Source organism: Sebastes fasciatus, assembly GCF_043250625.1.
Source record: "Sebastes fasciatus isolate fSebFas1 chromosome 14 unlocalized genomic scaffold, fSebFas1.pri SUPER_14_unloc_2, whole genome shotgun sequence".
Classification (NCBI taxonomy): domain Eukaryota; kingdom Metazoa; phylum Chordata; class Actinopteri; order Perciformes; family Sebastidae; genus Sebastes; species Sebastes fasciatus.
The window spans coordinates 1-54,379 of NW_027428123.1; the positions used below are offsets into that span (position 1 = coordinate 1).

Below are 54,379 nucleotides of genomic sequence, written 5' to 3' on the forward strand. Positions count from 1 at the left end.
TCTCCCTCTCTCCCTCTCTCTCCCTCTCTCCCTCTCTTCTCCCTCTCTCTCCCTCTCCCTCTCTCTCTCTCTCTCCCTCTCTCTCCCTATCCCTCTCTCTCCCTCTCTGCTCCACAGACTAACAGATAACGACCACCGTTCATCATCAATCAGTCACAACATACATTCTGATCTATCTGATGTCTCCTCCTCTCTCTCTCTCCTCTCTCTCCTCCTCCCTCTCTCCTCCCTCTCTCCTTCTCCTCCTCTCTCTTCCTCCTCTCTCTCTCCTCCTCCCACTCCCCTCCTCCTCTCTCTCTCTCTCTCTCTCTCTCCTCCACCTCCTACAGGCTGAACAAGTCATTAGAAGTGATGACATCATGCAGAGTTTTATCAAAACTTTGGTTTTTATTGAGCTTCACATTAAAAACAGCTGACCTCTGACCTCCACAGGAGCCAGACTCACAGCTCAGCATGGAGCATCATGGGAAACGTAGTGTGTCCAAACAATATAAACACAAAACAATAAATAACTCCGAAAACATGTGGTGGAGTTTGACCTTCAGACTGACTCATTCAGGAGTTTGACCTTCAGACTGACTCATTCAGGAGTTTGACCTTCAGACTGACTCATTCAGGAGTTTGACCTTCAGACTGACTCATTCAGGGCCGTCAATCAATTTAAATAGATAATCACCATTACAGGAAGTCGATGGGACATGTAGTCTGTACTAAGGGTAAAACTACCCTCCGCCGGCGGCGGCGTCTCTACGTGTATCTCAGGTCTGATCCATTATAGTGCACGTTTTAGTTCAGAAGTTTTTGGTTCATAGTTTTTGTCTTTGGGGCGTTACGATTGGCTGAGGGACAGCCTGAGCTCCTCCTCCCTCAGGCTGCGGTCCAACCGCTGCGTCTCAGACTCCAGGACGGACGGGATCGGACGGCGAGTGACAGCGGCCAGCGAGTCGGTGAGGTCGTGTCTCAGAGAGAGCAGCCACTGGCTGTTCCTGGAGGACTGCTGGATGAACTCCTCCCTCTGCTGCTGGTCGGCAGCCAATGAGAGACGGAGCTGACTCACCTGAGGGCGGGGTGGGGGGGACACGGTGACATCATCAGCATCATTCACACAGTGACATCATCAGCATCCACACAGTGACATCATCAGCATCCATACGATGACATCATCAGCATCCATACGGTGACATCATCAGCATCCACACAGTGACATCATCAGCATCCATACGATGACATCATCAGCATCATTCACACAGTGGCATCATCAGCATCCACACAGTGACATCATCAGCATCCATACGATGACATCATCAGCATCATCCACACAGTGACATCATCAGCATCCATACGATGACATCATCAGCATCCACACAGTGACATCATCAGCATCCACACGGTGACATCAGCATCCATACGATGACATCATCAGCATCCATACGATGACATCATCAGCATCCATACGATGACATCATCAGCATCCACACAGTGACATCATCAGCATCCACACAGTGACATCATCAGCATCCACACGGTGACATCATCAGCATCCACAGTGACATCATCAGCATCCATACGATGACATCATCAGCATCCACACGGTGACATCATCAGCATCCATACGATGACATCATCAGCATCCACACGGTGACATCATCAGCATCCACAGTGACATCATCAGCATCCACACAGTGACATCATCAGCATCCATACGGTGACATCATCAGCATCCACAGTGACATCATCAGCATCCATACGATGACATCATCAGCATCCATACAGTGACATCAGCATCCATACGATGACATCATCAGCATCCACACAGTGACATCAGCATTCATACGATGACATCATCAGCATCCACACGGTGACATCATCAGCATCCATACAATGACATCATCAGCATCCACACGGTGACATCATCAGCATCCACACGGTGACATCATCAGCATCCACAGTGACATCAGCATCCACACAGTGACATCATCAGCATCCACACAGTGACATCATCAGCATCCATACGGTGACATCATCAGCATCCACACAGTGACATCAGCATTCATACGATGACATCATCAGCATCCATACGATGACATCATCAGCATCCACACGGTGACATCATCAGCATCCACACGGTGACATCATCAGCATCCATACGATGACATCATCAGCATCCACACGGTGACATCAGCATCCACACAGTGACATCATCAGCATCCACACAGTGACATCATCAGCATCCACACGGTGACATCATCAGCATCCATACGATGACATCATCAGCATCCACACAGTGACATCATCAGCATCCACACAGTGACATCATCAGCATCCATACGATGACATCATCAGCATCCATACGGTGACATCATCAGCATCCATACGATGACATCATCAGCATCCATACGATGACATCATCAGCATCCACACGGTGACATCATCAGCATCCATACGATGACATCATCAGCATCCACACGGTGACATCATCAGCATCCACACGGTGACATCATCAGCATCCACACAGTGACATCATCAGCATCCACACGGTGACATCATCAGCATCCATACGATGACATCATCAGCATCCACACAGTGACATCATCAGCATCCATACGATGACATCATCAGCATCCACACGGTGACATCATCAGCATCCACACGGTGACATCATCAGCATCCACACAGTGACATCATCAGCATCCATACGGTGACATCAGCATCCATACGATGACATCATCAGCATCCACAGTGACATCATCAGCATCCATACGATGACATCATCAGCATCCACACGGTGACATCATCAGCATCCACACAGTGACATCATCAGCATCCACAGTTACATCATCAGCATCCACACAGTGACATCATCAGCATCCATACGATGACATCATCAGCATCCACATGGTGACATCATCAGCATCCATACGATGACATCATCAGCATCCACACGGTGACATCATCAGCATCCACACAGTGACATCATCAGCATCCACACAGTGACATCATCAGCATCCACACGGTGACATCATCAGCATCCATACAATGACATCATCAGCATCCATACAATGACATCATCAGCATCCACACGGTGACATCATCAGCATCCACACGGTGACATCATCAGCATCCACACGGTGACATCATCAGCATCCACACGGTGACATCATCAGCATCCACACAGTGACATCATCAGCATCCACAGTGACATCATCAGCATCCACACAGTGACATCAGCATCCATACGGTGACATCATCAGCATCCACACGGTGACATCAGCATCCATGCGATGACATCATCAGCATCCACACGGTGACATCATCAGCATCCACACAGTGACATCATCAGCATCCACACGGTGACATCATCAGCATCCACACAGTGACATCATCAGCATCCATACGGTGACATCATCAGCATCCACACGGTGACATCAGCATCCATACGATGACATCATCAGCATCCACACGGTGACATCATCAGCATCCACACAGTGACATCATCAGCATCCACACGGTGACATCATCAGCATCCATACGATGACATCATCAGCATCCACACAGTGACATCATCAGCATCCATACGGTGACATCATCAGCATCCACACAGTGACATCATCAGCATCCATACGGTGACATCATCAGCATCCACACAGTGACATCATCAGCATCCATACGGTGACATCATCAGCATCCACACAGTGACATCATCAGCATCCACACGGTGACATCATCAGCATCCACACAGTGACATCATCAGCATCCATACGGTGACATCATCAGCATCCACACAGTGACATCATCAGCATCCACACGGTGACATCATCAGCATCCACACGGTGACATCAGCATCCATACGATGACATCATCAGCATCCACACGGTGACATCATCAGCATCCACACAGTGACATCATCAGCATCCACACGGTGACATCATCAGCATCCATACGGTGACATCATCAGCATCCATACGGTGACATCATCAGCATCCACACAGTGACATCATCAGCATCCACACAGTGACATCATCAGCATCCACACAGTGACATCATCAGCATCCACACAGTGACATCATCAGCATCCATACGGTGACATCATCAGCATCCATACGGTGACATCATCAGCATCCACACAGTGACATCATCAGCATCCACACAGTGACATCATCAGCATCCACACAGTGACATCATCAGCATCCACACAGTGACATCATCAGCATCCATACGGTGACATCATCAGCATCCACACAGTGACATCATCAGCATCCATACGATGACATCATCAGCATCCACAGTGACATCATCAGCATCCATACGGTGACATCATCAGCATCACCTGACCACCACTCTTCTTCTGTGGTGCTCTCACCTGGTCCTCCAGCTCCCTCACTCTGCTCCTCAGGCGCTCTTCTTCTTCTGTGGTGTCTGCCGGCTGCTGGACCTGATCTCTGCTGCTGTCAGTCAGCTGCTGTCTGAAGCTCCAACGCTGCTGCTCCACCTGCAACACACCACACACCTGATGTCCCTCAGAGTGTCTCAGAGTGTCTCAGTGTGTCTCAGTGTCCCTCAGAGTGTCTCAGTGTGTCTCAGAGTGTCTCAGTGTGTCTCAGAGTGTCTCAGTGTGTCTCAGTGTGTCTCAGAGTGTCTCAGTGTGTCTCAGAGTGTCTCAGTGTGTCTCAGTGTGTCTCAGAGTCCCTCAGTGTGTCTCAGAGTCCCTCAGTGTGTCTCAGAGTCCCTCAGAGTGTCTCATTGTGTCTCAGTGTGTCTCAGTGTGTCTCAGTGTGTCTCAGTGAGTGTGTACCTGTCTCAGTGTGTCTCAGTGTGACCCTCAGAGTGTCTCAGAGTGTCTCAGTGTGTCTCATTGTGTCTCAGTGTGTCTCATTGTGTCTCAGTGTGTCTCAGTGTGTCTCAGAGTGTCTCAGTGTGTCTCAGAGTGTCTCAGAGTGTCTCAGTGTGTCTCAGTGTGACCCTCAGAGTGTCTCAGTGAGTGTGTACCTGTCTCAGTGTGTCTCAGAGTGTCTCAGTGTGTCTCAGAGTGTCTCAGTGTGTCTCAGAGTGTCTCAGAGTGTCTCAGTGTGTCTCAGAGTGTCTCAGTGTCCCTCAGAGTGTCTCAGAGTGTCTCAGTGTCCCTCAGAGTGTCTCAGAGTGTCTCAGAGTGTCTCATTGTGTCTCAGTGTGTCTCAGAGTGTCTCAGTGTGTCTCAGTGTGTCTCAGAGTGTCTCAGTGTGTCTCAGTGTGTCTCAGTGTGTCTCAGTGTGTCTCAGAGTGTCTCAGTGTGTCTCAGTGTGTCTCAGAGTGTCTCAGAGTGTCTCAGAGTGTCTCATTGTGTCTCAGTGTGTCTCAGAGTGTCTCATTGTGTCTCAGTGTGTCTCAGTGTGTCTCAGTGTGTCTCAGAGTGTCTCAGTGTGTCTCAGTGTGTCTCAGAGTGTCTCAGAGTGTCTCAGAGTGTCTCATTGTGTCTCAGTGTGTCTCAGAGTGTCTCATTGTGTCTCAGTGTGTCTCAGAGTGTCTCAGTGTGTCTCAGTGTGTCTCAGAGTGTCTCAGAGTGTCTCAGAGTGTCTCATTGTGTCTCAGTGTGTCTCAGAGTGTCTCAGAGTGTCTCATTGTGTCTCAGTGTGTCTCAGAGTGTCTCAGAGTGTCTCAGTGTGTCTCAGTGTGTCTCAGAGTGTCTCAGTGTGTCTCAGTGTGTCTCAGTGTGTCTCAGTGTGTCTCAGAGTGTCTCAGTGTGTCTCAGTGTGTCTCAGAGCGTCTCAGAGTGTCTCAGAGTGTCTCATTGTGTCTCAGTGTGTCTCAGAGTGTCTCAGTGTGTCTCAGTGTGTCTCAGAGTGTCTCAGTGTGTCTCAGTGTGTCTCAGAGTGTCTCAGTGTGTCTCAGAGTGTCTCAGTGTGTCTCAGAGTGTCTCAGTGTGTCTCAGTGTGTCTCAGAGTGTCTCAGAGTGTCTCAGTGTGTCTCAGACTGTCTCAGTGTGTCTCAGAGTGTCTCAGTGTCCCTCAGAGTGTTTCAGAGTGTCTCAGTGTGTCTCAGAGTCCCTCAGTGTGTCTCAGTGAGTGTGTACCTGTCTCAGTGTGTCTCAGAGTGTCTCAGAGTGTCTCATTGTGTCTCAGTGTGTCTCAGAGAGTGTGTACCTGTCTCAGTGTGTCTCAGAGTGTCTCAGAGTGTCTCAGTGTGTCTCAGAGTGTCTCAGTGTCCCTCAGAGTGTCTCAGTGTCCCTCAGAGTGTCCCTCAGAGTGTCTCAGAGTGTCTCAGGGTCCCTCAGTGTGTCTCAGAGTGTCTCAGTGTCCCTCAGAGTGTCCCTCAGAGTGTCTCAGAGTGTCTCAGTGTGTCTCAGAGTGTCTCAGTGTCCCTCAGAGTGTCTCAGAGTGTCTCAGTGTCCCTCAGAGTGTCCCTCAGAGTGTCTCAGAGTCCCTCAGTGTGTCTCAGAGTGTCTCAGTGTGTCTCAGAGTGTCTCAGAGTCCCTCAGTGTGTCTCAGAGTCCCTCAGTGTGTCTCAGAGTCCCTCAGTGTGTCTCAGAGTGTCTCAGAGTGTCTCAGTGTGTCTCAGAGTCCCTCAGTGTGTCTCAGAGTGTCTCAGAGTGTCTCAGTGTGTCTCAGAGTCCCTCAGTGTGTCTCAGAGTGTCTCAGAGTGTCTCAGTGTGTCTCAGAGTCCCTCAGTGTGTCTCAGTGTGTCTCAGAGTGTCTCAGAGTGTCTCAGTGTGTCTCAGTGTATCTCAGAGTCCCTCAGTGTGTCTCAGAGTGTCTCAGAGTGTCTCAGAGTGTCTCAGTGTGTCTCAGTGTATCTCAGAGTCCCTCAGTGTGTCTCAGAGTGTCTCAGAGTGTCTCAGAGTGTCTCAGAGTGTCTCAGTGTGTCTCAGAGTGTCTCAGAGTGTCTCAGAGTGTCTCAGAGTCCCTCAGTGTGTCTCAGTGTGTCTCAGAGTGTCTCAGTGTGTCTCAGAGTCCCTCAGTGTGTCTCAGTGTGTCTCAGAGTGTCTCAGAGTGTCTCAGTGTGTCTCAGTGTGTCTCAGTGTGTCTCAGTGTATCTCAGAGTCCCTCAGTGTGTCTCAGAGTGTCTCAGTGTGTCTCAGTGTATCTCAGAGTCCCTCAGTGTGTCTCAGAGTGTCTCAGTGTGTCTCAGTGTGTCTCAGAGAGTGTGTACCTGTCTCAGTGTGTCTCAGAGTGTCTCAGTGTGTCTCAGTGTGTCTCAGAGTGTCTCAGTGTGTCTCAGAGTGTCTCAGTGTGTCTCAGAGTCCCTCAGTGTGTCTCAGAGTGTCTCAGAGTGTCTCAGTGTGTCTCAGAGTCCCTCAGTGTGTCTCAGAGTCCCTCAGTGTGTCTCAGAGTGTCTCAGTGTGTCTCAGAGTCCCTCAGTGTGTCTCAGTGTGTCTCAGAGTGTCTCAGTGTGTCTCAGTGTGTCTCAGTGTATCTCAGAGTGTCTCAGTGTGTCTCAGTGTGTCTCAGAGTGTCTCAGTGTGTCTCAGAGTCCCTCAGTGTGTCTCAGTGTGTCTCAGAGTGTCTCAGTGTGTCTCAGAGTCCCTCAGTGTGTCTCAGAGTGTCTCAGAGTGTCTCAGTGTGTCTCAGAGTCCCTCAGTGTGTCTCAGAGTGTCTCAGAGTGTCTCAGTGTGTCTCAGTGTGTCTCAGTGTGTCTCAGAGTCCCTCAGTGTGTCTCAGAGTGTCTCAGAGTGTCTCAGTGTGTCTCAGAGTCCCTCAGTGTGTCTCAGAGTGTCTCAGTGTGTCTCAGAGTCCCTCAGTGTGTCTCAGTGTGTCTCAGAGTGTCTCAGTGTGTCTCAGAGTGTCTCAGTGTGTCTCAGAGTCCCTCAGTGTGTCTCAGAGTGTCTCAGAGTGTCTCAGTGTGTCTCAGTGTGTCTCAGTGTGTCTCAGAGTCCCTCAGTGTGTCTCAGAGTGTCTCAGAGTGTCTCAGAGTGTCTCAGAGTGTCTCAGAGTGTCTCAGTGTGTCTCAGAGTGTCTCAGAGTGTCTCAGAGTGTCTCAGAGTCCCTCAGTGTGTCTCAGAGTGTCTCAGTGTGTCTCAGTGTCTCTCAGTGAGTGTGTACCTGTCTCAGTGTGACCCTCAGAGTGTCTCTGTCTCTCTTCAGACTACAGTTCTTCTTGTTCAGTCGGTTCTGGTCCAGTTCTAGTTCAGCCACCAGACGCTGGAGGACGTCCAGTCTGTCCCCCACGTCCTGCTGTGTGTTAGGCCCCGCCCCCGAGCTCTGCTCCTGCTGGTGGGCTCTCTCCCTGTAGCCAATCAGAGCCTCCTCCGTCCTCTCCAGAGCCAATCGGACACGATCTCTGTCTGTCTCCAGCTCCTCTGTCCTCTGAGTCAGAGAGTACACCTTCACAACAACGAGAGGTATTAGCACTACTTCTGGAACAGAGTACTACTACTGGAACAGAGTACTACTACTGGAACAGAGTAGTACTACTGGAACAGAGTACTACTACTGGAACAGAGTATTATTACTGGAACAGAGTACTACTACAGTAACAGAGTATTTTTACAGTGTGGTATTAGTACTACTGATGTAGAGGATGTGAATACTTCCTCCATCTCTGGTTTTAATACAACAAGTCAAACCTCAGCTTCTCGTTGTCTCAGCAGCCTCCTGATCTCCTCCTTCTCCTGCAGCAGAGAGGAGATCTGCTGCTCCTCCTCCTGCTGCTGCTGCTGCTCCTCCTCCTCCTGCTGCTGCTGCTGCTCCTCCTGCTGCTGCTCCTGCTCCTCCTCCTCCTGCTGCTGCTGCTGCTCCTCCTGCTGCTGCTCCTGCTCCTCCTCCTCCTGCTGCTGCTGCTGCTCCTCAGGAAACAATAAACAATTAAACATTTTAATATGATGACTTTTACAGTGTGTCCTCTTTCCATCACAAGTTTATAGACCTCCTCCTCCCCCTCCTTCTCCTCCTCCTCACCTCTCCTCCTCCCCCTCCTTTCTCCTTGTCGTCTATCTCTTGGTCTCTCCTCCTCCTCCTCCGTCCATCCGTCTCCTCTCTCTTCTGCTCCTCCAACGTGGCCGTGGCTCTGACCCGGCTCAGCTCGGCCCGGCTCTCCTCCGCCTCCCTCCTCAACTCCTCCACCCTGGACCTCCACTCCTTCTCCGTCTCCTCCTCTCTCTCCCTCAGCGTCTGGACTTCTCTGGACAGGGCTTTCAGCTTCACCTCCTGCTCCTCCTCCACCTCGCTCCTCCACCTCTCTTCAGTCTCCCTCCTCTGCTCCTCCTCCACCTCCTCCACTCTGCTCCTCCACCTCTCCTCAGCCTCCCTCCTCTGCTCCTCCTCCACCTTCTCCACTCTGCTCCTCCACCTCTCCTCAGCCTCCCTCCTCTGCTCCTCCTCCACCTCCTCCACTCTGCTCCTCCACCTCTCCTCAGCCTCCCTCCTCTGCTCCTCCTCCACCTCCTCCACTCTGCTCCTCCACCTCTCCTCTGCCTCCCTCCTCTGCTCCTCCGCCTTCTCCTTGGCCCGTCGGGCCTCCTCCAGCTCCTCCATCATCTCCCTCCTCCTCCTCTCCAGGGCCTTGGCTCTGGCTCTCAGCTCCTCCACCTCTCCTCTCTCCATCTGCTCCTCCTCCCTGACAGTCTGCAGGTTCTCCTCTCTGAGCGTCTGCACCTCCTTCAGGGTGCTCCTCAGACGCTCCCCCTCGGTGTGGCTCTCCTGAATGATGGAGCAGTTTAACATGTCAGGGTGTAGTTAGCGTAGCTTAGCATAAAGACTGGAAACAGAGGGAAACTGCTAGCCTGGTAGTATTAGTACTTCTACTGTAACAGAGGAGTTGAACAGATGGGAGCAGCAGGAGGTGCTGTACCTGCAGGAGGAGTTTCAGCTTGGTCACCTCCTCCAGAGCGACTCTCAGCTCCTCCTTCATCCTCTGCTCCTCCTCCTCCTTCACCTCCTCCAGAGCGACTCTCAGCTCCTCCTTCATCCTCTGCTTCTCCTCCTCCTTCTCCTTCACCTCCTCCTTGGATCGCTCCCTGCTCCGACTCACGTCAGACACCTGAAGGAGAAACATGCTAACAGCTAAGCTAAGTGTTGTTGTAGTACTACAGTACTACTGAGAGTATATAGAGTATATAGTAGTACTACAGTACTACTGAGTATATAGAGTATATAGTAGTACTACAGTACTACTGAGAGTATATAGAGTATATAGTAGTACTACAGTACTACTGAGAGTATATAGAGTATATAGTAGTACTACAGTACTACTGAGAGTATATAGAGTATATAGTAGTACTACAGTACTACTGAGTATATAGAGTATATAGTAGTACTACAGTACTACTGAGAGTATATAGAGTATATAGTAGTACTACAGTACTACTGAGAGTATATAGAGTATATAGTAGTACTACAGTACTACTGAGAGTATATAGAGTATATAGTAGTACTGCAGTACTACTGAGAGTATATAGTGTATATAGTAGTACTGCAGTACTACTGAGAGTATATAGAGTATATAGTAGTACTACAGTACTACTGAGAGTATATAGAGTATATAGTAGTACCGCAGTACTACTGAGAGTATATAGAGTATATAGTAGTACTACAGTACTACTGAGAGTATATAGAGTATATAGTAGTACTACAGTACTACTGAGAGTATATAGAGTATATAGTAGTACCGCAGTACTACTGAGAGTATATAGAGTATATAGTAGTACTACTGAGAGTATATAGAGTATATAGTAGTACTACAGTACTACTGAGTATATAGAGTATATAGTAGTACTACAGTACTACTGAGTATATAGAGTATATAGTAGTACTGCAGTACTACTGAGAGTATATAGAGTATATAGTAGTACTACAGTACTACTGAGTATATAGAGTATATAGTAGTACTGCAGTACTACTGAGAGTATATAGAGTATATAGTAGTACTGCAGTACTACTGAGAGTATATAGAGTATATAGTAGTACTACAGTACTACTGAGAGTATATAGAGTATATGTATACTGTAGTACTAGTGTATATTGTGTACTCAGTGAGTACCTGTCTCTGCAGGGAGCTCAGGTTCTCCACCATCACCTCCATGCTCTGCTGCACTCCTTTCAGCTCCTCCTGGGCCTCCTCCCTCCTCCTCTGCTCCTTCTGCACCTCCTCTCTGAGAGCTGTCACCTCCTTCTCTGTCCTCATCAACGTCTCTTGTACCTGCTCCTTCTCCTTCTGCTCCTTCAGCATCTCCTCTCTGAGAGATGTCATGTCTTGTCTCCTCTTCATCAGCTCCTCCTGCGCCTCCTTCTTCTCCCTCTGCTCCTCCTGCACCTCCTCTCTGAGAGATGTCATGTCTTTTCTCCTCTTCATCAGCTCCTCCTGGGCCTCCTTCTTCTCCTTCTGCTCCTCCTGCACCTCCTCTCTGAGAGATGTCATGTCTTGTCTCCTCTTCATCAGCTCCTCCTGCGCCTCCTTCTTCTCCCTCTGCTCCTCCTGCACCTCCTCTCTGAGAGATGTCATGTCTTTTCTCCTCTTCATCAGCTCCTCCTGGGCCTCCTTCTTCGCCCTCTGCTCCTCCTGCACCTCCTCTCTGAGAGATGTCATGTCTTTTCTCCTCTTCATCAGCTCCTCCTGGGCCTCCTTCTTCTCCTTCAGCACCTCCTCTCTGAGAGATGTCATGTCTTGTCTCCTCTTCATCAGCTCCTCCTGCACCTCCTTCTTCTCCCTCTGCTCCTTCAGCACCTCCTCTCTGAGAGATGTCATGTCTTGTCTCCTCTTCATCAGCTCCTCCTGCGCCTCCTTCTTCTCCCTCTGCTCCTCCTGCACCTCCTCTCTGAGAGCTGTCATGTCTTGTCTCCTCTTCATCAGCGCCTCCTTCTTCTCCCTTTGTTCCCTTTGCACCTCCTCTCTAAGAGCTGCCACCTCCTCCTCAGCCACCTCCCCCCTGCTTTGCTCCTTCTGTACCTCCTCCTGGGCCTCCTTCTTCTCCCTCTGTTCCCTTTGCACCTCCTCTCTAAGAGCTGCCACCTCCTCCTCAGCCACCTCCCCCCTGCTTTGCTCCTTCTGTACCTCCTCCTGGGCCTCCTTCTTCTCCCTCTGTTCCCTTTTCACCTCCTCTCTAAGAGCTGTCTCCTCCTTCTCAGTCCTCTTCAGCTCCTCCTGGGCCTTCTCCCTCTCCCTCTGCACCTCCTGCCTGAGAGCGCTCACCTCCCTCTCCCTCCTCCTCAGCTCCACCGACAGTCCCTTCTTCTCCTCCTCCAGCTCTCTCATTCTGGACCTCCCTCTCTCCTCCACCAGGAGGCGCTGACCTCTCTCAGCCTCCACCAGTCTCCCTCGCTCCTCTTTCACTTCCCTCAGCTCATCCTCCAGCCTCCTCTTCTCCTCCCTCACCCTCCTCAGCACCTCCTCCTCCGTCTCGATCAGTTTGTTTTCCAGCCTCCTCTTCTCCTCCTCCGTCCTCCTCAGCTCCTCTCTTTGCTCCTGCGTCTCCTTCTCCATCTCTTCCAACCTGTCCTCCAACCTCCTCTTCTCCTCCTCCGTCCTCCTCAGCTCCTCTCTTTGCTCCTGCGTCTCCTTCTCCATCTCTTCCAACCTGTCCTCCAACCTCCTCTTCTCCTCCTCCGTCCTCCTCAGCGCCTCCCTCTCTTCCTCCCGCTCCTCCTCCACCTCTCTCACTTTCTCCTCCAGACTTCTCTTCTCCTCCTCCACCTCCATCAGCTTGTTGTCCAGCCTCCTCCTCCTCTCCACCTCCGTTCTCCTCAGCGCCTCCCTCTCTCTCCCTTCCTCCTCCTCCCTCTCCTCCAGCGTGGCTCTCAGCTGCTGCGCCTCCTCCTCTCGCTCCTTCAGGATATGGCTGAGCTTCAGCACCTCCTTCGCGCTCCGCTCAGCCTTCTCCCTCCACTCCTTCGCCTCCTCCTCCAGCCTGTCCCGGGCCTCCTCCCTCTCTCTGGCTCTCCTCCTCTCTCTCTCGCTCTCGGCCCGGGCCTCCTGCACCTCCCTGGCCTGGGAGGAGGCCCTGACCTCTTTTTCTCCTCCCTCCCTCCTCTCCTTCTCCAGGAGCCTCCGGGTTTCTCTCAGCTGCGCCTCCATCTGCTCCTCCTTCACCTCCTTCTGCTTCAGTTTGTCGTTCGCCTCCTGACGCTCCCGTTCTCCCTCCTCCTTCTGCTCCTCCATCAGCCTCAGCCGCTCCTTCAGCTCCTCCACCTCCTCCTCCCTCTCCCTCACGGCGCTCATCTGTCGCTCCAGGCTGCGTTCCCTCCGCTCCACCTCCTCCTTCACCTCCTCACACTCCTCCCTGGCCACATTCAGCCTCACCCTCAGCAGCTCCACCTCCCCCACCTCCTCCGTCAGCCTCTCCACCTCCTCCTCTGCTCTCTTCGCTTCACCCCTGAGTCGGTGCACCTCCTCCTCCCTTCTCTTCCTCCTCCTCCCCTCCTCCTCATCATGCAGTCTCTCCTTCTCTCTCCTCTCCTCCTCTAGTTGGGAGGTTTCTTTTCTCAGTCTGTTCATCTCCTCCTCCGCCTCCTCCACCCTCCTCCTCCATCTTTTCACCTCCTCTGCTTCACTCCTCAGTCGCTCCATCTCCTCCTCCCTCTCCTCCTTCTGTCTTTCTAATCTCTCCATCCGGTCGCAGAGCGCCTCGATCTCCTCCTCCCTCTTCACCTCCTCCTCCTTCGATCTGACCTCCACCCTCCTCACCTCCTCCTCCAGTCTCTCCTTCTCTCCCTCCACCCTCCTCACCTCCAGTCTCTCCTTCTCTCCCTCCACCCTCCTCACCTCCTCCTTTGATCTGACCTCCACCCTCCTCACCTCCTCCTCCAGTCTCTCCTTCTCTCCCTCCACCCTCCTCACCTCCTCCTCCAGTCTCTCCTTCTCTCCCTCCACCCTCATCACCTCCTCCTCCAGTCTCTCCTTCTCTCCCTCCACCCTCATCACCTCCTCCTCCAGTCTCTCCTTCTCTCCCTCCACCCTCCTCACCTCCTCCTTTGATCTGACCTCCACCCTCCTCACCTCCTCCTCCAGTCTCTCCTTCTCTCCCTCCACCCTCATCACCTCCTCCTCCAGTCTCTCCTTCTCTCCCTCCACCCTCATCACCTCCTCCTCCAGTCTCTCCTTCTCTCCCTCCACCCTCACCTCCTCCTTTGATCTGACCTCCACCCTCCTCACCTGCTCCTCCAGTCTCTCCTTCTCTCCCTCCGCCCGCTGTATTCTCTCCATCACGTGGCTGATACGGGCCTCCCTCTCCGTCACCTCCCCCCTCAGCCTCTCCACCTCCTGTTGTCTCTCCCCCTCCTCCTCCATCAGTCCCTCTATGCGCCTCCTCAGCACCTCCACCTCTCCGTCCCTCGTCCCCAGCTCCTCGCTTAGAGCCTCCCTCTCTCTCTGCCAGGCCTCCTTCTCCTCTTCCCTCCTCCTCCTCAGCTCCTCCCTCTCCTCCCTCAGCCTCTCCACCTCCTCCCTCAGCGCCTCCCTCTCCTCTTCTCTCCCGACCGTCTCTCTCTCCAGCTCTCCTCTCAGACACTCCACCTCCCCTTCACAATAAAAGCACAAGAGAACTGCTGTTATAAACACAAGTACTACTTCTGCTACTGCTCTTAATACTACTGATACTACTACTATAAATACTACTGATACTACTACTATAAATACTACTGATACTACTACTATAAATACTACTGATACTACTACTATAAATACTACTGATACTACTACTATAAATACTACTGATACTACTACTATAAATACTACTGATACTACTACTATAAATACTACTGATACTACTACTATAAATACTACTGATACTACTACTATAAATACTACTGATACTACTACTATAAGTACTACTGATAGTACTGCTATAATACTACTGATAGTACTGCTATAATACTACTGATACTACTACTATAAGTACTACTGATAGTACTACTATAAGTACTACTGATAGTACTGCTATAAGTACTACTGATAGTACTGCTATAAGTACTACTGATAGTACTGCTATAATACTACTGCTATAGTACTACTGATAGTACTGCTATAAGTAGTACTGATAGTACTGCTATAAGTACTACTGATAGTACTGCTATAATACTACTGATAGTACTGCTATAAGTACTACTGATAGTACTGCTATAATACTACTGATAGTACTGCTATAGTACTACTGATAGTACTGCTATAAGTACTACTGATAGTACTGCTATAATACTACTGCTATAGTACTACTGATAGTACTGCTATAAGTAGTACTGATAGTACTGCTATAAGTACTACTGATAGTACTGCTATAAGTACTACTGATAGTACTGCTATAATACTACTGATAGTACTGCTATAGTACTACTGATAGTACTGCTATAAGTACTACTGATAGTACTGCTATAATACTACTGCTATAGTACTACTGATAGTACTGCTATAAGTAGTACTGATAGTACTGCTATAAGTAGTACTGATAGTACTGCTATAAGTAGTACTGATAGTACTGCTATAAGTACTACTGATAGTACTGCTATAATACTACTGATAGTACTGCTATAAGTAGTACTGATAGTACTGCTATAAGTAGTACTGATAGTACTGCTATAGTACTACTGATAGTACTGCTATAAGTACTACTGATAGTACTGCTATAAGTAGTACTGATAGTACTGCTATAAGTACTACTGATAGTACTGCTATAAGTAGTACTGATAGTACTGCTATAGTACTACTGATAGTACTGCTATAATACTACTGATAGTACTGCTATAGTACTACTGATAGTACTGCTATAATACTACTGATAGTACTGCTATAGTACTACTGATAGTACTGCTATAATACTACTGATAGTACTGCTATAAGTACTACTGATAGTACTGCTATAAGTACTACTGATAGTACTGCTATAAGTACTACTGATAGTACTGCTATAAGTACTACTGATAGTACTGCTATAAGTACTACTGATAGTACTGCTATAAGTACTACTGATAGTACTGCTATAAGTACTACTGATAGTACTGCTATCAGTACTACTGATAGTACTGCTATAAGTAGTACTGATAGTACTGCTATAAGTAGTACTGATAGTACTGCTATAAGTACCTTGTAGTACTTCCTTGGCCTGCTGCAGAGTGTGGATGTGAGTGTTCAGCTGACATCTGTCCACCTCCGACTGAGAGAGCTGCTGCTGCTGCTGATGGAGCTGCTGGTGGAGAGACGAGGACTCTCTCCTGAGAACAGAGAGACTGTGTATAAATACACAACCTGTATATATATATGTTTACTAGGGATGCACCGATACCGATACCCGATACCAGTATCGGGTATCGGGACCCGATGTAAATCTCAGGTGTGTTCAGAGTACCTGAGCTCCTGCAGCTCCTCCTCCAGCTGCTCCCTGTGTCTCTGCAGACTGTCCTGCTCCTCCTGCTGCCTCCTGCTCTCCCTCTGCTGCTCCTCCTGCTGCCTGTCTCTCCTCCTCACCTCCTCCAGCGCCTGCCTCAGCTGCTGCTGCGCCTCCTTCAGCTCCACGCACACTGAGGCATGCTGGGAGGACAGCTGAGGACCACACACACACACACACACACATATCATACATGATACATGATACATCACACAGGTGTAACGCTGTCACATGACCGGCACCTCCTCCTCCTCCTCCTCCTCTTTACCTCCTCCAGCTGACCTCCATCCCTCCCTCTCTCCTCCATCAGGGAGCTCAACCGTCTCTCCTTCTCCTCCATTCTTCTCTCCATCTCTCTCTCTCCTTCTCTCAGCTGACGGACGATGGAGGCCTCCTCCTCTCTCTGAGCTCTGAACAACACATCACATCACTGTGATTCACTACTTATAATAACCTGGATTAAATGTTTATAATCTGGATTAAATGTTTATAATCTGGATTAAATGTCTATAATCTGGATTAAAGGTTTAACATTCAGGATTACGGATGCGGTTACAGGTGTTGTGGAAACCAAACTCACCTGAGCTGACAGCGGTCCAGGTCGAGGGTTTTGACCTCCCTCTGCAGAGAGCTGACCTCTGACCTCACAGCCTGCAGATGTGATTGGCTGTCTGACAGCTCACACTCCATCTGTACACACACACACACACACACACACACACACACACACACACGCACACACACACACAAAGAGACAATGTGATGAACCAGGTGTGATGGACTACAGGTGTGATGGACTACAGGTGTGATGGACTACAGGTGTGATCGATTACAGGTGTGATGGACTACAGGTGTGATGGACTACAGGTGTGATCGATTACAGGTGTGATGGACTACAGGTGTGATGGACTACAGGTGTCATCGATTACAGGTGTGATGGACTACAGGTGTCATCGATTACAGGTGTGATGGACTACAGGTGTGATGGACTACAGGTGTCATCGATTACAGGTGTGATGGACTACAGGTGTGATGGACTACAGGTGTGATCGATTACAGGTGTGATGGACTACAGGTGTGATGGACTACAGGTGTGATCGATTACAGGTGTGATGGACTACAGGTGTGATGGACTACAGGTGTGATGAACTACAGGTGTGATGGACTACAGGTGTGATGGACTACAGGTGTGATGGACTACAGGTGTGATGGACTACAGGTGTGATGAACTACAGGTGTGATGGACTACAGGTGTGATGGACTACAGGTGTGATGAACTACAGGTGTGATGGACTACAGGTGTGATGGACTACAGGTGTGATCGATTACAGGTGTGATCGATTACAGGTGTGATGGACTACAGGTGTGATGGACTACAGGTGTGATCGATTACAGGTGTGATGGACTACAGGTGTCATCGATTACAGGTGTGATCGATTACAGGTGTGATGGACTACAGGTGTGATGGACTACAGGTGTGATCGATTACAGGTGTGATGGACCACAGGTGTGATGGACCACAGGTGTGATCGATTACAGGTGTGATGGACTACAGGTGTGATGGACTACAGGTGTGATGGACTACAGGTGTGATGGACTACAGGTGTGATGGACTACAGGTGTGATCGATAACAGTTGTGATGGACTACAGGTGTGATCGATTACAGGTGTGATGGACTACAGGTGTGATGGACTACAGGTGTGATCGACAACAGTTGTGATGGACTACAGGTGTGATCGATTACAGGTGTGATCGATTACAGGTGTGATGGACTACAGGTGTGATCGATTACAGTTGTGATGGACTACAGGTGTCATTGATTACAGGTGTGATGGACTACAGGTGTGATGGACTACAGGTGTGATGGACTACAGGTGTGATGGACTACAGGTGTCATTGATTACAGGTGTGATGGACTACAGGTGTGATGGACTACAGGTGTGATCGATTACAGGTGTGATGGACCACAGGTGTGATGGACCACAGGTGTGATGGACTACAGGTGTGCTGTGAGCGCGGCAGCGAGGTGAAGGAGCAGCGGTACCTGCAGCAGCTGTGTGTTCAGCTCCCTCTTGTCTGACGCCAGAGACGAGTTCATGGCGGCCATCTTGTCCAGAGCGTCGTGTCCCTCCTCCACCTCCCTCTTCAACACACACTCAGAGGACGAGAGACACAACACCGTCTCCCTGGACTGACGGAGGAGGACACAGAGAGAGTTATATATATATATTATAGATTATAGATTATATTATATAAACAAACCTTCTGCAGGGCGTCTCTGGCGTCAGCAGCTTCGTCCTCTGCTCTCTGTCTGTCCAGCTGCTGTCTCTCCAGCGCCCCCTACAGAGGACACACAGACATACATACAGTATAGAACAGTATATATATATATAACAGCCTGTCAGTGAATGATGAACTGAAGTCCAGCAGCAGCTTCTTCACCTTCAGAGAGTGGAGCTCCATCCGGTTCAGAGTGTCTCTCTCCGTCAGCTGGACGTTCTCCAACAGCCCCGTCTCCACGCTGCAACAACACCCCCTCATCATGTAGATATATATACTGTATATATATATATACACACATGTATACAGTATATATATATGACAGAGTACCGTCTGAGTGTCTCCGTCTCCAGCTGTCTGTTTCTGTCCTCCTGTCTGTCTCTCTCCTTCCTCAGACGCTCGTTCTCTCTCTGCACCTCCTCCTGACTCCTCTGCTCCTCCTCCAGCTGCAGACGCAGCGAGGACGCCGCCTCACGCTCCCTGAGACACACACAGACACCATACACAGGTAACCAAGGTCATTTACTCACGTACTGGACTTCAGTCTAACTTTAAGACTCCGTCCACACTAAGCCGTTGTGTCTCTCTCTTCACAGCCACCAGACTCCGTTCAGAGAAACAGTGATTGAACCTCTCAGAACAGGAGAGCAGCTGTTCTACCGCTGCTTCCATCAGTTAGTTAGAGTTACTGTGGGACTTTCTGATGTCAACTAACGTGGCGTCATCATCACAAACCTCCGTCAGAGAAGCTTTTAGAAGGCTCCTTTAATGATAAAACAGACGTTAAAGGTCCCAGATTGTAAAAAGTGAGATGTCTTTTATATTATAAAGCAGGTTTAAGTGCTTTATATATAAATACTGTTAAACTATTAAAACACTCAATATACGGAGAAATAAACACAGCCCGTATTCAGAAACTGTGCGTTTGAAACAAGCCGTTAGGATTTCTGTCCATTTGTGATGTCACAAATATACAATATTTAGACCATTACAGGTTTTAAACGTAAACATTCTAAATGTGTCCCAGTTTATTTCCTGTTGCAGTGGATGACATCAGCTGACAGAAAGTAAACATGGACCCAAACTGTTGCCTAGCAACGCAATTCTGTTGAAATGCACTAAAACGGAGCGTTTCAGACGGAAGGGTGGATACAGGTATATTCAGACAGACAGGATGACAGCATGTAAACATGTTCTAGTAGAAACACTAAATACAAGTATGAACCTGAAGATGAGCTGATATGGGACCTTTAAAACCAGAATGTGTCCTCCAGTGGTTCTCTATAGATTCACAGAGGACAGAAACACCTCAATAAACTCATCATGTCCCTTTAGAGTGTTTCTACAGGGTGGTATTAGTACTGATGCTGCAGGATCATCTCTCTCTATATTCATATTTAGATTAATTCAGACAGTCGTTCCAGATGTGATTCATTTATTATATCTATTACCTAGGTACTGTGTGTGTGTGTGTGTGTGTGTGTGTGTGTGTGTGTGTATGTGTGTACCTGCTCAGTGTGTCCACAGTGTGTGTGAGCTCCAGCTGTGTGTGTTGTGTGCGTGTGCTCAGCAGCTGGTTGTCGTCCTCCAGCTGTTTCAGGCGGAGCTGTGCAGATGTTTTCTCCTCGCCGAGCCGCCGCAGAGAGAGCTCCGCCCCCTTAAAAACACACACACACGGTTGATTGACCCCGTCCTGACCTCTGACCTCTGACTGCAGCAGAGCGTGGACTGACCTGCAGTTCCTCGTGTCTCCACTGCAGGACGCTCTCAGCATGAGACAGGACGGACAGCAGGGAGGACAGATCCAGACTGAGGACGCCGTCTGGGGGGACACACAAAGACCTGCTGCTGCAGCTGGTCAGGACTCTGGACTGGAGACACAGAGGACAGAAGAAGAGGTGATGGCAGAAACACACACTGACCTCTGTGACCTTTGACCTCTGTGACCTCTGTGACCTCTGTAGATGTAACAGACTCACCAGTTTGACCAGAGCCTGACTGACCGACTGGAGGCTCCTCTCTGTGTCTCTATGTCTCTCCTCCTCCATCTCTCTGTCCTCCCTCTGAGTGTCCTCAGCCTGCAGCAACAGAGACAGCTCTGCTATCCTGAGAGACAGACGGACAGACAGACAGAGAGACGGACAGACAGACAGACAGACGGACAGACAGACAGACAGACAGACAGACAGACAGACAGACAGACATACAGACAGACGGACAGACAGACAGACAGACGGACGGACGGACGGACGGACAGACAGACAGACATACAGACAGACGGACGGACGGACGGACAGACGGACGGACGGACAGACGGACAGACAGACAGACAGACGGACGGACGGACGGACAGACAGACAGACAGACATACAGACAGACGGACAGACAGACAGACAGACAGACAGACAGACAGACGGACAGACGGACGGACAGACAGACGGACAGACAGACAGACAGACAGACAGACAGACAGACATACAGACAGACGGACAGACAGAGAGACACACAGACAGACAGACAGGTAGATGGTCAGACAGGTTGACAACTGACAGCTTTCCAGAACAGACGATCCAACACCCAGGTGGTCTTTATACTCTGAAAGGTGAATGACTAAAGGATTGTCCCACTAAACCTGCACAGATAAGACCAAATGAAACCGTGTGATGGTCAAAGCACCTGAAAGGGTTAATGCACCTTTAACAGATGGCGTCCAGGTGCTTCTGTGATTAAAGCACATATTTAAATCAGGTCATATGCAGACATTTGGTGCAAAATCATCTCCTTTCTATGCAAAAACCAGTCAGTTCACAAAGATCAGCCCCGATCTGATCAGAACAGATCACTACTAGTCAGCATGCCAGCTAGCTCAGCAGCTACCTGAAGAAGAAGAAGAATGATTTACCTTTCTGTCAGCTGGGAAACTTCTGTCTCATGAAGAAGCTTCAACTGTGAAATCTCTCTCTCCTTCTCCTCTTTCTCCTGCTCCTCCTCTCCTAAGGAGAAGGTTCCCTGGGACGAGGAGGAGATGGGAGGAGGTAGAGATGGTGAGGAGGGAGGAGGAGGGAGGACCAGGGTGGAGGACAGAGGAGGAGAGGAGGAAGGTGGAGGGAGGACATAGGAGGAGGAGGAGGGATTGATGGGAGGAGGAGCGCTGAGCCTCAGGGAGGAGGAGACGGAGTCACAGCTGGACAAGAGAGACGAGGAGAGACAAGAAAACTCCGCCCTCAACTGCCACAGATCCCTACAGACACAGACAGGTTGGTCAACTTCTACCAGGTTGGTCAACTTCTACCAGGTTGGTCAACTTCTAACAGGTTGGTCTGGTCAACTACCTGTCGGCGGCGGTCTTCATGGTGTGACAGTGGCGTCTCAGAGCGACCACGGACCTCCAGACTGACAGCAACCGAACCTGCTGCTGACCCAGCTGATCTGACCGACACTGGACACACACACACACACACACACACACACACACACACACACACACACACGTCAGAACTTCCACCTTTTTTTTTTTTTTTTTTTTTTAAAGTTATTTTTTTGGGGGCATTTTCCATTTTTTTTATGACAGGACAGTGGATAGAGTCTTGAAAGGGGGGAGAGAGAGAGAGTGGATGCGGAAAGGGCCACAGGTCGGATTCGAACCCGGGCCGCCGCGGTCAGGACCAAGCCTTAATACATGGACACCCGCTCTACCAACTGAGCTAACCCAGGCGCCCAGAACTTCCACTTTTAAAGACATCCCCCCCAACAGTCCCCGAGGAGAGAAACAGACCACAGACCTCCCTCTCTCTCTGCCAATCATCCTCTCTCTGCCCCGCCTCCTCCACTGCTCTGGTCCAATCAGATGTCAGCTTCTGGAGGTCTTCCCTCAGGGCCTGGTTGGCCTGCTCTGATTGGCCAAGCTGCTCCCGGAGGAGAGCGTTGGTGTCGGCCAGACCGACCGACCTGAAGAGACACAAACACAGTAGAGGCGTCACGGTGAGGAAACTGTCCCACCGGTGACAACACCGGTGTTACCGATTAACCCAGACACTTAACAAGATATCGGCCAATATCTACGTATAACACCCTGTAACACCCTGTTACACCCTGTTACACCCTGTTACACCCTGTTACAACCTGTTACACCCTGTAACACTGTATAACACCCTGTTACAACCTGTTACACCCTGTTACACTGTATAACACCCTGTTACAACCTGTTACACCCTGTAACACTGCGTAACATCCTGTAACACCCTGTTACAACCTGTTACAACCTGTTACACCCTGTTACAACCTGTTACACCCTGTAACACTGCGTAACACCCTGTTACAACCTGTTACACCCTGTTACAACCTGTTACACCCTGTAACACTGCGTAACACCCTGTTACAACCTGTTACACCCTGTTACAACCTGTTACACCCTGTAACACTGCGTAACACCCTGTTACAACCTGTTACACCCTGTTACAACCTGTTACACCCTGTAACACTGCGTAACACCCTGTTACAACCTGTTACACCCTGTTACAACCTGTTACACCCTGTAACACTGCGTAACACCCTGTTACAACCTGTTACACCCTGTTACAACCTGTTACACCCTGTAACACTGCGTAACACCCTGTTACAACCTGTTACACCCTGTTACAACCTGTTACACCCTGTAACACTGCGTAACACCCTGTTACAACCTGTTACACCCTGTAACACTGCGTAACATCCTGTAACACCCTGTTACACCCTGTAACACTGCGTAACACCCTGTTACACCCTGTAACACTGCGTAACATCCTGTAACACCCTGTTACAACCTGTTACACCCTGTAACACTGCGTAACACCCTGTTACAACCTGTTACACCCTGTTACAACCTGTTACACCCTGTAACACTGCGTAACACCCTGTTACAACCTGTTACACCCTGTTACAACCTGTTACACCCTGTAACACTGCGTAACACCCTGTTACAACCTGTTACACCCTGTTACAACCTGTTACACCCTGTAACACTGCGTAACACCCTGTTACAACCTGTTACACCCTGTTACAACCTGTTACACCCTGTAACACTGCGTAACATCCTGTAACACCCTGTTACACCCTGTAACACTGCGTAACACCCTGTTACACCCTGTAACACTGTAACACCCTGTTACAACCTGTTACACCCTGTAACACTGCGTAACACCCTGTAACACCCTGTTACACCCTGTAACAACCTGTAACACCCTGTTACACCCTGTAACACTGCGTAACACCCTGTAACACCCTGTTACACCCTGTAACACTGCGTAACACCCTGTAACACCCTGTTACACCCTGTAACACTGTGTAACACCCTGTTACAACCTGTTACACCCTGTAACACTGTATAACATCCTGTAACACCCTGTTACAACCTGTTACACCCTGTAACACCCTGTTACAACCTGTTACACCCTGTAACAACCTGTTACACCCTGTAACACTGTATAACACCCTGTAACACTGTATAACACCCTGTAACACCGTATAACACCCTGTAACACCCTGTTACAACCTGTTACACTGTATAACACCCTGTAACACCCTGTAACACTGTATAACACCCTGTAACACTGTATAACACCCTGTAACACCCTGTTACAACCTGTTACACCCTGTAACACTGTATAACACCCTGTTACAACCTGTTACACCCTGTAACACCGTATAACACCCTGTAACACCCTGTAACACTGTATAACACCCTGTAACACCCTGTTACAACCTGTAACACTGTATAACACCCTGTAACACCCTGTAACACCCTGTAACAACCTGTAAAACACCCTGTAACACCCTGTAACAACCTGTAACACCCTGTAACACCGTATAACACCCTGTAACACCCTGTAACAACCTGTTACACCCTGTAACACTGTATAACACCCTGTAACACCCTGTAACACCCTGTAACAACCTGTAAAACACCCTGTAACACCCTGTAACAACCTGTTACACCCTGTAACACTGTATAACACCCTGTTACAACCTGTTACACCCTGTAACACTGTATAACAACATGTTACACCCTGTAACACTGTATAACACCCTGTAACACCCTGTAACACCCTGTAACACCCTGTAACAACCTGTAAAACACCCTGTAACACCCTGTAACACCCTGTAACACCGTATAACACCCTGTTACACCCTGTAACACCCCGTAACACCATGTAACACCCTGTAACACTGTATAACAACCTGTTACACCCTGTAACACTGTATAACACCCTGTAACACCCTGTAACAACCTGTTACACCCTGTAACACTGTATAACACCCTGTAACACCCTGTAACAACCTGTTACACTGTATAACACCCTGTAACACCCCGTAACACCCTGTAACACCCCGTAACACCATGTAACACCCTGTAACACCACATAACACCGCATAACTCTGCTGATACACACCTCTGTTGTTCCTCCTCCAGCCTGATGAGGGCGCTCTCCAGAGAGTCACTGTGTTTATCTCTGATCCTCCGCTACAGAACAGACACACAACAACATCTGGAGTACTGCAGGAACACGACAGTACATCAACATCTGGAGCAGTAGTAGTAGTAGCAGTAGTGGCAGTGGCAGTAATAGTAGTAGTAGAGTCTGACCTCAGTGTTGAGCAGCTGTGTGTTTCCATCCTGCAGCTGAAGCTCTAAATGTTGACATCGATCTCTGTACTCCAACACCTGGACACACAATGAGTACTGTCAGTACTACAACACACTGAGAATACTACTGCTAATACTGTAATATGGGTACTGTATTAATACTACTGATAACAATGAATGCCCAGTGTAAAGTGGTGGAGGGGTTTGTGTGCCCCAGTGAACCCGACACCAATCCACCAGAAGAGAGTTGCTGCACCTCGTCCGTAAAAAGGAAACCGGGCCCTCTTCTGGAGCAGACCTGGGAGGGGAGTGAGCCGGGCCTCGGCACATGGGGCCCGGTCGGGCACAGTACAAAAAAACGACATGGAGCCGCCACCCTGTGGGCCCAGAACCCGCAATGGGGTCGGGTGCAGTGTGAGTCGGGCAGCAGGCGGGGATCTAGGCGTTCTGATCCCCAGCATCTCAGACTGAGAACCAGAGGGTCACCTCTAACCGGAGAACCAGAGGGTCTCCTCTAACCGGAGAACCAGAGGGTCTCCTCTAACCGGAGAACCAGAGGGTCTCCTCTAACCGGAGAACCAGAGGGTCACCTCTAACCGGAGAACCAGAGGGTCACCTCTAACCGGAGAACCAGAGGGTCACCTCTAACCGGAGAACCAGAGGGTCACCTCTAACCGGAGAACCAGAGGGTCACCTCTAACCGGAGAACCAGAGGGTCTCCTCTAACCGGAGAACCAGAGGGTCACCTCTAACCGGAGAACCAGAGGGTCACCTCTAACCGGAGAACCAGAGGGTCACCTCTAACCGGAGAACCAGAGGGTCACCTCTAACCGGAGAACCAGAGGGTCACCTCTAACCGGAGAACCAGAGGGTCTCCTCTAACCGGAGAACCCGAGGGTCTCCTCTAACCGGAGAACCCGAGGGTCTCCTCTAACCGGAGAACCCGAGGGTCACCTCTAACCGGAGAACCAGAGGGTCACCTCTAACCGGAGAACCAGAGGGTCACCTCTAACCGGAGAACCAGAGGGTCACCTCTAACCGGAGAACCAGAGGGTCTCCTCTAACCGGAGAACCAGAGGGTCTCCTCTAACCGGAGAACCAGAGGGTCTCCTCTAACCGGAGAACCAGAGGGTCTCCTCTAACCGGAGAACCAGAGGGTCTCCTCTAACCGGAGAACCAGAGGGTCTCCTCTAACCGGAGAACCAGAGGGTCTCCTCTAACCGGAGAACCAGAGGGTCACCTCTAACCGGAGAACCAGAGGGTCACCTCTAACCGGAGAACCAGAGGGTCACCTCTAACCGGAGAACCAGAGGGTCACCTCTAACCGGAGAACCAGAGGGTCACCTCTAACCGGAGAACCAGAGGGTCACCTCTAACCGGAGAACCAGAGGGTCACCTCTAACCGGAGAACCAGAGGGTCACCTCTAACCGGAGAACCAGAGGGTCACCTCTAACCGGAGAACCAGAGGGTCTCCTCTAACCGGAGAACCAGAGGGTCACCTCTAACCGGAGAACCAGAGGGTCTCCTCTAACCGGAGAACCAGAGGGTCACCTCTAACCGGAGAACCAGAGGGTCACCTCTAACCGGAGAACCAGAGGGTCACCTCTAACCGGAGAACCAGAGGGTCTCCTCTAACCGGAGAACCAGAGGGTCTCCTCTAACCGGAGAACCAGAGGGTCACCTCTAACCGGAGAACCAGAGGGTCACCTCTAACCGGAGAACCAGAGGGTCTCCTCTAACCGGAGAACCAGAGGGTCTCCTCTAACCGGAGAACCAGAGGGTCTCCTCTAACCGGAGAACCAGAGGGTCTCCTCTAACCGGAGAACCAGAGGGTCTCCTCTAACCGGAGAACCAGAGGGTCTCCTCTAACCGGAGAACCAGAGGGTCTCCTCTAACCGGAGAACCAGAGGGTCTCCTCTAACCGGAGAACCAGAGGGTCTCCTCTAACCGGAGAACCAGAGGGTCTCCTCTAACCGGAGAACCAGAGGGTCTCCTCTAACCGGAGAACCAGAGGGTCTCCTCTAACCGGAGAACCAGAGGGTCTCCTCTAACCGGAGAACCAGAGGGTCTCCTCTAACCGGAGAACCCGAGGGTCTCCTCTAACCGGAGAACCAGAGGGTCACCTCTAACCGGAGAACCCGAGGGTCACCTCTAACCGGAGAACCCGAGGGTCACCTCTAACCGGAGAACCAGAGGGTCACCTCTAACCGGAGAACCCGAGGGTCACCTCTAACCGGAGAACCAGAGGGTCACCTCTAACCGGAGAACCAGAGGGTCACCTCTAACCGGAGAACCCGAGGGTCACCTCTAACCGGAGAACCCGAGGGTCACCTCTAACCGGAGAACCCGAGGGTCACCTCTAACCGGAGAACCAGAGGGTCACCTCTAACCGGAGAACCAGAGGGTCTCCTCTAACCGGAGAACCCGAGGGTCTCCTTTAAACGGAGAACCAGAGGATCACCTCTAACCGGAGAACCAGAGGGTCACCTCTAACCGGAGAACCAGAGGGTCACCTCTAACCGGAGAACCAGAGGGTCACCTCTAACCGGAGAACCAGAGGGTCACCTCTAACCGGAGAACCAGAGGGTCACCTCTAACCGGAGAACCAGAGGGTCACCTCTAACCGGAGAACCAGAGGGTCACCTCTAACCGGAGAACCCGAGGGTCTCCTTTAAACGGAGAACCAGAGGGTCACCTCTAACCGGAGAACCAGAGGGTCACCTCTAACCGGAGAACCAGATGGTCTCCTCTAACCGGAGAACCCGAGGGTCTCCTTTAAACGGAGAACCAGAGGATCACCTCTAACCGGAGAACCAGAGGGTCACCTCTAACCGGAGAACCAGAGGGTCACCTCTAACCGGAGAACCAGAGGGTCACCTCTAACCGGAGAACCAGAGGGTCACCTCTAACCGGAGAACCAGAGGGTCACCTCTAACCGGAGAACCAGAGGGTCACCTCTAACCGGAGAACCAGAGGGTCACCTCTAACCGGAGAACCCGAGGGTCTCCTTTAAACGGAGAACCAGAGGGTCACCTCTAACCGGAGAACCAGAGGGTCACCTCTAACCGGAGAACCAGAGGGTCACCTCTAACCGGAGAACCAGATGGTCTCCTCTAACCGGAGAACCCGAGGGTCTCCTTTAAACGGAGAACCAGAGGGTCACCTCTAACCGGAGAACCAGAGGGTCACCTCTAACCGGAGAACCAGAGGGTCACCTCTAACCGGAGAACCAGAGGGTCACCTCTAACCGGAGAACCCGAGGGTCTCCTTTAAACGGAGAACCAGAGGGTCACCTCTAACCGGAGAACCAGAGGGTCACCTCTAACCGGAGAACCCGAGGGTCTCCTTTAAACGGAGAACCAGAGGTTCACCTCTAACCGGAGAACCAGAGGGTCTCCTCTAACCGGAGAACCAGAGGGTCACCTCTAACCGGAGAACCAGAGGGTCACCTCTAACCGGAGAACCAGAGGGTCACCTCTAACCGGAGAACCAGAGGGTCACCTCTAACCGGAGAACCAGAGGGTCACCTCTAACCGGAGAACCAGAGGGTCACCTCTAACCGGAGAACCAGAGGGTCACCTCTAACCGGAGAACCAGAGGGTCTCCTCTAACCGGAGAACCAGAGGGTCTCCTCTAACCGGAGAACCAGAGGGTCTCCTCTAACCGGAGAACCAGAGGGTCTCCTCTAACCGGAGAACCAGAGGGTCTCCTCTAACCGGAGAACCAGAGGGTCTCCTCTAACCGGAGAACCAGAGGGTCTCCTCTAACCGGAGAACCAGAGGGTCACCTCTAACCGGAGAACCAGAGGGTCACCTCTAACCGGAGAACCAGAGGGTCACCTCTAACCGGAGAACCAGAGGGTCACCTCTAACCGGAGAACCAGAGGGTCACCTCTAACCGGAGAACCAGAGGGTCACCTCTAACCGGAGAACCAGAGGGTCACCTCTAACCGGAGAACCAGAGGGTCACCTCTAACCGGAGAACCAGAGGGTCACCTCTAACCGGAGAACCCGAGGGTCTCCTTTAAACGGAGAACCAGAGGGTCACCTCTAACCGGAGAACCCGAGGGTCTCCTTTAAACGGAGAACCAGAGGGTCACCTCTAACCGGAGAACCAGAGGGTCACCTCTAACCGGAGAACCAGAGGGTCACCTCTAACCGGAGAACCAGAGGGTCTCCTCTAACCGGAGAACCCGAGGGTCTCCTCTAAACGGAGAACCAGAGGGTCACCTCTAACCGGAGAACCAGAGGGTCACCTCTAACCGGAGAACCAGAGGGTCTCCTCTAACCGGAGAACCAGAGGGTCTCCTCTAACCGGAGAACCAGAGGGTCTCCTCTAACCGGAGAACCAGAGGGTCTCCTCTAACCGGAGAACCAGAGGGTCTCCTCTAACCGGAGAACCAGAGGGTCTCCTCTAACCGGAGAACCAGAGGGTCTCCTCTAACCGGAGAACCAGAGGGTCTCCTCTAACCGGAGAACCCGAGGGTCTCCTCTAACCGGAGAACCCGAGGGTCTCCTCTAACCGGAGAACCCGAGGGTCACCTCTAACCGGAGAACCCGAGGGTCACCTCTAACCGGAGAACCCGAGGGTCACCTCTAACCGGAGAACCAGAGGGTCACCTCTAACCGGAGAACCCGAGGGTCACCTCTAACCGGAGAACCAGAGGGTCACCTCTAACCGGAGAACCCGAGGGTCACCTCTAACCGGAGAACCAGAGGGTCACCTCTAACCGGAGAACCCGAGGGTCACCTCTAACCGGAGAACCCGAGGGTCACCTCTAACCGGAGAACCAGAGGGTCACCTCTAACCGGAGAACCAGAGGGTCACCTCTAACCGGAGAACCAGATGGTCTCCTCTAACCGGAGAACCCGAGGGTCTCCTTTAAACGGAGAACCAGAGGATCACCTCTAACCGGAGAACCAGAGGGTCACCTCTAACCGGAGAACCAGAGGGTCACCTCTAACCGGAGAACCAGAGGGTCACCTCTAACCGGAGAACCAGAGGGTCACCTCTAACCGGAGAACCAGAGGGTCACCTCTAACCGGAGAACCAGAGGGTCACCTCTAACCGGAGAACCAGAGGGTCACCTCTAACCGGAGAACCCGAGGGTCTCCTTTAAACGGAGAACCAGAGGGTCACCTCTAACCGGAGAACCAGAGGGTCACCTCTAACCGGAGAACCAGAGGGTCACCTCTAACCGGAGAACCAGATGGTCTCCTCTAACCGGAGAACCCGAGGGTCTCCTTTAAACGGAGAACCAGAGGGTCACCTCTAACCGGAGAACCAGAGGGTCACCTCTAACCGGAGAACCAGAGGGTCACCTCTAACCGGAGAACCAGAGGGTCACCTCTAACCGGAGAACCCGAGGGTCTCCTTTAAACGGAGAACCAGAGGGTCACCTCTAACCGGAGAACCAGAGGGTCACCTCTAACCGGAGAACCCGAGGGTCTCCTTTAAACGGAGAACCAGAGGTTCACCTCTAACCGGAGAACCAGAGGGTCTCCTCTAACCGGAGAACCAGAGGGTCACCTCTAACCGGAGAACCAGAGGGTCACCTCTAACCGGAGAACCAGAGGGTCACCTCTAACCGGAGAACCAGAGGGTCACCTCTAACCGGAGAACCAGAGGGTCACCTCTAACCGGAGAACCAGAGGGTCACCTCTAACCGGAGAACCAGAGGGTCTCCTCTAACCGGAGAACCAGAGGGTCTCCTCTAACCGGAGAACCAGAGGGTCTCCTCTAACCGGAGAACCAGAGGGTCTCCTCTAACCGGAGAACCAGAGGGTCTCCTCTAACCGGAGAACCAGAGGGTCTCCTCTAACCGGAGAACCAGAGGGTCACCTCTAACCGGAGAACCAGAGGGTCACCTCTAACCGGAGAACCAGAGGGTCACCTCTAACCGGAGAACCAGAGGGTCACCTCTAACCGGAGAACCAGAGGGTCACCTCTAACCGGAGAACCCGAGGGTCTCCTTTAAACGGAGAACCAGAGGGTCACCTCTAACCGGAGAACCCGAGGGTCTCCTTTAAACGGAGAACCAGAGGGTCACCTCTAACCGGAGAACCAGAGGGTCACCTCTAACCGGAGAACCAGAGGGTCACCTCTAACCGGAGAACCAGAGGGTCTCCTCTAACCGGAGAACCCGAGGGTCTCCTCTAACCGGAGAACCAGAGGGTCACCTCTAACCGGAGAACCAGAGGGTCACCTCTAACCGGAGAACCAGAGGGTCTCCTCTAACCGGAGAACCAGAGGGTCTCCTCTAACCGGAGAACCAGAGGGTCTCCTCTAACCGGAGAACCAGAGGGTCTCCTCTAACCGGAGAACCAGAGGGTCTCCTCTAACCGGAGAACCAGAGGGTCTCCTCTAACCGGAGAACCAGAGGGTCTCCTCTAACCGGAGAACCAGAGGGTCTCCTCTAACCGGAGAACCAGAGGGTCTCCTCTAACCGGAGAACCAGAGGGTCTCCTCTAACCGGAGAACCCGAGGGTCTCCTCTAACCGGAGAACCAGAGGGTCTCCTCTAACCGGAGAACCCGAGGGTCTCCTCTAACCGGAGAACCAGAGGGTCACCTCTAACCGGAGAACCCGAGGGTCACCTCTAACCGGAGAACCCGAGGGTCACCTCTAACCGGAGAACCAGAGGGTCACCTCTAACCGGAGAACCCGAGGGTCACCTCTAACCGGAGAACCAGAGGGTCACCTCTAACCGGAGAACCAGAGGGTCACCTCTAACCGGAGAACCAGAGGGTCACCTCTAACCGGAGAACCCGAGGGTCACCTCTAACCGGAGAACCCGAGGGTCACCTCTAACCGGAGAACCAGAGGGTCACCTCTAACCGGAGAACCAGAGGGTCACCTCTAACTGGAGAACCAGATGGTCTCCTCTAACCGGAGAACCCGAGGGTCTCCTTTAAACGGAGAACCAGAGGATCACCTCTAACCGGAGAACCAGAGGGTCACCTCTAACCGGAGAACCAGAGGGTCACCTCTAACCGGAGAACCAGAGGGTCACCTCTAACCGGAGAACCAGAGGGTCACCTCTAACCGGAGAACCAGAGGGTCACCTCTAACCGGAGAACCAGAGGGTCACCTCTAACCGGAGAACCAGAGGGTCACCTCTAACCGGAGAACCAGATGGTCTCCTCTAACCGGAGAACCCGAGGGTCTCCTTTAAACGGAGAACCAGAGGACCACCTCTAACCAGAGAACCAGATGGTCTCCTCTAGTTCTGCTGGGAGACTTCAACGCTCACGTGGGCGATGATGGAGAACCCTGGAGGCTGATTGGGAGGAACCATCTGCCTGATCTGGACCTGAGTGGTGTTCTGCTGTTGGACTTCTGTGCTAGTCCTGGACTGACCATAACAAACACCAAGTTCCAGCAGAGGTCCATCAGTGGACCTGGTACCAGAACAGCCGAGGTCCACAATCAGTGATCAATCAGTGATCAATCAGTGATCAGCAGACTGCTGCCCACGAGACCCGGATAAGAGGAAGAAGATGATGGAGGGATGATGGAGGGATGGACTCACCTTGTTCTGCAGGCGGTGGATGAGTAGAGCTTGTCTGGCCTCCCTCTCTCTCCCCTCCCTCACCCTCCTCTTCCACTCCCTCTGTTCTCCCTCCACCTGAAGAGACACACCGAGGGAGGGAGACACCGACTGGAACAACTGGAGAGAGAGAGAGAGAGAGAGAGAGAGAGAGAGAGAGAGAGAGAGAGAGAGAGAGAGAGAGAGAGAGAGAGAGAGAGAGAGAGAGAGAAAGGATGGTTGGATTCACCCTGATGATCACATGACATCCTCACCCTGTAATTCAGAGCTCTCCTCCTCCTCCTCGTCACCCTGTCATTTAGAGCTCTGCTCCTCCTCACCCTGTTTTTAGAGCTCTGCTCCTCTCCTCCTCACCCTGTCATTTAGAGCTCTGCTCCTCCTCCTCTCCTCCTCACCCTGTTTTTAGAGCTCTGCTCCTCTCCTCCTCACCCTGTCATTTAGAGCTGTGCTCCTCTCCTCATCTCCTCCTCCTCCTCACCGTTTTTAGAGCTCTGCTCCTCTCCTCCTCACCCTGTCATTTAGAGCTCTGCTCCTCGTCCTCTCCTCCTCACCCTGTCATTTAGAGCTCTGCTCCTCTCCTCCTCCTCACCCTGTCATTTAGAGCTCTGCTCCTCCTCCTCCTCTCCTCCTCACCCTGTTTTTAGAGCTCTGCTCCTCACCCTGTCATTTAGAGCTCTGCTCCTCTCCTCCTCACCCTGTCATTTAGAGCTCTGCTCCTCCTCTCCTCCTAATCCCCTCCTCTCCTCCTCCTCACCCTGTCATTTAGAGCTCTGCTCCTCCTCTCCTCCTCTCCTCCTAATCCCCTCCTCTCCTCCTCCTCACCCTGTCATTTAGAGCTCTGCTCCTCTCCTCCTCATCTCCTCCTCCTCTCCTCCTCACCCTGTCATTTAGAGCTCTGCTCCTGGCCTCCAGCTCTTCCCTCTCAGCTCGGCTCTCAGCCAGCTCTTCCTGCAGACGACACACCTCCCTCTTTAGCTCCGCCTTCTCCTGCTGCCAGCCAATCAGCAGCTGAGACTGCATGATGACAGGTCCACCTGTCTGTGGTAGACGGAGACACACAGACAGACAGTATTAGTACTACTACAGTGTGATACTAGTACTACTACTGTAACAAAGTAATACTACAGTGTGATACTAGTACTACTACTGTAACAAAGTAATACTACAGTGTGATACTAGTACTACTACTGTAACAAAGTACTACTACAGTGTGATACTAGTACTACTACTGTAACAAAGTAATACTACAGTGTGATACTAGTACTACTACTGTAACAAAGTACTACTACAGTGTGATACTAGTACTACTACTGTAACAAAGTAATACTACAGTGTGATACTAGTACTACTACTGTAACAAAGTACTACTACAGTGTGATACTAGTACTACTACTGTAACAAAGTACTACTACAGTGTGATACTAGTACTACTACTGTAACAAAGTACTACTACAGTGTGATACTAGTACTACTACTGTAACAAAGTAATACTACAGTGTGATACTAGTACTACTACTGTAACAAAGTACTACTACAGTGTGATACTAGTACTACTACTGTAACAAAGTACTACTACAGTGTGATACTAGTACTACTACTGTAACAAAGTACTACTACAGTGTGATACTAGTACTACTACTGTAACAAAGTACTACTACAGTGTGATACTAGTACTACTACTGTAACAAAGTACTACTACAGTGTGATACTAGTACTACTACTGTAACAAAGTACTACTACAGTGTGATACTAGTACTACTGTAACAAAGTACTACTACAGTGTGATACTAGTACTACTACTGTAACAAAGTACTACTACAGTGTGATACTAGTACTACTGTAACAAAGTAATACTACAGTGTGATACTAGTACTACTACTGTAACAAAGTACTACTACAGTGTGATACTAGTACTACTACTGTAACAAAGTACTACTACAGTGTGATACTAGTACTACTACTGTAACAAAGTACTACTACAGTGTGATACTAGTACTACTACTGTAACAAAGTACTACTACAGTGTGATACTAGTACTACTGTAACAAAGTACTACTACAGTGTGATACTAGTACTACTACTGTAACAAAGTACTACTACAGTGTGATACTAGTACTACTACTGTAACAAAGTACTACTACAGTGTGATACTAGTACTACTACTGTAACAAAGTAATACTACAGTGTGATACTAGTACTACTACTGTAACAAAGTACTACTACAGTGTGATACTAGTACTACTGTAACAAAGTACTACTACAGTGTGATACTAGTACTACTACTGTAACAAAGTACTACTACAGTGTGATACTAGTACTACTACTGTAACAAAGTACTACTACAGTGTGATACTAGTACTACTACTGTAACAAAGTACTACTACAGTGTGATACTAGTACTACTACTGTAACAAAGTACTACTACAGTGTGATACTAGTACTACTACTGTAACAAAGTAATACTACAGTGTGATACTAGTACTACTACTGTAACAAAGTACTACTACAGTGTGATACTAGTACTACTACTGTAACAAAGTAATACTACAGTGTGATACTAGTACTACTACTGTAACAAAGTACTACTACAGTGTGATACTAGTACTACTACTGTAACAAAGTAATACTACAGTGTGATACTAGTACTACTACTGTAACAAAGTACTACTACAGTGTGATACTAGTACTACTACTGTAACAAAGTAATACTACAGTGTGATACTAGTACTACTACTGTAACAAAGTACTACTACAGTGTGATACTAGTACTACTACTGTAACAAAGTACTACTACAGTGTGATACTAGTACTACTACTGTAACAAAGTACTACTACAGTGTGATACTAGTACTACTACTGTAACAAAGTAATACTACAGTGTGATACTAGTACTACTACTGTAACAAAGTACTACTACAGTGTGATACTAGTACTACTACTGTAACAAAGTACTACTACAGTGTGATACTAGTACTACTACTGTAACAAAGTACTACTACAGTGTGATACTAGTACTACTACTGTAACAAAGTACTACTACAGTGTGATACTAGTACTACTACTGTAACAAAGTACTACTACAGTGTGATACTAGTACTACTACTGTAACAAAGTACTACTACAGTGTGATACTAGTACTACTGTAACAAAGTACTACTACAGTGTGATACTAGTACTACTACTGTAACAAAGTACTACTACAGTGTGATACTAGTACTACTGTAACAAAGTAATACTACAGTGTGATACTAGTACTACTACTGTAACAAAGTACTACTACAGTGTGATACTAGTACTACTACTGTAACAAAGTACTACTACAGTGTGATACTAGTACTACTACTGTAACAAAGTACTACTACAGTGTGATACTAGTACTACTACTGTAACAAAGTACTACTACAGTGTGATACTAGTACTACTGTAACAAAGTACTACTACAGTGTGATACTAGTACTACTACTGTAACAAAGTACTACTACAGTGTGATACTAGTACTACTACTGTAACAAAGTACTACTACAGTGTGATACTAGTACTACTACTGTAACAAAGTAATACTACAGTGTGATACTAGTACTACTACTGTAACAAAGTACTACTACAGTGTGATACTAGTACTACTACTGTAACAAAGTACTACTACAGTGTGATACTAGTACTACTACTGTAACAAAGTAATACTGCAGTGTGATACTAGTACTACTACTGTAACAAAGTACTACTACAGTGTGATACTAGTACTACTACTGTAACAAAGTAATACTACAGTGTGATACTAGTACTACTACTGTAACAAAGTACTACTACAGTGTGATACTAGTACTACTACTGTAACAAAGTACTACTACAGTGTGATACTAGTACTACTACTGTAACAAAGTAATACTACAGTGTGATACTAGTACTACTACTGTAACAAAGTACTACTACAGTGTGATACTAGTACTACTACTGTAACAAAGTACTACTACAGTGTGATACTAGTACTACTACTGTAACAAAGTACTACTACAGTGTGATACTAGTACTACTACTGTAACAAAGTACTACTACAGTGTGATACTAGTACTACTACTCTAACAAAGTACTACTACAGTGTGATACTAGTACTACTACTGTAACAAAGTACTACTACAGTGTGATACTAGTACTACTACTGTAACAAAGTAATACTACAGTGTGATACTAGTACTACTACTGTAATAAAGTACTACTACAGTGTGATACTAGTACTACTACTGTAACAAAGTACTACTACAGTGTGATACTAGTACTACTACTGTAACAAAGTACTACTACAGTGTGATACTAGTACTACTACTGTAACAAAGTACTACTACAGTGTGATACTAGTACTACTACTGTAACAAAGTACTACTACAGTGTGATACTAGTACTACTACTCTAACAAAGTACTACTACAGTGTGATACTAGTACTACTACTGTAACAAAGTACTACTACAGTGTGATACTAGTACTACTACTGTAACAAAGTAATACTACAGTGTGATACTAGTACTACTACTGTAACAAAGTACTACTACAGTGTGATACTAGTACTACTACTGTAACAAAGTACTACTACAGTGTGATACTAGTACTACTACTAAACAAACTGAATCCCAACCACCCTCAAAAAATTGACAATGTGAGCAGTGCTGCTCCTCAGAGAGTACAGCTAAAGAGGAAAACAACAACAACACAAAAAGGCAAGGTACCCGGTAGTACCTGCCGGTACCCTACCCGGTACTACCGGTACCAGTACCCGGTAGTACTACCCGGTAGTACCCGGTACTAGTACTAGTACCCGGTACCTGGTAGTACCCGGTAGGGTACCGGCAGTACTCGGTACCCGGTAGGGTACAGGCAGTACCCGGTAGTACCCGGTAGGGTACCAGCGGGTACTACCGGGTACTACCCGGTACTACCCGGTACCGGTAGTATGCAATTTGGTCTCATTGAAGACTATCAGATATTGCATCTCTCCATAGCCAGTGTGTTCATCTTTCTGTTAACAGGAAACCAGTTCACTGCTGGCTGTGTTAACCACTACATAATATATACTGTATATATATAATGTAGTTCACATAGAAATGAACACTTGAGGCAAACGGTTCAGGCAGTTTATGAGTGAAACAATTAGCATATTCATTCCACATAAGGCAAGGTGTCGTATGTTTTAGTACCTGCTGATCACTACTACCTCCTGTTGATCACTACTAGCTCCTGTTGATCACTACTACCTCCTGTTGATCACTACTAGCTCCTGTTGATCACTACTACCTCCTGTTGATCACTACTAGCTCCTGTTGATCACTACTACCTCCTGTTGATCACTACTACCTCCTGTTGATCACTACTACCTCCTGTTGATCACTACTACCTCCTGTTGATCACTACTACCTCCTGTTGATCACTACTAGCTCCTGTTGATCACTACTAGCTCCTGTTGATCACTACTACCTCCTGTTGATCACTACTACCTCCTGTTGATCACTACTAGCTCCTGTTGATCACTACTACCTCCTGTTGATCACTACTACCTCCTGTTGATCACTACTAGCTCCTGCTGATCACTACTACCTCCTGTTGATCACTACTACCTCCTGCTGATCACTACTACCTCCTGCTGATCACTACTACCTCCTGCTGATCACTACTACCTCCTGTTGATCACTACTACCTCCTGCTGATCACTACTAGCTCCTGTTGATCACTACTAGCTCCTGTTGATCACTACTACCTCCTGTTGATCACTACTACCTCCTGTTGATCACTACTAGCTCCTGTTGAGAGACACAAACAGCCCACAAACAGGCTCGTCCAGTTCAGCTCTGTTCTGTCAGGGCAGGGTGTGTGTCTCTCAGCAGGAGCTAGTAGTGATCAACAGGAGCTAGTAGTGATCAGCTGTTCCAGCAGCAGAAGGAGCATCTCATCCTTCAGTCAGGAACTTGATAGAACTCACCAGAACCAGCTGGGTTCGTCTCTCCAGCAGCCTCCTCCTCTGTTCTACTATGTGGATGAATATAATCTCTTAATCTGCAGAGTTAGATGATGAGCTGACTCTACATGTTGTTATAATCCCCCCCTTGCTTGGAATGCACATCCCTAGAGCTGCCTGCAGCTAGTCAGTTAGCATGGTGACAGACAGGCTAACAGGCTGCAGGCTAAAAGGCTAACAGGCTGCAGGCTAACAGGCTACAGGCTAACAGGCTGCAGGCTAACAGGCTAACAGGCTGCAGGCTAACAGGCAGCAGGCTAACAGGCTGCAGGCTAACAGGCTGCAGGCTAACAGGCTAACAGGCTGCAGGCTGCAGGCTAACAGGCTAACAGGCTGCAGGCTAAAAGGCTAACAGGCTGCAGGCTAACAGGCTAACAGGCTGCAGGCTAACAGGCTAACAGGCTGCAGGCTAACAGGCTAACAGGCTGCAGGCTAACAGGCAGCAGGCTAACAGGCTGCAGGCTAACAGGCTAACAGGCTGCAGGCTGCAGGCTAACAGGCTAACAGGCTGCAGGCTAACAGGCTAACAGGCTGCAGGCTAACAGGCTAACAGGCTGCAGGCTAACAGGCTAACAGGCTGCAGGCTAACAGGCTAACAGGCTGCAGGCTAACAGGCTGCAGGCTAACAGGCTAACAGGCTGCAGGCTAACAGGCTGCAGGCTAACAGGCTAACAGGCTAACTGTGATTAAAGGTGATTAAAGGTCGTACCTGTTTGACCGGAAGCTGCACGAGCTTCACTCGCCGACTGTTGAACACATTTAAACACTTTAACAGCTATATATAACTATATAACTATAAACCTGCTGCAGACTGCAGCTAACTGTTAGCCTGCCAGCTGTTAGCATATTCAAACAGGGCACGTGACCTCTCACCCCGGTGACGTAGAGATCACATGACCGGAAACAACCCGGTTAAATATAAACAGCGATACCAGCTGGCTGCTGACGGTATTACACATAAATACATAATAATAATACACATAAATATATAATACTAAAATAATATTACACATAAATATATAATACTAAAATAATATTACACATAAATATATAATAATACACTTAAATATATAATACTAAAATTATAATACACTTAAATATATAATACTAAAATAATAATACACTTAAATATATAATACTAAAATAATAATACACTTAAATATATAATACTAAAATAATAATACACTTAAATATATAATACTAAAATAATAATACACATAAATATATAATACTAAAATAATAATACACTTAAATATATAATACTAAAATAATAATACACTTAAATATATAATACTAAAATAATAATACACTTAAATATATAATACTAAAATAATAATACACTTAAATATATAATACTAAAATAATAATACACTTAAATATATAATACTAAAATAATAATACACTTAAATATATAATACTAAAATAATAATACACTTAAATATATAATACTAAAATAATATTACACTTAAATATATAATACTAAAATAATAATACACTTAAATATATAATACTAAAATAATAATACACTTAAATATATAATACTAAAATAATATTACACTTAAATATATAATACTAAAATAATAATACACTTAAATATATAATACTAAAATAATAATACACTTAAATATATAATACTAAAATAATATTACACTTAAATATATAATACTAAAATAATAATACACTTAAATATATAATACTAAAATAATAATACACTTAAATATATAATACTAAAATAATATTACACTTAAATATATAATACTAAAATAATAATACACTTAAATATATAATACTAAAATAATAATACACTTAAATATATAATACTAAAATAATAATACACTTAAATATATAATACTAAAATAATAATACACTTAAATATATAATACTAAAATAATAATACACTTAAATATATAATACTAAAATAATAATACACTTAAATATATAATACTAAAATAATATTACACTTAAATATATAATACTAAAATAATAATACACTTAAATATATAATACTAAAATAATAATACACTTAAATATATAATACTAAAATAATATTACACTTAAATATATAATACTAAAATAATAATACACTTAAATATATAATACTAAAATAATAATACACTTAAATATATAATACTAAAATAATAATACACTTAAATATATAATACTAAAATAATATTACACTTAAATATATAATACTAAAATAATAATACACTTAAATATATAATACTAAAATAATAATACACTTAAATATATAATACTAAAATAATATTACACTTAAATATATAATACTAAAATAATAGTACACTTAAATATATAATACTAAAATAATATTACACTTAAATATATAATACTAAAATAATAATACACTTAAATATATAATACTAAAATAATAATACACTTAAATATATAATACTAAAATAATAATACACTTAAATATATAATACTAAAATAATAATACACTTAAATATATAATACTAAAATAATATTACACTTAAATATATAATACTAAAATAATAATACACTTAAATATATAATACTAAAATAATAATACACTTAAATATATAATACTAAAATAATATTACACTTAAATATATAATACTAAAATAATAATACACTTAAATATATAATACTAAAATAATAATACACTTAAATATATAATACTAAAATAATATTACACTTAAATATATAATACTAAAATAATAATACACTTAAATATATAATACTAAAATAATATTACACTTAAATATATAATACTAAAATAATAATACACTTAAATATATAATACTAAAATAATAATACACTTAAATATATAATACTAAAATAATAATACACTTAAATATATAATACTAAAATAATAATACACTTAAATATATAATACTAAAATAATAATACACTTAAATATATAATACTAAAATAATATTACACTTAAATATATAATACTAAAATAATATTACACTTAAATATATAATACTAAAATAATAATACACTTAAATATATAATACTAAAATAATATTACACTTAAATATATAATACTAAAATAATATTACACTTAAATATATAATACTAAAATAATAATACACTTAAATATATAATACTAAAATAATATTACACTTAAATATATAATACTAAAATAATATTACACTTAAATATATAATACTAAAATAATAATACACTTAAATATATAATACTAAAATAATAATACACTTAAATATATAATACTAAAATAATAATACACTTAAATATATAATACTAAAATAATAATACACTTAAATATATAATACTAAAATAATATTACACTTAAATATATAATACTAAAATAATAATACACATAAATACTAAAATAATAATACACTTAAATATATAATACTAAAATAATATTACACTTAAATATATAATACTAAAATAATAATACACTTAAATATATAATACTAAAATAATATTACACTTAAATATATAATACTAAAATAATATTACACTTAAATATATAATACTAAAATAATAATACACTTAAATATATAATACTAAAATAATAATACACTTAAATATATAATACTAAAATAATAATACACTTAAATATTTAATTACTAAAATAATAATACAAATACAAATATTGACTTCAAGTGTATATTTTAAATTATAAATAAATAGTAATAAATCAAATAAAAAAGAAAAAGTATTCAGCTGTATATTTTGATGACCAAATAAATAAATAAAAAAATTCTTCAAAAGGTATGTTTTGTCTGACAATTTTACAGTAAAATGAAAAACATCACAGAGGATTATATTTAAAAAATAAATAATTAAATAAACAAAATGTAACAAAGTATTTATATCAAGTTCAACTGTATGTTTTAAAGATAAACAAATACTAAATAGATTTACATTATATTTATACTGTCTTCAAATGTATATTTTGGCTTACATTTTTAAATACATTTTAAAAATATTTTCTCTTCATGTTTTTTAATTAAAAGCATGTTTAATAAGACATAATAAGTTCAGTTCAAGTAAAGTTAATCAACTTTATTTTATTTAACTAATTTAATCTGTGTAAAATCCTGAATATCCCCGCAGCAATTAACCTGAGAAATAACATGAAAATCTAAATATTCATGTCCAGATGTATGAATATACAAACAGGAGAGAAATCATAGAAAAATAAAATAAAACCAAACTGAAGCAAGAAATCAGATATTAAAGAGAATTTATGATCACACGAAGATACAAACTGGAATATTGTGAATTATGAATTCTGTCTGAGATAACGAGTCATTTATCATGAACAATAATACATTATTACTCCAGTTATCCAGAACGTATAAGAACAACACATATAATAAATTACTGTTTGACTATACAATAATATCACTAGACAGCCGAGGGTCCATTATCGTCTCTAGTGGGGGAACTACAGTATATATAGTTATTATACTATAGTATATACAGTTACTATGGTATATGTAGTTACTATAGTATATAAACTGGAAAAACAAAGTTTGGAAACTTGTGTTTGGTGGATTATTTCTCTGTTGTATCAATGCTAATGGTCGTTGTATTCTACATCTTTGGAAAGCCTGTTTATTTACCTTCTCAATGATGTCACACTTGTAAGGATCATGCATTTGTGGGATGAGCAGCACAGCTGATGATGTGGGTGCCGATGGTAAACAGTGTATTCTCCTGTTGGTGTTGACTCTTGTTGTGAGTTGTTTGGTGGATGATTGAACTCTCTATCAGTAACAAGGAACAAACAAGACATATTGATTGATTGAATCCACTGTCAGGAGCCTCAGTAGAGGTGGAAGATCCATACGCAGCCACAACAGCCTGGCACCTCCTCCTCATGCTGGTCACCAACCTGGTCACACGTTGCTGTGGGATGGCGTTCCATTCCTCAACCAGGATTGGTTGCAGGTCAGCCAGCGTGGTTGTGTTGGTCACTCTAACACGTACAGCACGCCCAACCTGATCCCACATGTTGAATTGGGTTGAGGTGTGGACTCTTGGCAGGCCGTTCCATTCTCTCTCCTCCCACATTGTGGAGGTAGTCTGTGATAACCCTGGCTCTGTGGGGGGGGGGGCGTTGTTTCTTGGAGGATGAAGTTAGGTCCCAGATTGTGGAGATATGGGATCGCCACTGGCTGCAGAATCTCATCCTGATATCTCCCTGCATTGAGATGGCCTTCAATGATGACAAGCCTTGTTTTACCAGTGAGGGAGATGCCGCCCCCCCCACACCATGACACTGACCCCACCAAAAGCTGTTACTCCATCGGTTCAACAATCAGCATAGCGTTCTCCACGTCGTCTCCATACTTTGACCTGCCATCCAACTTCCGCAGACAGAACCTGGACTCATCACTGAACATGACATTCCCCCACATGTTCAGGTTCCATTGTCTGTGTTGTCGACACCAGCGCCAACGGGCCTGACGGTGAAGGGCAGTCATTGCAGGCTTCCTGGTAGCCTTATGAGAATACACTGTTTACCATTGATGGAGCATTTTGGAACATTGTTCTTGGGCGCTACCCACATCATCAGCTGTGCTGCTCATCCCACAAATGCATGATCCTTACAAGTTGGACATCATTGAGAAGGTAAATAAACAGGCTTTCCAATAAATGTAAAATACAATGACCATTAGCATTGATACAACAGAGAAATAATCCACCAAACACAAGTTTCCAAACTTTGTTTTTCCAGTATATATATACTATAGTAACTACAGTATATACAGTTACAATAGTATACTATAGTAACTGTATATACTATAGATATACCATGTTAGTGGTATTTCATAACAAATCTGTATTTTATAATAATAAGTGCACAGCACAGATCTAACCATCCAGTAATATTAACAGGAACTACAAAAGATTAAAAACAGAAACGTCTCTTTGGATTTACAGAAACACGCTGCAGCACAGGATAATAACATGATTATAACATGATAATAACATGATAACATGATAACATGATAATAACATAATAACATGATAATAACATAATAACATGATTATAACATGATAATAACATGATAACATGATAATAACATAATAACATGATAATAACATAATAACATGATTATAACATAATAACATGATTATAACATGATAATAACATGATAACATGATAACATGATAATAACATAATAACATGATAACATGATAACATAATAACATAATAACATGATTATAACATGATAATAACATAATAACATGATAATAACATAATAACATGATAATAACATAATAACATGATAATAACATAATAATAACATAATAACATGATAATAACATAATAACATGATAATAACATGATTATAACATGATAATAACATAATAACATGATAATAACATAATAACATGATAATAACATAATAACATGATAATAACATAATAACATGATAATAACATGATTATAACATGATAATAACATAATAACATGATAATAACATAATAACATGATAACATGATAATAACATGATTATAACATGATTATAACATGATAATAACATAATAACATGATAATAACATAATAACATGATAATAACATAATAACATGATAATAACATAATAACATGAAAATAACATGATTATAACATGATAATAACATAATAACATGATAATAACATAATAACATGATAATAACATAATAATAACATAATAACATAATAACATGATAATAACATAATAATAACATAATAACATGATAATAACATCTGATTTCATATGTTTCATAATAGCTTATCAGTTATTTACATTTATGAAAAGTAACAAACATATTTTATATTTCTCTTCAAGCTTACAGAGTAAATTTCAAAATAAGATGTACTCTTAATTTGAAAATACCCCATTCTAAGGACGTGGTCACACCAGCGTTTCAAATCACAAAGATTTCAGTTCATTTCAACGGAACCGCAGCGATCTGCAGATCTGACGTAGAGAGACGGAGTTCATACAAAACTAAATGATACGACGACTAACGGAGACTTCCTGGAGTTCCCACCACACCAGAGTCTGACTGTGTCCTCAAAGACGATTAATGATGAGATGAGATGAATCAAAGTGCTGCATATAGAAATCAAGTATATTAGAGCTAGTTTCCCTGAAGAGGACGCAGCTCCAACAGGACACCACTCCGTCTAACTCCGAAGACGTGATGGAGCTACTGGATTAGAGCAGCTAGATTAGAGCAGCTAGATTAGAGTTGCTAGATTAGAGCAGCTAGATTAGAGTTGCTAGATTAGAGCAGCTAGATTAGAGCTGCTAGATTAAAGCTGCTAGATTAGAGCGTCTAGATTAGAGCAACTAGATTAGAGCAGAGCAGCTAGATTAGAGCAGCTATATTAGAGCTGCTAGATTAGAGCAGCTAGATTAGAGCTGCTAGATTAGAGCGTCTAGATTAGAGCAGCTAGATTAGAGCTGCTAGATTAGAGCAGCTAGATTAGAGCAGCTAGATTAGAGCAGCTAGATTAGAGCTGCTAGATTAGAGCGTCTAGATTAGAGCAGCTAGATTAGAGCTGCTAGATTAGAGCAGCTAGATTAGAGCTGCTAGATTAGAGCGTCTAGATTAGAGCAACTAGATTAGAGCTGCTAGATTAGAGCGTCTAGATTAGAGTAGCTAGATTAGAGCTGCTAGATTAGAGCGTCTAGATTAGAGCAGCTAGATTAGAGCTGCTAGATTAGAGCGTCTAGATTAGAGCAACTAGATTAGAGCTGCTAGATTAGAGCGTCTAGATTAGAGCAACTAGATTAGAGCTGCTAGATTAGAGCTGCTAGATTAGAGCAGCTAGATTAACGCTGCTAGATTAGAGCACCTACATTAGAGCTGCTAGATTAGAGCTGCTAGATTAAAGGTGCTAGATTAGAGCAGCTAGATTACAGCTGCTAGATAAGAGCAGCTAGATTAGAGCAGAGCAGCTAGATTAGAGCTGCTAGATTAGAGTTGCTAGATTAGAGCAGCTAGATTAGAGTTGCTAGATTACAGCTGCTAGATTAGAGCAGCTAGATTAGAGCTGCTAGATTAGAGGAGCTAGATTAGAGCTGCTAGATTAGAGCTGCTAGATTAGAGCAGAGCAGCTAGATTAGAGCTGCTAGATTAGAGCAGCTAGATTAGAGCTGCTAGATTAGAGCTGCTAGATTAGAGCTGCTAGATTAGAGCAGCTAGATTAGAGCTGCTAGATTAGAGCTGCTAGATTAGAGCTGCTAGATTAAAGCTGCTAGATTAGAGCTGCTAGATTAGAGTTGCTAGATTAAAGCTGCTAGATTAGAGCAGCTAGATTAGAGCTGCTAGATTAAAGCTGCTAGATTAGAGCTGCTAGATTAGAGCTGCTAGATTAGAGCTGCTAGATTAGAGCAGCTAGATTAGAGCTGCTAGATTAGAGCAGCTAGATTAGAGCTGCTAGATTAGAGCAGCTAGATTAGAGTTGCTAGATTACAGCTGCTAGATTAGAGCGTCTAGATTAGAGCAGCTAGATTAGAGCTGCTAGATTAGAGCTGCTAGATTAGAGCTGCTAGATTAGAGCGTCTAGATTAGAGCGTCTAGATTAGAGCAACTAGATTAGAGCTGCTAGATTAGAGCGTCTAGATTAGAGTAGCTAGATTAGAGCTGCTAGATTAGAGCAGCTAGATTAACGCTGCTAGATTAGAGCACCTACATTAGAGCTGCTAGATTAGAGCTGCTAGATTAGAGCAGCTAGATTAGAGCAGCTAGATTACAGCTGCTAGATAAGAGCAGCTAGATTAGAGCAGAGCAGCTAGATTAGAGCTGCTAGATTAGAGTTGCTAGATTAGAGCAGCTAGATTAGAGTTGCTAGATTACAGCTGCTAGATTAGAGCAGCTAGATTAGAGCTGCTAGATTAGAGGAGCTAGATTAGAGCTGCTAGATTAGAGCTGCTAGATTAGAGCTGCTAGATTAGAGCAGATCAGCTAGATTAGAGCTGCTAGATTAGAGCTGCTAGATTAGAGCTGCTAGATTAGAGCAGCTAGATTAGAGCTGCTAGATTAGAGCAGCTAGATTAGAGCTGCTACATTAGAGCTGCTAGATTAGAGCTGCTAGATTAAAGCTGCTAGATTAGAGCTGCTAGATTAGAGCTGCTAGATTAGAGCTGCTAGATTAAAGCTGCTAAATTAGAGCTGCTAGATTAAAGCTGCTAGATTAGATCTGTTAGATTACAGCAGATAGATTACAGCTGCTAGATTAGAGCAGCTAGATTAGAGCAGCTAGATTAGAGCTGCTAGATTAGAGCAGCTAGATTAGAGTTGCTAGATTACAGCTGCTAGATTAGAGCAGCTAGATTAGAGCTGCTAGATTAGAGCTGCTAGATTAGAGCAGCTACATTAGAGCAGCTAGATTAGAGCAGAGCAGCTAGATTAGAGTTGCTAGATTAGATTAGCTAGATTACAGCTGCTAGATTAGAGCAGCTAGATTAGAGCTGCTAGATTAGAGCAGCTAGATTAGAGCAGCTAGATTAGAGCTGCTAGATTAGAGCTGCTAGATTAGAGCTGCTAGATTAGAGCAGCTAGATTAGAGCTGCTAGATTACAGCTGCTAGATTAGAGCAGCTAGATTAGAGCTGCTAGATTAGAGCTGCTAGATTAGAGCAGCTAGATTAGAGCTGCTAGATTAGAGCTGCTAGATTAGAGCAGCTACATTAGAGCAGCTACATTAGAGCAGCTAGATTAGAGCAGAGCAGCTAGATTAGAGTTGCTAGATTAGAGCAGCTAGATTACAGCTGCTAGATTAGAGCAGCTAGATTAGAGCTGCTAGATTAGAGCTGCTAGATTAGAGCAGCTAGATTAGAGTTGCTAGATTACAGCTGCTAGATTAGAGCAGCTAGATTAGAGCTGCTAGATTAGAGCTGCTAGATTAGAGCAGCTAGATTAGAGCTGCTAGATTAGAGCAGCTACATTAGAGCAGCTAGATTAGAGCAGAGCAGCTAGATTAGAGTTGCTAGATTAGAGCAGCTAGATTACAGCTGCTAGATTAGAGCAGCTAGATTAGAGCTGCTAGATTAGAGCAGCTAGATTAGAGCAGCTAGATTAGAGCTGCTAGATTAGAGCTGGTAGATTAGAGCTGCTAGATTAGAGCAGCTAGATTAGAGTTGCTAGATTACAGCTGCTAGATTAGAGGAGCTAGATTAGAGCTGCTAGATTAGAGCAGAGCAGCTAGATTAGAGCTGCTAGATTAGAGCAGCTAGATTAGAGCTGCTAGATTAGAGCTGCTAGATTAGAGCAGCTAGATTAGAACAGCTAGATTAGAGCTGCTAGATTAGAGCTGCTAGATTAGAGCAGCTACATTAGAGCAGCTAGATTAGAGCAGAGCAGCTAGATTAGAGTTGCTAGATTAGAGCAGCTAGATTAGAGCAGAGCAGCTAGATTAGAGCAGCTAGATTAGAGCTGCTAGATTAGAGCAGCTAGATTAGAGCAGAGCTGCTAGATTAGAGCTGCTAGATTAGAGCAGCTACATTAGAGCAGCTAGATTAGAGCAGAGCAGCTAGATTAGAGCTGCTAGATTAGAGTTGCTAGATTAGAGCAGCTAGATTAGAGTTGCTAGATTAGAGCAGCTAGATTAGAGCTGCTAGATTAAAGCTGCTAGATTAGAGCGTCTAGATTAGAGCAACTAGATTAGAGCAGAGCAGCTAGATTAGAGCAGCTATATTAGAGCTGCTAGATTAGAGCAGCTAGATTAGAGCTGCTAGATTAGAGCGTCTAGATTAGAGCAGCTAGATTAGAGCAGCTAGATTAGAGCAGCTAGATTAGAGCTGCTAGATTAGAGCGTCTAGATTAGAGCAACTAGATTAGAGCTGCTAGATTAGAGCGTCTAGATTAGAGTAGCTAGATTAGAGCTGCTAGATTAGAGCGTCTAGATTAGAGCAGCTAGATTAGAGCTGCTAGATTAGAGCGTCTAGATTAGAGCAACTAGATTAGAGCTGCTAGATTAGAGCGTCTAGATTAGAGCAACTAGATTAGAGCTGCTAGATTAGAGCTGCTAGATTAGAGCAGCTAGATTAACGCTGCTAGATTAGAGCACCTACATTAGAGCTGCTAGATTAGAGCTGCTAGATTAAAGCTGCTAGATTAGAGCAGCTAGATTACAGCTGCTAGATAAGAGCAGCTAGATTAGAGCAGAGCAGATAGATTAGAGCTGCTAGATTAGAGTTGCTAGATTAGAGCAGCTAGATTAGAGCTGCTAGATTACAGCTGCTAGATTAGAGCAGCTAGATTAGAGCTGCTAGATTAGAGGAGCTAGATTAGAGCTGCTAGATTAGAGCTGCTAGATTAGAGCTGCTAGATTAGAGCAGAGCAGCTACATTAGAGCTGCTAGATTAGAGCAGCTAGATTAGAGCTGCTAGATTAGAGCTGCTAGATTAGAGCAGCTAGATTAGAGCTGCTAGATTAGAGCAGCTGGATTAGAGCTGCTAGATTAGAGCTGCTAGATTAGAGCAGAGCAGCTAGATTAGAGCTGCTAGATTAGAGCAACTAGATTAGAGCTGCTAGATTAGAGCTGCTAGATTAGAGCAGCTAGATTAGAGCTGCTAGATTAGAGCAGCTAGATTAGAGCTGCTAGATTAGAGCAGCTACATTAGAGCAGCTAGATTAGAGCTGCTAGATTAGAGCTGCTAGATTAGAGTTGCTAGATTAAAGCTGCTAGATTAGAGCTGCTAGATTAGAGCTGCTAGATTAGAGCTGCTAGATTAAAGCTGCTAGATTAGAGCTGCTAGATTAAAGCTGCTAGATTAGATCTGTTAGATTACAGCAGCTAGATTAGAGCAGCTAGATTACAGCTGCTAGATTAGAGCAGCTAGATTAGAGCTGCTAGATTAGAGCAGCTAGATTAGAGCTGCTAGATTAGAGCAGCTAGATTAGAGTTGCTAGATTACAGCTGCTAGATTAGAGCGTCTAGATTAGAGCAACTAGATTAGAGCAGCTAGATTAGAGCTGCTAGATTAGAGCTGCTAGATTAGAGCTGCTAGATTAGAGCGTCTAGATTAGAGTAGCTAGATTAGAGCTGCTAGATTAAAGCAGCTAGATTAACGCTGCTAGATTAGAGCACCTACATTAGAGCTGCTAGATTAGAGCTGCTAGATTAAAGCTGCTAGATTAGAGCAGCTAGATTAGAGTTGCTAGATTACAGCTGCTAGATTAGAGCAGCTAGATTAGAGCTGCTAGATTAGAGCTGCTAGATTAGAGCAGCTACATTAGAGCAGCTAGATTAGAGCAGAGCAGCTACATTAGAGTTGCTAGATTAGAGCAGCTAGATTACAGCTGCTAGATTAGAGCAGCTAGATTAGAGCTGCTAGATTAGAGCAGCTAGATTAGAGCAGCTAGATTAGAGCTGCTAGATTAGAGCTGCTAGATTAGAGCTGCTAGATTAGAGCAGCTAGATTAGAGTTGCTAGATTACAGCTGCTAGATTAGAGCAGCTAGATTAGAGCTGCTAGATTAGAGCTGCTAGATTAGAGCAGCTAGATTAGAGCTGCTAGATTAGAGCAGCTACATTAGAGCAGCTACATTAGAGCAGCTAGATTAGAGCAGAGCAGCTAGATTAGAGTTGCTAGATTAGAGCAGCTAGATTACAGCTGCTAGATTAGAGCAGCTAGATTAGAGCAGCTAGATTAGAGCTGCTAGATTAGAGCTGCTAGATTAGAGCAGCTAGATTAGAGTTGCTAGATTACAGCTGCTAGATTAGAGCAGCTAGATTAGAGCTGCTAGATTAGAGCTGCTAGATTAGAGCAGCTAGATTAGAGCTGCTAGATTAGAGCTGCTAGATTAGAGTTGCTAGATTGGAGCAGCTAGATTAGAGCTGCTAGATTAGAGCAGCTAGATTAGAGCAGCTAGATTAGAGCTGCTAGATTAGAGCTGCTAGATTAGAGCTGCTAGATTAGAGCAGCTAGATTAGAGTTGCTAGATTACAGCTGCTAGATTAGAGCAGCTAGATTAGAGCTGCTAGATTAGAGCAGAGCAGCTAGATTAGAGCTGCTAGATTAGAGCTGCTAGATTAGAGCTGCTAGATTAGAGCTGCTAGATTACAGCAGCTACATTAGAGCAGCTAGATTAGAGCAGAGCAGCTAGATTAGAGTTGCTAGATTAGAGCAGCTAGATTAGAGCAGAGCAGCTAGATTAGAGCAGCTAGATTAGAGCTGCTAGATTAGAGTTGCTAGATTAGAGCAGCTAGATTAGAGCAGAGCAGCTAGATTAGAGCAGCTAGATTAGAGCTGCTAGATTAGAGCAGCTAGATTAGAGCAGAGCAGCTAGATTAGAGCTGCTAGATTAGAGTTGCTAGATTAGAGCAGCTAGATTAGAGTTGCTAGATTAGAGCAGCTAGATTAGAGCTGCTAGATTAAAGCTGCTAGATTAGAGCGTCTAGATTAGAGCAATTAGATTAGAGCAGAGCAGCTAGATTAGAGCAGCTATAATAGAGCTGCTAGATTAGAGCAGCTAGATTAGAGCTGCTAGATTAGAGCGTCTAGATTAGAGCAGCTAGATTAGAGCAGCTAGATTAGAGCAGCTAGATTAGAGCTGCTAGATTAGAGCGTCTAGATTAGAGCAGCTAGATTAGAGCTGCTAGATTAGAGCAGCTAGATTAGAGCTGCTAGATTAGAGCTGCTAGATTAGAGCGTCTAGATTAGAGCAGCTAGATTAGAGCAGCTAGATTAGAGCAGCTAGATTAGAGCTGCTAGATTAGAGCGTCTAGATTAGAGCAGCTAGATTAGAGCTGCTAGATTAGAGCAGCTAGATTAGAGCTGCTAGATTAGAGCGTCTAGATTAGAGCAACTAGATTAGAGCTGCTAGATTAGAGCGTCTAGATCAGAGTAGCTAGATTAGAGCTGCTAGATTAGAGCAGCTAGATTAGAGCAGCTAGATTAGAGCTGCTAGATTAGAGCGTCTAGATTAGAGCAACTAGATTAGAGCTGCTGGATTAGAGCGTCTAGATTAGAGCAACTAGATTAGAGCTGCTAGATTAGAGCTGCTAGATTAGAGCAGCTAGATTAACGCTGCTAGATTAGAGCACCTACATTAGAGCTGCTAGATTAGAGCTGCTAAATTAAAGCTGCTAGATTAGAGCAGCTAGATTACAGCTGCTAGATAAGAGCAGCTAGATTAGAGCAGAGCAGCTAGATTAGAGCTGCTAGATTAGAGTTGCTAGATTAGAGCAGCTAGATTAGAGCTGCTAGATTACAGCTGCTAGATTAGAGCAGCTAGATTAGAGCTGCTAGATTAGAGGAGCTAGATTAGAGCTGCTAGATTAGAGCTGCTAGATTAGAGCTTCTAGATTAGAGCAGCTAGATTAGAGCTGCTAGATTAGAAGAGCTAGATTAGAGCTGCTAGATTAGAGCTGCTAGATTAGAGCTTCTAGATTAGAGCAGAGCAGCTAGATTAGAGCTGCTAGATTAGAGCAGCTAGATTAGAGTTGCTAGATTAGAGCTGCTAGATTAGAGCTGCTAGATTAGAGCAGCTAGATTAGAGCTGCTAGATTAGAGCTGCTAGATTAGAGCAGAGCAGCTAGATTAGAGCTGCTAGATTAGAGCAGCTAGATTAGAGCTGCTAGATTAGAGCTGCTAGATTAGAGCAGCTAGATTAGAGCTGCTAGATTAGAGCAGCTAGATTAGAGCAGCTACATTAGAGCAGCTAGATTAGAGCAGAGCAGCTAGATTAGAGTTGCTAGATTAGAGCAGCTAGATTAGAGCAGAGCAGCTAGATTAGAGCAGCTAGATTAGAGCTGCTAGATTAGAGCAGCTAGATTAGAGCAGAGCTGCTAGATTAGAGCTGCTAGATTAGAGCAGCTACATTAGAGCAGCTAGATTAGAGCAGAGCAGCTAGATTAGAGCTGCTAGATTAGAGTTGCTAGATTAGAGCAGCTAGATTAGAGTTGCTAGATTAGAGCAGCTAGATTAGAGCTGCTAGATTAAAGCTGCTAGATTAGAGCGTCTAGATTAGAGCAACTAGATTAGAGCAGAGCAGCTAGATTAGAGCAGCTATATTAGAGCTGCTAGATTAGAGCAGCTAGATTAGAGCTGCTAGATTAGAGCGTCTAGATTAGAGCAGCTAGATTAGAGCAGCTAGATTAGAGCAGCTAGATTAGAGCTGCTAGATTAGAGCGTCTAGATTAGAGCAGCTAGATTAGAGCTGCTAGATTAGAGCAGCTAGATTAGAGCGTCTAGATTAGAGTAGCTAGATTAGAGCTGCTAGATTAGAGCGTCTAGATTAGAGCAACTAGATTAGAGCTGCTAGATTAGAGCTGCTAGATTAGAGCAGCTAGATTAACGCTGCTAGATTAGAGCACCTACATTAGAGCTGCTAGATTAGAGCTGCTAGATTAAAGCTGCTAGATTAGAGCAGCTAGATTACAGCTGCTAGATAAGAGCAGCTAGATTAGAGCAGAGCAGCTAGATTAGAGCTGCTAGATTAGAGTTGCTAGATTAGAGCAGCTAGATTAGAGCTGCTAGATTACAGCTGCTAGATTAGAGCAGCTAGATTAGAGCTGCTAGATTAGAGGAGCTAGATTAGAGCTGCTAGATTAGAGCTGCTAGATTAGAGCTGCTAGATTAGAGCAGAGCAGCTAGATTAGAGCTGCTAGATTAGAGCAGCTAGATTAGAGCTGCTAGATTAGAGCTGCTAGATTAGAGCAGCTAGATTAGAGC

General features: G+C 45.4%; 1 protein-coding gene across 1 annotated transcript; it reads right to left on the bottom strand.

Annotated features, from left to right (window-relative positions):
* Positions 1–367: 367 nt before the first annotated feature.
* On the bottom strand, positions 368–39,594 carry LOC141763565 (uncharacterized). The gene is made up of 28 exons (XM_074628001.1): positions 39,446–39,594; positions 38,701–38,774; positions 33,611–33,769; positions 32,714–32,851; positions 25,183–25,260; positions 24,989–25,059; positions 22,343–22,508; positions 21,893–21,999; positions 21,463–21,801; positions 20,540–20,666; positions 20,294–20,431; positions 20,069–20,217; positions 18,891–19,040; positions 18,723–18,801; positions 18,543–18,620; positions 18,325–18,471; positions 16,860–16,969; positions 16,548–16,689; positions 16,241–16,434; positions 15,979–16,106; positions 10,948–14,420; positions 9,760–9,948; positions 9,294–9,608; positions 8,868–9,131; positions 8,537–8,749; positions 8,013–8,294; positions 4,361–4,489; positions 368–1,057 (listed from the first exon to the last, which is right to left on the bottom strand). The coding sequence occupies exons 3-28, from the start codon at positions 33,749–33,751 to the stop codon at positions 830–832; spliced, it is 7,575 nt and encodes a 2,524-aa protein (XP_074484102.1). The 5' UTR covers positions 33,752–33,769; positions 38,701–38,774; positions 39,446–39,594; the 3' UTR covers positions 368–829.
* Between the last annotated feature and the right edge of the window lie 14,785 nt (positions 39,595–54,379).

Bases quoted from the DNA above. Each gene is read 5' to 3' on its own strand.
- LOC141763565 (XM_074628001.1), bottom strand. From the start codon at position 33,751: ATGCAGTCTCAGCTGCTGATTGGCTGGCAGCAGGAGAAGGCGGAGCTA. The intron at 16,970-18,324 runs GTACCGCTGCTC...GTGTGTGTACAG, and splicing joins TGAACACACAGCTGCTGCAG to ATGGAGTGTGAGCTGTCAGA. The intron at 8,750-8,867 runs GTGAGGAGGAGG...CCTGAGGAGCAG, and splicing joins AAGGAGGGGGAGGAGGAGAG to CAGCAGCAGCAGGAGGAGGA.